General features: G+C 44.6%; 1 protein-coding gene across 3 annotated transcripts; it reads left to right on the top strand.

The window, feature by feature from the left end:
* Window positions 1-39,206: 39,206 nt before the first annotated feature.
* On the top strand, window positions 39,207-71,287 carry LOC110487917 (hyccin). Of its 3 annotated transcripts, XM_036970798.1 has the most exons (13): window positions 39,207-39,399; window positions 51,545-51,626; window positions 57,776-57,877; window positions 58,126-58,308; window positions 58,880-58,960; window positions 59,087-59,202; window positions 59,633-59,728; window positions 60,347-60,463; window positions 60,751-60,838; window positions 61,063-61,169; window positions 61,420-61,478; window positions 64,424-64,732; window positions 67,738-68,048. In XM_036970798.1, the coding sequence occupies exons 2-12, from the start codon at window positions 51,576-51,578 to the stop codon at window positions 64,702-64,704; spliced, it is 1,281 nt and encodes a 426-aa protein (XP_036826693.1). In that variant the 5' UTR covers window positions 39,207-39,399; window positions 51,545-51,575; the 3' UTR covers window positions 64,705-64,732; window positions 67,738-68,048. The 3 variants fall into 3 exon arrangements, with proteins under 3 accessions (XP_036826693.1, XP_036826691.1, XP_036826692.1); XM_036970796.1 differs by lacking the exon at window positions 64,424-64,732 and having other exon boundaries at window positions 67,738-71,287; XM_036970797.1 differs by lacking the exons at window positions 39,207-39,399; window positions 64,424-64,732 and adding an exon at window positions 50,694-50,868 and having other exon boundaries at window positions 67,738-71,287.
* Window positions 71,288-72,089: the final 802 nt, after the last annotated feature.

Raw genomic sequence — 72,089 nt, 5'->3', positions numbered from 1 at the left:
TGGGCAGAGAGGGTGAATAATGAATAGAGGGAGGGCTGCAGAATCACAAAGGATGGCATTTGTGTGAGAGGTTGCAGGGATAAACGAGAGGAAGATGACCGGCAGAGAGGAAGAAAGGTAGGGATAAGGAGAGGAAGGGAGCAAGAGAGGCAGGGAGCAGGAGAGGCAGGGGGCAGAAGAGGAAGAGAGGAAGAGAGGCAGGGAGTAAGAGAGGACGAGAGGAAGGGAGCAGGAGAGGCATGAGAGGCACAGAGCAGAATAGTCAGGGAGAAGGAGAGGCAGGGGGGCAGGGAGCAGGAGTGGAAGAGAGGCAGGAGAGGAAGAGAAGAAGGGAGCAGGTGAGGTAGAGAGGAAGGGAGAGGCAGGGAGCAGGAGAGGCAGAGAGAGGCAGGGAGTAAGAGGACGAGAGGTAGGGAGAGGCAGGGAGCAGGAGAGGCAGAGAGAGGCAGGGAGTAAGAGAGGAAGAGAGGCAGGGAGCAGGAGAGGAAGAGAGGCAGAGAGAGGCAGGGAGCAGGAGAGGAAGAGAGGCAGAGAGCAGAAGAGGAAGAGAGGCAGAGGTAGGCAGGGAGCAGGAGAGGAAGAGAGGCAGGGAGCAGGAGAGGCAGGGAGCAGAAGAGGAAGAGAGGCAGGGAGCAGGAGAGGAAGAGAGGCAGGGAGCAGAAAAGGAAGAGAGGCAGGGAGCAAGAGAGGAAGAAAGAGGCAGGGAGCAGCAGGAGAGGCAGGGAGCAGCAGGAGAGGCAGGGAGAGGCAGGAAGCATTTTCTCCTGTGATCTTGTGAAACACAAAGCCTCTGAACTGGGAATGAGTCCAGTATAAAGGTTGGTTCTAATAATCCTACATAACAGGCCCCCTCTTCATCTCACTACTTCCCATCTCCCTCTAGTTCTCAACCTCCGCTTGCCTTCTGTTGATTGCTGAGCATGAATAGGACAGACATTCCCTTTTAGTGTGTGTGTGTGTGTGTGTGTGTGTGTGTGTGTGTGTGTGTGTGTGTGTGTGTGTGTGTGTGTGTGTGTGTGTGTGTGTGTGTGTGTGTGTGTGTGTGTGTGTACACATGTACACTGCAGATGGAGAGAAGCTGCACTGCACCATGACTGCAGAGGATCCTTACTACAGAAACTATAGATTATGTATACTGAACAAAAAATATAAACGAAACATGCAACAATTTCAACGATTTTACTGAGTTTAGTTCATATAAGGAAATCAGTCAATTGATAAAAATGTATTAGGCTCTAATCTATGGATTTCACATGACCAGACAGGGGTGCAGCCATGGGTGGGACTAGGAGGGCATAGCCACACCCACTGGGAAGCCAGTTCTAGCCAATCAGAATACATTTTTGACCAGTAAAAGGCTTTATTACAGACAGAAATACTCTTCAGATTCCTCAGCTGTCTGGGTGGCAGGTCTCAGACAATACCACAGGTGAAGAAGCCGGATGTGGAGGTCCTGGGTTGGCGTGGTTACACGTGGTCTGAGGTGAAGAAGCCGGATGTGGAGGTCCTGGGTTGGCGTGGTTACACGTGGTCTGAGGTGAAGAAGCCGGATGTGGAGGTCCTGGGTTGGCGTGGTTACACGTGGTCTGAGGTGAAGAAGCCGGATGTGGTCCTGGGTTGGCATGGTTACACGTGGTCTGCAGTTGTGAGGTCGGTTGGACGTACTGCCAAATTCTCTAAAACAACGTTGGAGGCGGCTTATGGTAGAGAAATTAACATTCAATTCAGCATTAACATTCCTACAGTCAGCATGCCAATTGCACGCTCCCTCTAAACTTGAAACATCAGTGGCATTGTCTTGTGTGACAAAACTACACATGTTAGAGTGGCTTTTAATTGTCCCCAGCACAAGGTGCACCTGTGTAATTATCATGCTGTTTAATCATCTTCTTGATAAGCCACACCTGTCAGACAGATGGATTATCTTGGCAAAGGAGAAATGCTCACTAACAGGGAAGTATGTACATTTCTGCAACAATTTGAGAGAAATAAGCTTTTTGTGCATATGGAACATTTCTGGGATATTTTATTTCAGCTCATGAAACATGGGACCAACACTTTACATGTTGCGTTTATATTTTTGTTCAGTATACAGAGCATTCGGAGAGTTACAGCCTTATTCTAAAACTTTTTTTATTTTATTTACATAAGTATTCAGACCCTTTGTTGCTTTGTTGAATGAAGCACCTTTGGCAGCGATTACAGCTATGAGTCTTCTAGGGTATCACGCTACAAGCTTGGAACACCTGTATTTGGGGAGTTTCTCCCATTCTTCTCTGGAGATCTTCTCAAGTTCTGTCAGGTTGGATGGGGAGCGTCGCTGCGCAGCTACTTGTCCTGAAGCCACTCCTGCGTTGTCTTGGCTGTGTGCTTAGGGACGTTGGAAGGTGAACGCTCTGAGCTCTCTGGAGCAGGTTTTCAACAAGGATCTCTCTGTACTTTGCTACATTCATCTTTCCCTGGATTTTGCCTAGTCCCTGCTGCTGAAAAACATCCCCACAGCATGATGCTAACACCAATCTTCACCGTAGGGATGGTGCCAGGTTTTCTCCAGACGTGGCGCTTGGCATTCAGGCCAAAGAGTTCAATCTTGGTTTCATCAGACCAGAGGATCTTGTTTCTCATGGTCTGAGAGTCCTTTAGGTGCCTTTAGGCAAATCCAAGCACATGTCATGTGCCTTCAGGGGAGGCAGGTAGCCTAGTGGTTAGAGCATTGGGCCAGTAACCGAAAAGTTGCTGGATCAAATCCCCGAGCTGACAAGGTAAAAATCTGTCCTTCTGCCCCTGAACAAAGCAGTTAACCCACTGTTCCCTGGGTGCTGAAGACATGGATGTTGATTAAGGAACCTCCCTGATTCAGAGTTAAATGCAGAAGACAGGGATGTTGATTAAGGAACCTCCCTGATTCAGAGTTAAATGCAGAAGACAGGGATGTTGATTAAGGAACCTCCCTGATTCAGAGTTAAATGCAGAAGACAGGGATGTTGATTAAGGAACCTCCCTGATTCAGAGTTAAATGCAGAAGACAGGGATGTTGATTAAGGAACCTCCCTGATTCAGAGTTAAATGCAGAAGACAGGGATGTTGATTAAGGAACCTCCCTGATTCAGAGTTAAATGCAGAAGACAGGGATGTTGATTAAGGAACCTCCCTGATTCAGAGTTAAATGCAGAAGACAGGGATGTTGATTAAGGAACCTCCCTGATTCAGAGTTAAATGCAGAATACATGTTTTGGTTGAACAACTGATTTTCCCTTTTACTGAGGAGTGGCTTCCATCTGGCCACTCTACCATAAGCCTGATTGGTGGAGTGCTGCATAGATGGTTGTCCTTCTGGAAGGTTCTCCCATCTCCACAGAGAACTCTGGAGCTCTGTCAGAGTGATCATCGGGTTCTTGGTCACCTCCAAGAATCTTGGTGGTTCCAAACTTCTTCCATTTAAGAATGATGGAGGCCACTTTGTTCTTGGGGACCTTCAATGCTGCAGAATTATTTTGGTACCCTTCCCCAGATCTGTCCCTCGACACAATCCTGTGTGTTCCTTTCCAAATCATGTCCAATCAATTTAATTTACCACAGGTAGACTCCAATCAAGTTGTAGAAACATCTCAAGGATGATCAATGGAAACAGGAGGCACCTGAGCTCAATTTCAAGTCTCATAGCAAAGTGTCTGAATACTTATGTAAATTAGGTATTTCTGTTTTATTTTTTATTTGCAAACATTTCTAAAAAAAATACTTTTATCTTTGTCATGATGGGGTATTGTGTGTAGATTGATGAGGAAAACATTTTATTTAATCCATTTTAGAATAAAGCTGTAACGTAACAAAATGTGGAAAAAGGAAAGGGGTCTGAATACTTTCCTAATGCTCTGTATGTGACACGATAATATCTGAATATATAGGATATTCCATGACCCTGTTGACACCTGCTACTAACCTGCGGCCCATGGTCAGATTGTGGACACATTCATTTATATTGTGTTGTTGAAGTGTGTGTGACCGTCTGACTTCTGCTCTTGATGTACTCTCATTCTGCTGCCTCCACATTATGGATATTGTATTTCGATTACTGAAACACTTGCACTCTACACACTAATGCTGACTTGGTCGGCAGTTCGTAGATGAACTGTTTCTGATTGGCTGACGCTGTTCGGCCAACACAGCACTTCCCGAGTTTACTTCCATCTCCCTAGACACGTGCATGTTAACTTCAGCTGTGACCTAGTGTGTCACAAGCAGAGTTCTAGAATCCCAAGGCAAACTCAAGCAGAGTTCTAGAATCCCAAGGCAAACTCAAGCAGAGTTCTAGAATCCCACGGCAAACTCAACCAGAGGCATGCCAAAGTACAATCAAGGTCTCTTTATTATAAATTCTGTTTATAATAAATGACAATACACAGTATCACTATGGCCTGATTAGAAACGCAGTGGCGCCACTTTCACTGGGGGCAGGGGGGGGACATGCCCCCCTCCCCCAGTATTATCATTGAAATGTGATACAAAATGAGGCAACGGTGTGCTTTAGGACCATGCAGACGCCTCCGAGTGGTCGGGGTTGGCTGTTGGGAGTGTTTCCTTCGACCTCATGGCTTGTTTTTTTTGCTCTGACATGCACTGTCAACTGTGGGCTCTGATATAGACAGGTGTGCCTTCGCGTGTCCCCTCGTGTCTGCTGATGTAAAAAGTGCTTTATAAATACATTTTAATGGTTGATTGTTTTTCCGTCTGGACACAAAAATATAAAACAATTATGTCCCCCCCATGTCTAAAACCCTAAAGTTGTGCCCCTGTAGAGACATATAAAAGGACTAGAATTTAGGGATATAGACCAACTATGAGCACTGGGGCAAACTCACAAAGCAGCTGATTCACTCACTGAGCGGTGGCCGATGTTCGTTCGTTCGGCTCTTTCCCGCAGGGTTCGTTCATCCGGCTCTTTCCTGCAGGGTTCGTTCATCCGGCTCTTTCCTGCAGGGTTCGTTCATCCGGCTCTTTCCTGCAGGGTTCGTTCATCCGGCTCTTTCCTGCAGGGTTCGTTCATCCGGCTCTTTCCTGCAGGGTTCGTTCATCCGGCTCTTTCCTGCAGGGTTCGTTCGTTCGGCTCTTTCCTGCAGGGTTCGTTCGTTCGGCTCTTTCCTGCAGGGTTCGTTCATCCGGCTCTTTCCTGCAGGGTTCGTTCATCCGGCTCTTTCCTGCAGGGTTCGTTCATCCGGCTCTTTCCTGCAGGGTTCGTTCATCTGGCTCTTTCCTGCAGGGTTCGTTCATCCGGCTCTTTCCTGCAGGGTTCGTTCATCCGGCTCTTTCCTGCAGGGTTCGTTCGTTCGGCTCTACCCGAGCAGGGTAGTTAGTTGTTGGTTCGGTTGTTGGTGGCTGCTTGCTGGGTTCTCAAGTTCTACGCCGGGCCTGCTGGGTTGTAGCGTTGGGTGTAGCCTCTCGCAGCGGCGTGGCCGTGTCCCCTCGTGTATACAGTCGCAGGGGACACAAAACATACAATTTATGTACTGACCAACAACTGGAGTCACACGCTGGAAATAAGCACTTTCATACTTCTTGCACTTTCGTGGAGCAGAGTTGTTGTCAAGGAAGTGAGTTTGTGTTTATACAGGACATACTGCCCTCCACATACCGTCAACCCATCATGTCAATATGGAGCGATATGGAGACTTCCGCATTGTTACAACATTTTCGGAGGCACACAGCGATGCAGTACGGAGCTTGATTTGACCTCAGGATGCTTTGCAATTGCGTCACACGCTCTGTACAGAGCCTCTGGACCGCATAAGGATCAAGCATAAGGATCAAGCATAAATCGGCTTCAAGTTCTAGTTCCTTTTGACTCTACTTCTGGGGCGTGTTTAGTAATTAGTTTGGGGAGGGGGGTGGTGATAGGGAATTGGCAACAGCTGTCTCAATGTCACTTTCGTCCATGCCAATCTGTGGAGTCACAGCACACCATACAAGCAAGCAAACTAGCCCATGCGATTTAAATTCTATGTCACACACTATAATGTAAGGAATTAAGTGGAAGGCAATTGTTGAAAACACACAGCACGCATGATCAAAAGGCACTCATAAATAGGCATGCTATCAGATAAGGCATGCTGATAGGTGATATAAAGAGGATGACAGGCTAGTTTACTAAGAGTCAGAGTCACTTGGGACATAGAGAGAGAGAGAGGGAGAGAGAGAGAGAGAGAGAGAGATGTGTGATATGAATAATTGAGTGTGTTATTTGAAGGAAGCAGCATCTCTACATTAACCCTGCACCGCACTGAAAGTCTGCATGACACACACACACACACACACACACACACAGTCAAGAGTAGGATGAGCAGCTGCTGAGCATTAACCCTCTCAACAGCAAGACAGAACCGTCATCATGGAGAATAGAGGAAGACAAGAGGAGCAAAGCGTTTTATAATTGTTCCCCTTGATTCAATTCATCTTTATTCCTCAGGAGTAATAAGGTGGACAAGACACAAGCAGGAACATTGCATCTCTCTCCATCCCCCTTTTATTTCTCTCTATCCTCTTTCTCAGCTAAAGGCTTTTGTGTCAGGTTAAATAGCTTTCCTTTCAGGCCAGGGAAAGAAATGTCATCACTGTGTCAGTGGTAGCACTCTCTTTCTCTCTCACGCACGCACTCTCTCACTCACCAACCCTCACTCTGAACTTCACCTCCCAGGGGCCTCTGGGCCAGATGAAGAGAGAGCTGACTTCACCTCCCAGGGGTCTCTGGGCCAGATGAAGAGAGAGATGGCTTCACCTCCCAAGGGTCTTTGGGCCAGATGAAGAGAGAGCTGACTTCACCTCCCAGGGGCCTCTGGGCCAGATGAAGAGAGAGTTAACTTCACCTCTCAAGGGCCTCTGGGCCAGATGAAGAGAGAGATGGCTTCACCTCCCAGGGGCCTCTGGGTCAGATGAAGAGAGAGCTGACTTCACCTCCCAGGGGTCTCTGGGCCAGATGAAGAGAGAGCTGGCTTCACCTCCCAGGGGTCTCTGGGCCAGATGAAGAGAGAGCTGACTTCACCTCCCAGGGGTATCTGGGCCAGATGAAGAGAGAGCTGGCTTCACCTCCCAGGGTTCTCTGGGCCAGAGACTTCACCTCTCTCTCCCTCTTCCTTTCTGTCTCACTCTCTTTCCTCGCTCTGCTCTTTCTCTCTCACCTTCCCTCTTTCTCTCCTTTCATCTTCCTACTTTTTCCCCACTCACGCCTACTTATCACCCCTCCTTAGTATCGATTGGTTGACATCCCAGGGTTGGCTTCCTGTTGTGAGGACTTCCGTGACGCCTATTTATTTACCCCGGGAATCACAATCAACACACATACAGACCGCGGTGGCACCAGATGTGTCTCCCAGTCTGAGCACCGGTATCACAGCTGGAGGCTGACTGATAAGGAGCCTCTCCTCTATCATTTTCCTTTCCAGGGACCACCAAATCCCTGTCAAAAGTTATTGAGGACCACAATTCACAGATTATTTTTAACATAATTTATCTTTGCGGTCAAATTTAGAGGCCATGTTATCAGCGAACGTAACAGATTAACGTCTACGTTCTATTACAGGTTGAAAACCACTGCTCTAACACACACACACACACACACACACACACACACACACACACACACACCCAGGTGAACTGTAAATATTGCAGCATACGTGTAGTCATTATTATTCAGCGCTACAAAGCATTGCAGTACTGCTCTCAGTCCCATCTACATTTGTACTGTGTGTTTATGTATGTGACTGACTGTGCATTTCCTTTACACAGGCGGCATGTCAATTTCGTCTGTTGAACGATAGAATATATTTTGTTTAGGGATTCTAACTGTGTTTCTACAGTATGAGTCTCTTCAGTCACAACCATGGAACACACCTGACCTCTAGTGGCCATGAGGAGAAATACACTAATTTATCAAACAACACCATAACAAACCGCTTTTAAAACCTGAATCTTGTTGTAATAAGACATTGGTGAGCCTAATAACATGTTAATAACGCTTTATAAACAGTGAATAAGACATTAATAAACCTGAAGAAGTGCCTCAGTAGCACCTGACTGATTGCTTTGACATTGCCACCAGTATGTCCCAGACATGGTGTCCTGGTTTTGGTCAGGGTGTTGTTGAGATGTGGGGGCCTGGTTTTGGTCAGGGTGTTGTTGAGACGTGGTGTCCTGGTTTTGGTCAGGGTGTTGTTGAGATGTGGTGTCCTGGTTTTGGTCAGGGTGTTGTTGAAATGTGGTGTCCTGGTTTTGGTCAGGGTGTTGACGTGGTGTCCTGGTTTTGGTCAGGGTGTTGTTGAGATGTGGTGTCCTGGTTTCGGTCAGGGTGTTGTTGAGACGTGGTGTCCTGGTTTTGGTTAGGGTGTTGTTGAGACGTGGTGACCTGGTTTTGGTCAGGGTGTTGTTGAGACGTGGTGTCCTGGTTTTGGTCAGGGTGTTGATGTGGTGTCCTGGTTTTGGTCAGGGTGTTGTTGAGATGTGGTGTCCTGGTTTTGGTCAGGGTGTTGTTGAGATGTGGTGACCTGGTTTTGGTCAGGGTGTTGTTGAGATGTGGGGGCCTGGTTTTGGTCAGGGTGTTGTTGAGACGTGGTGTCCTGGTTTTGGTCAGGGTGTTGTTGAGATGTGGTGACCTGGTTTTGGTCAGGGTGTTGTTGAGATGTGGTGTCCTGGTTTTGGCCAGGGTGTTGTTGAGACGTGGTGTCCTGGTTTTGGTCAGGGTGCAACCCCTAATACTAGCCTGTTCAACCTCTCTTTCGTATCGTCTGAGATCCCCAAAGATTGGAAAGCTTCCTGGTTCAGTTCTCGGGCCGACTCTCTTCTCTGTATACATTAATTATGTAGCTCTTACTGCTGGTGATTCTCTGATCCACCTCTACGCAGATGACACCATTCTGTATACTTCTGGCCCTTCTTTGGACACTGTGTTAACTAACCTCCAGACGAGCTTCAATGCCATACAACACTCCTTCCGTGGCCTCCAACTGCTCTTAAATGCAAGTAAAACTAAATATATGCTCTTCAACCGATTGCTGCCCGCACCTGCCCGCCCGACCAGCATCACCACTCCGGACTGTTCTGACTTAGAATATGTGGACAACTACAAATACCTAGGTGTCTGGTTAGACTGTAAAATCTCCTTCCAGACTCACATGAAACATCTCCAATCCAAAATTAAATCTAGAATCGGCTTCCTATTTTTGCAACAAAGCCTCCTTCACTCATGCTGCCAAACATAACCTCGTAAAACTGACTATCCTACCGATCCTTGACTTCGGCGATGTAATTTACAAAATAGCCTCCAACACTCTACTCAACAAATTGGATTCAGTCTGTCACAGTGCCATCCTTTTTGTCACCAAAGCCCCATTTACCACCCACCACTATGAAGGGTAAAGATCTGAAATGGCATCCTATTCCCTACATAGTGCACTACTTTTTAACATAGCTCTAGCCAAAAGTGGTGCACTATAAACGGTATGTGGTGTTATTTTGGACGCAAACTTAAGGCAGACAAAGGGGGAGGGGGGGACAGCAGTAAACGGTCAGAGTTCAAAGGTCAGGGCATTGTGGGAGAGGAGAGTTTGTCCAGCCAGAGACAGTTTGGTTCAGGGTTGCTACAGTGATGCAGCAGGAAGAGGCATCATTGCCCCCGTGTGGTCAGTAGTGGTGTAACATGTTGTTCTGTAGTGGGGGTATAGCACTAGGTTTTATTTGGCGGGTTTCTATGTTTTTTTTCATCTTCATTGTTAGACATGAGACTGTAAAAACACCAGGAAATCAGCTCCACGGGGTTTTAATTCAAGTTTTACCACGCTTAATGGAGAGAAACACACGATCATATACGCAAGGTTTGAAATTATTATGTTTTAGTCAAACATTATGTCTGTTTGGGCTTCTTGCTGTCAATTTGCGGATTACAAATGATTTGTAATTATGTTCTGGTCCCCCAACCATCCGCTCAAAAAAAAATATGACAGTAACGTAGAGTGAAGTGTAGTATATTATAGTATCCTATATTATGGTAAAGTGTACAGTAGTATAGTATAGTGTATTAGAGTATAGTGTGGTATAGTATAGTGTATTATAGTGAAGTATAGTATATTGTAGTGTATTGTAGTGTAGTATATTATCGTAAAATGTGGTATATTATTGTATAGTATATTGTATTATGTAGTATATTATTGTATAGTATATTGTATTATGTAGTATATTATTGTATAGTATATTGTATTATGTAGTATATTATTGTATAGTATATTGAATTATATAGTATATTATTGTATAGTATATTGTATAATGTAGTATATTATTGTATATTGTAATATGTAGTATATTATTGTATAGTATATTGTATTATGTAGTATATTATTGTATAGTATATTGTATTATGTAGTATATTATTGTATAGTATATTGAATTATGTAGTATATTATTGTATAGTATATTGAATTATATAGTATATTATTGTATAGTATATTGAATTATATAGTATATTATTGTATATTATATTGTATAATGTAGTATATTATTGTATATTGTAATATGTAGTATATTATTGTATAGTATATTGTATTATGTAGTATATTATTGTATAGTATATTGAATTATATAGTATATTATTGTATAGTATATTGTATAATGTAGTATATTATTGTATATTGTAATATGTAGTATATTATTGTATAGTATATTGTATTATGTAGTATATTATTGTATAGTATATTGTATTATGTAGTATATTATTGTATAGTATATTGAATTATGTAGTATATTATTGTATAGTATATTGAATTATATAGTATATTATTGTATAGTATATTGAATTATATAGTATATTATTGTATATTATATTGTATAATGTAGTATATTATTGTATATTGTAATATGTAGTATATTATTGTATAGTATATTGTGTTATGTTGCCCCTTATGTGCATGGTGGTATTACAATAATCATCATAATATTTTAGAATAGGTTGTTGGAAGGGGAAGAGTTTGCCTCCTCTCTATTTACCTCCTCGTTTGCGTTAGGGGTGTGGTCAGGAGTGGGCGGGGCAGTTGTTCATCTGTTTCGGTGAATGAGAGTTGGCGATGTTCAGATACTCCTCCCCTTGAGTGAACGGAGACTTCACGGGGTCCTCCATTTTCTGACAGTCATCCTGTGGAACCACACACACACACGCACACGCATACAGTTGAAGTCGGAAGATTACATACACTTAGGTGGAGTCATGATAACTCGTTTTTCAACCACTCCACAAATGTCTTGTTAACAAACTATAGTTTTGGCAAGTCGGTTAGGACATCTACTTTGTGCATGACACGAGTCATTTTTCCAACAATTGTTTACAGACAGATTATTTCACTTATAATTCACTGTATCACAATTCCAGTGGGTCAGAAGTTTACATACACTAAGTTGACTGTGCCTTTAAACAGCTTGGAAAATTCCAGAAAATCATGTCATAGCTTTAGAAGCTTCTGATAGGCTAATTGACATCATTTGAGTCAATTGGAGTTGCACCTGTGGATGTATTTCAAGGCCTACCTTCCAACTCGGTGCCTCTTTGCTTGACATCATGGGAAAATCAAAAGAAATCAGCCAAGACCTCAGAAAATAAATTGTAGACCTCCACAAGTCCGGTTCATCCTTGGGAGCATTTTCCAAACACCTGAAGGTACCACGTTCATCTGTACAAACAATAGTACGCAAGTATAAACACCATGGGACCACGCAGCCGTCATACCGCTCAGGAAGGAGACACGTTCTGTCTCCTAGAGATGAACGTACTTTGGTGCAAAAAGTGCAAATCAATCCCAGAACAACAGCAAAGGACCTTGTGAAGATGCTGGAGGAAACAGGTACAAAAGTATCTATATCCACAGTAAAACGAGTCCTTTATCGACATAACCTGAAAGGCCGCTCAGCAAGGAAGAAGCCACTGCTCCAAATCCGCCATAAAAAAGCCAGACTACGGTTTGCAACTGCACATGGGGACAAAGATCGTACTTTTTGGAGAAATGTCCTCTGGTCTGATGAAACAAAAACAGAACTGTTTGGCCATAATGACCATCGTTATGTTTGGTGGAAAAAGGGGGATGCTTGCAAGCTGAAGAACATCATCCCAACCGTGAAGCACGGGTGTGGCAGCATCATGTTGTGGGGGTGCTTTGCTGCAGGAGGGACTGGTGCACTTCACAAAATAGATGGCTTCATGAGGAAGGAAAATTATGTGGGTATATTGAAGCAACATCTCCAGGAAGTTAAAGGTTGGTCGCAAATAGGTCTTCCAAATGGACAATGACCCCAAGCATACTTCCAAAGTTGTAGCAAAATGGCTTAAGGAGGCCTACAAACCTGACTCAGTTCCACCAGCTCTGTCAGGAGGAATGGGCCAAAATTCACCCAACTTATTGTGGGAAGCTTGTGAAATGCTACCCAAAACGTTTGACCCAAGTTAAACAATTTAAAATGTAAAAATAAATCATTCTCTCTACTATTATTATTTTTTCTAGGATTGAATGTCAGGAATTGTGAAAAACTGTGTTTAAATGTATTTGGCTAAGGTGTATGTAAACTTCCGACTTCAACTGTATGTTGATTAGACACACATGCATACACACACACACACACATTGATTGTCTGATGGCAGACGTATGAAGGTCATGAGCACAACACAGTAAATGGGTCAACTAGCATCGACCAGCCATTCTGTGCGTGTGCGTGTGTGTGTGTCTGTGTCTCTGTGTGTGTGTGTGTCTCTGTGTGTGTGTGTGTGTGTCTCTGTGTGTGTGTGTGTGTGTCTCTGTGTGTGTGTGTGTGTGTGTGTCTCGTGTGTGTGTGTGTGTGTGTGTGTCTCGTGTGTGTGTGTGTGTCTCGTGTGTGTCGTGTGTGTGTGTGTCGTGTGTCTCTGTGTGTGTGTGTGTCTCTGTGTGTGTGTGTGTGTCTCGTGTGTGTGTGTGTGTGGGTCTGTGTGTGTGTGTGTGTGTGGTATGTATGTACATGTTTGCATATTCCTGAATGTCAGAGGTGTTTGATTGGATTCCCTCTAAATTCTATAAACCCTACTAATGTCCTGGGTGCCCCCCTTACTGTACTTCAATGTTGGTTTGCGATATGGAGATGGGGAGGCTGCTGTGGGCCTGAAGCAGTGTCATGATGCACTGGGCAGAGGAGAGTAAACAGCCCAGACAGAGGTGAAGCCACGGCAGGCCCTGCAGATCAGGCTGAAAATATTCAGAGCCCTTGACTTTTTCCCCCAAAAAATTCTGTTACAGCCTTATTCGAAAATAGATTAAATAGTGTTTTCCCCCTCATCAATCTACACACAATACTGTGTGCTCTGTCAGGTTGGATGGGGAGCATCGCTGCACAGATATTTTCAGGTCTCTCCTCGATCGGGTTCAAGTCCGGGCTCTGGCTGGGCAACTCAAGGACATTCAGAGACTTGTCCCGAAGCCACTCCTGGGTTGTCTTGGTTGTGTGCTTAGGGTCGTTGTCCTGTTGGATGGTGAACCTTCGCCCCAGTCTGAGGTCCTAACAACAGGGGCAGGGGAACGACAGGTCAAGGCATGCAGGGGACGATAATCCAGAGTAGTGGGACCAAGATACAGGACGGCAGGCAAGCCCAGGGTCAGGTCGGGCAGAGGTCGGTAATCCAGAGTAGGGGCAAAGGTACAGGATGGCAGGCAGGCTCAGGGTCAGCCAGAGCGGTCAGGCAGGCGGACTCAGAATCAGGACAGGCAAGGGTCAACACCAGGAGGACGAGAAAAAGAGAGACTGAGGAAAAACAGGAGCTTAGAAAACGCTGGTTGACTTGAACAAACAAGACGAACTGGCACAGACAGACAGAAAACAGATATAAATACCCAGGGGATAATGGAGAAGATGGGTGACACCTGGAGGGGGTGGAGACATGCACAAGGACAGGTGAAACAGATCAGGGCATGACATAGTCTGAGAGCACAGGAGGTTGGTGGCACCTTAATTAGGGAGAATGGGCTTGTGGTAATGACTGGTGCGGAATGAGTGGAATGGTATCAAGTACATGGTTTGATGCCATTCCATTCGCTCCGTTCCAGCCATTATTATGAACCGTCCTCCCCTCAGCAGCCTACACTGTCTGAGAGTTCTTTAGGTGCCTTTTGGTAAACTCCAAGCAGGCTGCCATGTGCCTTTTCCTGAGGAGTGGGATGAACTCTGGAGCTCTGTCAGAGTGATCATCGGGTTCTTGCTCACCTCCCTGACCAAGGCCCTTCTCCCCTAATTGCACAGTTTGGCCAGGCGGCCAGCTCTAGGAAGAGTCTTGGTGGTTCCAAACTTCTTCTATTTAAGAATGATGGAGGCCACTGTGTTCTTGGGAACCTTCAATGCTGCAGACATTTTTTGGTACCCTGTGCATCCACACAATCCTGTCTCGGAGCTCAACGGACAATTCCTTTGAACTCATGGCTTGGTTTTTGCTCTGACATGCACTGTCAACAGTGGGACCTTATATAAACAGGTGTGTGACTTTCCAAATGATGTACAATCAATTGAATTCACCACAGGTGGACTCCAATCAAGTTGTAGAAACATCTCAAAGATGATCAATGGAAACAGGATGCACCTGAGCTCAATTTCGAGACTCAAAGCAAAGGGTCTGAACACTTATGTAAATTGTGCATTTCTGTTTTTTATTTGTAATACATTTGCAAAAATGTCTAAAAAACTATTTTTGCTTTGTCATCATGGGCTATTGTGTATAGATTGCTGATGTGTTTTTTTTTTTAAATCCATTTTAGAATAAGGCTGTAATGTAACAAAATGTGGAAAAGGTCAATGGGTCTGTATACATTCAGAAGGCAGTGTACATGCTACTGACCATTTGATTGAGACCCAACAATAACCTCCATCATAGGCGTTTCATTTCCCAGCAGAGAATTGCACTCAGCTTGCATTTTGACTCGGAAAGGGATCTCGACTCAGAAAAGGCTGGTGTCCACAGTTGTAGTTTCTTTCGGCTATGGTTTATTGTGATCATGCCGGGGCAGGTAGCCTAGTGGTTAGAGCGTTGGACTAATAACTGAAGGGTTGCTAGGTCAAATCCCTAAATAAAGGTTCAACATATAATGATGTGCATACTGTTACTATTTACATTTCCTTTGATGCTGATTAATATGCAGCGTGTTACCTAATGCAAACCTAACCTACTTTGATAGGCCTCTGCACCAGTGATTAAATAGTTACACGGTCACTGAGCCAGTCGTATGAGAGGTCGCCTGGTCGCTGAGCCAGTTGTATGAGAGGTCGCTGAGCCAGTTGTATGAGAGGTCGCTGAGCCAGTCGTATGAGAGGTCGCTGAGCCAGTCGTATGAGAGGTCGCCTGGTCGCTGAGCCAGTTGTATGAGAGGTTGCTGAGCCAGTTGTATGAGAGGTCGCTGAGCCTTTGTGATTTGGTCTACTGTCATAGTCTATCCATTTAGCTATAGGCCTATGCCTATTTGACCTATACTATTTGTACTAGTTCTAGTCTCATAGTCTATTAATTTAGCTATAGGCCTATGCCTATTTGACCTATACTAGTTGTACTAGTTCTAGTCTCATAGTCTATTCATTTAGCTATAGGCCTATGCCTATTTGACCTATACTAGTTGTACTAGTTCTAGTCTCATAGTTATTCATTTAGCTATAGGCCTATGCTTTACTATTTGTATTAGGCCTATACGAGTAGCATGTTAAATACAACAGTCATGGATTTACATACACGATATGTATGTACTGTAAAATCAGGTGTTACATGGGTTGTTGTGTTCGATCCAGTTACATTAGCTTATAGTAGGTTACAGTAGGTTACATTAGGCCACAGTAGGCTACATTAGGCCACAGTAGGCTACAGTAGGTTACATTAGGCTACAGTAGGTTAGAGTAGACTACATCAGGCTACAATAGGTTACAGTAGGCTACAGTAGGTTAGAGTAGGCTACAGTAGGCTGCGGTAGGTTACATTAGGTTACAGTAGGTTACGGTAGGTTACAGTAGGCTATGGTAGGTTACAGTAGGTTAAAGTAGGCTACAGTAGGTTACAGTGGGCTACATTAGGCTACATACAGTAGGTTGTATTCGGCTACATTAGGCTACAGTAGGCTACAGGATATAATTTTATGGTCTGTTCATGATAATTTGAGTACCTAAATGTTATGTTGGCCCAGCCATGAATCAATTTCTGTTTATGCCACTGGGACCTGTAATGGCTGCCCTGACCCTAGTAACCACAGAGGAGATGAGGAAGCACTGGGACCCGTAATGGCTGCCCTGACCCTAGTAACCACAGAGGAGATGAGGAAGCACTGTGGCCCGTAATGGCTGCCCTGACCCTAGTAACCACAGAGGAGATGAGGAAGCACTGTGACCCGTAATGGCTGCCCTGACCCTAGTAACCACAGAGGAGATGAGGAAGCACTGTGGCCCGTAATGGCTGCCCTAACCCAAGTAACCCTCATAGATGTGATCCTAACCTACTTGCCCTCCCAAATACACCTCTGCTGTTTTCAACCAAGATCTCAGCGATCACTGCCCTCGTGATATGTAACTTTTCAAGGAAGTTAGTAACAAATATACACAGGCAGCTTTTTCAAACAGAAATTTGCATCCTGTAGCACAAACTCAAAAAAGTTCTGGGACACTGTAAAGTCCATGGAGAATAAGAGCACCACCTCCCAGCTGCCCACTGAACTGAGGATAGGAAACACTGTCACCACCGATAAATCCACTATAAATGAGAATTTCAATAAGCATTTTTCTACGGCTGGCCATGCTTTGCAGCTGGCTACCCCTACCCCGGTCAACGGCCCTGCACCCCCCACAGCAACTCGCCCAAGCCTCCCCCACTTCTCCTTCACCCAAATCCAGATACCTGATGTTCGGACAGAGCTGCAAAATCTGGACCCCTACAAATCAGCCGGGCTAGACAATCTGGACCCTCTCTATCTAAAAATGATCTGCCGAAATTGTTGCAACCCCTATTACTAGCCTATTCAAGCTCTCTTTCGTGTCGTCTGAGATTCCCAAAGATTGGAAAGCAGCTGCGGTCATCCCCCTCTTCAAAGGGGAGACACTACAGACCCAAACTGCTACAGACCTATATCTATTCTACCCTGCCTTTCTAAGGTCTTCGAAAGCCAAGTTAACAAACAGATCACCGACCATTTAGATTCCCACCGTACCTTCTCCGTTATGCAATCTGGTTTCAGAGCTGGTCATGGGTGCACCTCAGCCACGCTCAAGGTCCTAAAAGATATCATAACCGCCATCGATAAGAGACATTACTGTGCAGCCGTATTCATCAACCTGGCTAAGGCTTTCGACTCTGTCAATCACAACATTCTTATTGGCAGACTCAACAGCCTTGGTTTCTCAAATGATTGCCTCGGCTGGTTCACCAACTACTTCTCAGATAGAGTTCAGTGTGTCAAATCGGAGGGCCTGTTGTCCGGACCTCTTGCAGTCTCTATGGGGGTGCCACAGGGTTCAATTCTCGGGCCGACTCTCTTCTCTGTATACATCAATGATGAAGCTCTTACTGCTGGTGATTCTCTGATCCACCTCTACGCAGATGACACCATTCTGTATACCTCTGGCCCTTCTTTGGACACTGTGTTAACTAACCTCCAGACGAGCTTCAATGCCATACAACTCTCCTTCTGTGGCCTCCAACTGCTCTTAAATGCAAGTAAAACTAAATGCATGCTCTTCAAACGATCGCTGCCTGCACCTGCCCGCCCGTCTAGCATCACTACTCTGGACGGTTCTGACTTGTTCTGAATATGTGGACAACTACAAATACCTAGGTGTCTGGTTAGACTGTAAACCCTCTTCCAGACTCACATTAAACATCTCCAATCCAAAATTAAATCTAGAATCGGGTTCCTATTTCACAACAAAGCATCCTTAACTCATGCTGCCAAACATACCCTCGTACAACTGACCATCCTACCGATCCTCGACTTCGGCGATGTCATTTACAAAATAGCCTCCAACACTCTACTCAACAAAGTGGATGCAGTCTATCACAGTGCCATCCGTTTTGTCACCAAGGCCCCATATCCTACCCACCACTGCGACCTGTACACTCTCGTTGGCTGGCCCTCGCTTCATACTCGTCGCCAAACCCACTGGCTCCAGGTCATCTACAAGTCTCTGCTAGGTAAAGCCCCGCCTTATCTCAGCTCACTGGTCACCATAGCAGCACCCAACTGTAGCACACGCTCCAGCAGGTATATCTCACTGGTCACCCCCAAAGCCAATTCTTCCTTTGGCCGCCTCTCCTTCCAGTTCTCTGCTGCCAATGACTGGAATGAACTGCAAAAATCAATGAAGCTGGAGACTCTTACCTCCCTCACTAGCTTTAAGCACCAGCTGTCAGAGCAGCTTACAGATCACTGCACCTGTACATAGCCCATCTGTAAATAGCCCATCCAATCTACCTCATCCCCATACTGTATTTATTTATCTTGCTCCTTTGCACCCCAGTATCTCTACTTGCACATTCATCTTCTGCACATTCTACCATTCTAGTGTTTAATTGCTATATTGTAATTACTTCGCCACCATGGCCTATTTATTGCCTTACCTCCTTTATCTTACCTCATTTGCACATGCTGTATATAGACTTTTCTACTGTATTATTGATTGTATGTTTGTTTATTCCATGTGTAACTCTGTGTTGTTGTATGTGTTGGACAGGTCGCAGTTGTAAATGAGAACTTGTTCTCAACTAGCCTACCTGGTTACATAAAGGTGAAATAAAAAACACAGAGGAGAGGATGAAGCAGCACACTGAACCATAATGGTTGCTGAACTGGAGCTTCTATCCTCCTGATTCCTGCTTACAAGCAAAAATTAAAGCAGGAAGCACCAGTGAATCGATCAATAAAAAAGTAGTCAGATGTGCCCAAAAAGTGCCCAAGAACACTAAGGTAACCTGCCTAAATGACCACTGACCCGTAGCACTCACGTCTGCAGCCATGAAGTGCTTTGAAAGGCTGGTCATGGCTCACATCAACACCATTATCCCAGAAATCCTAGACCCAATCCAATGCAATCTCTATTGCACTCCACACTGCCCTTTCCCACCTGGACAAAATGAACACCTATGTGAGAATGCTATTCATTGACTACAGCTCAGCGCTCAACACCATCAATAAACTAAGGACCCTGGGACTAAACACCTCTCTCTGCAACTGGATCCTGGACTTCTTGACAGGCCGCCCCCAGGTGGTATGGGTAGGTAACAACACGCTGATTCTCAACACAGGGGCCCCTCAGGGGGTGCGTGCTCAGTCCCCTCTTGTATTCCCTGTTCACTCATGACTGCACAGCCAGGCACGACTTCAACACCATCATTAAGTTGCCGATGACAACATTGGTAGGCCTGATCAACGACGAGACAGCATATAGGGAGGAAGTCAGAGACCTGGCCTTGTGGTGCCAGGACAACAACCTCTCCCTCAATGTGATCAAGACAAAGGAGATGATTGTGGACTACAGGAAAAAGAGGACTGAGTTCCCCACCTCCATCACGAGTGAAAACCGATTCTTGGCCATCAACCACACTCTTCACATGAGTGACCCACAAAAGGAGCAGGAGAATGACCAGAAGAAGGGGATTGCAGGGTCTTGCAAAAGTCAAGCACCTTTATCATGACATGGTGGAGGCATGCAAAATCTATCTATAGACGAGCGCATGGTTGCCTCAAATGATTGAATTGGCTTGAAGCAATATTTGAAAAATAAGCTGTCCAAATGGGACTACAAGCTCTTTTGTGCTGATTCACATGGAAGTTTTTAATCTATGAAGGCAAGGCGATCACACCCACTGGGAAGGGCCTTAGTTATGACTCTGTCATGTAGTTGATGTACTCCCAAGTACTTGTATGAAGTGACTACCTCCAGTTCTAAACCCTCAGAGGTTGTTGGACACTAAAAAAGCTGACCGCCTCTACTATTCCTGTTTCTGTGAAGGATGGGGGGTGTCAACCTATCTGACGCTCTGATAGGCTACTACCATTCCTGTTTCTGTGAAGGACTACAATGTCAGCATGGGGGGTGTCAACCTATCTGACGCTCTGATAGGCTACTACCATTCCTGTTTCTGTGAAGGACTACAATATCAGCATGGGGGGTGTCAACCTATCTGACGCTCTGATAGGCTACTACCAGGTCCTCCACAAGACCAGGAAGTGGTATAAGACTTTTTTCTACCACTTTGTGGTAGGGGTGGCAGGGTAGGTAGCCTAGTGGTTAGAGCGTTGGACTAGTAACCGGAAGGTTGCAAGTTCAAACCCCCGAGCTGACAAGGTACAAATCTGTCGTTCTGCCCCTGAACAGGCAGTTAACCCACTGTTCCTAGGCCATCATTGAAAATAAGAATTTGTTCTTAACTGACTTGCCTAGTTAAATAAAGGTTTAAAAAAATGCTTATATTCTTCACAAGCAGATGGACAAAGCAAAAGGTCAAACTGTCCTCAAACCGTGTTAGAAATGGCTGAATTGGCCGAAAGCAACCTCACAACCATCACAAGACCCCCCACAAAAGGTGAGCGCCACTATCCAACACACAAGCCAAAGACAAAATGGGGGGGTGAAATGCTAGCTCTCCTGTCTGAAATGCCAGTTCTCTTTCTGTTTCCTGTCACACAGTTGGCATGGGAACTGTCTGCCACCATGGAAACAGAGAAGCCATTCCTCTGCATCTCGCTTTGTGGACGGTATAGACTGGAGGGAGGGATTGGGAGGTGTGGGGGAAAAAGAGGATTGGGGAAGAGATGGATTTTCATTGATGTGACAAACGTGCCATTTATACTCTCAAATATGAGTCCATCTCCACGATCGTTTAATAAATGACATACACACACAAACACATACATAACATACACACACAAACACAACACAAACTGACCTGCGTTTGCGGAGTCAGTCGCCTGTTCTCAGTCCTGAAGCGGTGGAGTTGCTTAGCGAAGAAGACAATGATGATAATACGTAGGTTGAGTGTCAGAGGCCACACCCACTACCACACACAGCACCTGGAAGTCTGTCACCACCCAATCACAACGAGGGCCCTTATTCCACATATAGTCCTGAGCATTACACTGTCATGTCTTTACTATCATTAACTGAAGACTTTTAGTTTTTATCAAATATTCTGTAATTAGCATTTCGTGATTAACTAATCATGCAAATGTAATTAACTAGGAAACCAAGGAAAATACAATCAGATTACAAAGTTATAATTTTCCTAATATAACTTTTCAGATATGAAAATATCTGATCAATAGTCTTCTGAATTAATTCATAATTTATTTTACCTCACATTAGTCTCATTCTAAACGTCATAAATTGTTGGTTATCTGCACGAACCCAGTCTTCACTATGAGTCATCCATACATCAATTGTCTTAAATAGGTTATTTATTAACTAACTAAACAATCACAGAAGTGCACACACAAACAAACAAAGTAAATATGGTTACAAGAAATGATAGGGGAATGTGCCCTCGTGGGCTAAACCGGCATGGCAGCTTGGTGTACAACAGGGAAGTGGGGGTAGACTGAGATAAGACAGTTGATAATTATAACAATTGAAATGCTAATCCTTTGCCCATGAACGCTCACTCATTCAGGAACAATTGCAATCAATATACACTGCTCAAAAAAATAAAGGGAACATTAAAATAACACATCCCAGATCTGAATGAATTAAATATTCTTATTAAATACTTTTTTCTTTACATAGTTGAATGTGCTGACAACAAAATCACACAAAAATTATCAATGGAAATCAAATTTATCAACCCATGGAGGTCTGGATTTGGAGTCACACTCAAAATTAAAGTGGAAAACCACACTACAGGCTGATCCAACTTTGATGTCATGTCCTTAAAACAAGTCAAAATGAGGCTCAGTAGTGTGTGTGGCCTCCACGTGCCTGTATGACCTCCCTACAACGCCTGGGCATGCTCCTGATGAGGTGGTGGATGGTCTCCTGAGGGATCTCCTCCCAGACCTTGACTAAAGCATCAGCCAACTCCTGGACAGTCTGTGGTGCAACGTGGCGTTGGTGGATGGAGCGAGACATGATGTCCCAGATGTGCTCAATTGGATTCAGGTCTGGGGAACGGGCGGGCCAGTCCATAGCAGCAATTCCTTCCTCTTGCAGGAACTGCTGACACACTCCAGCCACATGAGGTCTAGCATTGTCTTGCATTAGGAGGAACCCAGGGCCAACCGCACCAGCATATGGTCTCACAAGGGGTCTGAGGATCTCATCCCGGTACCTAATGGCTGTCAGGCTACCTCTGGCGAGCACATGGAGGGCTGTGCGGCCCCCCAAAGAAATGCCACCCCACGCCAAACCGGTCATGCTGGAGGATGTTGCAGGCAGCAGAACGTTCTCCACGGCGTCTCCAGACTGTCACGTCTGTCACATGTGCTCAGTGTGAACCTGCTTTCATCTGTGAAGAGCACAGGGCGCCAGTGGCGAATTTGCCAATCTTGGTGTTCTCTGGCAAATGAAAAACGTCCTGCACAGTGTTGGGCTGTAAGCACAACCCCCACCTGTGGACGTCGGGCCCTCATACCACCCTCATGGAGTCTGTTTCTGACCGTTTGAGCAGACACATGCACATTTGTGGCCTGCTGGAGGTCATTTTGCAGTGCTCTGGCAGTGCTCCTCCTGCTACTCCTTGGCGGAGGTAGCGGTCCTGCTGCTGGGTTGTTGCCCTCCTACGGCCTCCTCCACGTCTCCTGATGTACTGGCCTGTCTCCTGGTAGCGCCTCCATGCTCTGGACACTACGCTGACAGACACAGCAAACCTTCTTGCCACAGCTCGCATTGATGTTCCATCCTGGATGAGCTGCACTACCTGAGCCACTTGTGTGGGTTGTAGACGCCGTCTCATGCTACCACTAGAGTGAAAGCACCGCCAGCATTCAAAAGTGACCAAAACATCAGCCAGGAAGCAAAGGAACTGAGAAGGGGTCTGTGGTCCCCACCTGCAGAACCACTCCTTTATTGGGGGTGTCTTGCTAATTGCCTATAATTTCCACCTGTTGTCTATTCCATTTGCACAACAGCATGTGAAATTTATTGTCGATCAGTGTTGCTTCCTAAGTGGACAGTTTGATTTCACAGAAGTGTGATTGACTTGGAGTTAATTTTTTTGAGCAGTGTATATATTTACGCTCAGTGTGTCGTCGGAATCTCTGCTGAAAAGTTTGTTTCTGTTGAAGAGTTTTCGTCCTCTCTCTCTCTCTCTCTCTCTCTCTCTCGCTCTCTCTCTCTCTCTCTCTCTCTCTCTGTCGTGGTTAGAATGGATAGTTCAGAGTGACATTCATTCATTTCGTTATAGATGTTTCAGCGGTTGTCGTTCTTCGAGTTCAATGATACTGAATTCCTAGCTGCAGACTAGTAATTAATATCAAAGACTTGTTCTTATTCTGTCGGTATCCATAGTCTAAGAGTTTAACCACGTGGGATGGTTAAAAGATTCAGCAATCATCTCAAACCTTGGCCCTCTTGTTATCGAGGTAAGCTGGTCTGAGCTCATGGGCGGTCCTCTGATTTAGTTCAACTCAAAGGGGAATTGGAGTTTCCTTCATTAAAAAGTCAAAAATCACATTACACAAACAGTATCATCCTCACTCATTCATCTTATGCAACAATTAGATGTAAACCTCATATCTGAGGCTATTATATAAACAGAGTTATGGTAATGTGGCCGCACCGTCTCCCATGAGCTTCACCAAATTGCACCAAATGGACCAGTTCGTAGCTGGATTCTTCACCGATCTTTTATACCTTCTCCGGAACATAAATGTTGTTTGGACCTCAAGTTCTGTGAGGTGGAAGAAATTCCTTTGTTCTCTATGAAAATTCACTCTGTCTCTATACTGTGGCCATGAGGAGATAATCTCCTCCAGGAATTTATGACCTCTCTGACCACAGCAGCCTAGTTGTAGGAGACAGAGAGAGGGGGATGGTACTCGCTGTACCCAAAGAAGGCAATGTCATGACAACACCTAGGGAGAAAGGAGGGAGAAAGTTTCAAAGAGAGAGAGTGGGATAGAAAGAGGAAGAGAGGGGGGGATGAGAGAGAGAGGGGGGCAGGGGATATAGAGAAGAAGAGAGAGAGAGAGGGGGGAGGAAGAGAGAGACAGAGGGAAAGAGAGAGAGGGGGATAGAGAAAGAGAGAGAGGAGGATAAATAGAGAGGAGGGAGAGAGAGAGGGAGAGAGAGAGATAGAGAGAGAGGGAATCTTTAAAACAGACTAGACAGACAGGTAGTAGAACAAACTACCTCACTGCCTATTGCATTTATACTGAACAAAAATGTAAAGTGTTGGTCACATGTTTCATGAGCGGAAATAAAATATCCCCAAAAATATTATTTCTCTCAAAAGTTGTGTACAAATGTGTTTACATCCCTGTTAGTGAGCATTTCTACGTTGCCAAGATAATTCATCCACCTGACAAGTGGCATATCAAGAAGGGTGATTAAACAGCATGACCATTGCACAGGTGCACCTTGTGCTGGGGTAGCTACACTTGTTGGCCACTAACATATTATGATAGTGTGTGCGTGTGTTGACACTGATACACTGTGACAGAATGTTGTTCTCTGGGACTACAGGGCAGATGGTCCTCGCTGGGTGGGTCCACACACATTTCAATATGCTGTGTACTCACACACACACACACACACACACACAGACAGACAGACAGACAGACAGACAGACAGACAGACAGACAGACAGACACAGACACAGACACACACACACACACACACACACACACAGACACACACACACACACACACAGATACACACACAGATAGATACACACCAATACACACTGATACACACCGATACACACTGATACACACCAATACACACTGATACACACCAATACACACTGATACACACCGATACACACTGATACACACCGATACACACTGATACACACACCAATACACACTGATACACACCAATACACACTGATACACACCAATACACACTGATACACACCAATACACACTGATACACACCGATACACACCAATACACACTGATACACACCAATACACACTGATACACACCGATACACACTGATACACACCAATACACACTGATACACACCGATACACACCAATACACACTGATACACACCAATACACACTGATACACACCAATACACACTGATACACACCAATACACACCGATACACACTGATACACACTGATACACACTGATACACACCGATACACACTGATACACACTGATACACACCAATACACACTGATACACACCAATACACACTGATACACACCAATACACACTGATACACACCAATACACACTGATACACACCAATACACACTGATACACACCAATACACACTGATACACACCAATACACACTGATACACACCGATACACACTGATACACACCGATACACACTGATAAACACACCAATACACACTGATACACACCAATACACACTGATACACACCGATACACACTGATACACACCAATACACACTGATAAACACACCAATACACACTGATACACACCGATACACACTGATACACACCAATACACACTGATAAACACACCAATACACACTGATACACACCAATACACACTGATACACACCGATACACACTGATACACACCGATACACACTGATACACACCGATACACACTGATACACACCGATACACACTGATACACACCGATACACACTGATACACACCGATACACACTGATACACACCGATACACACTGATACACACCGATACACACTGATACACACCGATACACACTGATACACACTGATACACACCGATACACACTGATACACACCGATACACACTGATACACACCGATACACACTGATACACACCGATACACACTGATACACACCGATACACACTGATACACACTGATACACACCGATACACACCGATACACACCGATACACACTGATACACACCGATACACACCGATACACACTGATACACACCGATACACACTGATACACACCAATACACACTGATTCACACTGATACACACTGATACACACCGATACACACTGATACACACCGATACACACTGATACACACCGATACACACTGATACACACCGATACACACTGATACACACTGATACACACCGATACACACTGATACACACCGATACACACTGATACACACCGATACACACCGATACACACTGATACACACCGATACACACTGATACACACCGATACACACTGATACACACTGATACACACTGATTCACACTGATACACACTGATACACACCGATACACACTGATACACACCGATACACACCGATACACACTGATACACACTGATACACACTGATACACACCGATACACACTGATACACACTGATACACACCGATACACACTGATACACACCGATACACACTGATACACACCGATACACACCGATACACACTGATACACACCGATACACACTGATACACACCGATACACACTGATACACACCGATACACACTGATACACACCGATACACACTGATAAACACACCAATACAAAAAAAAGTGTATTGTATTTTGAATGTGATCACCCGATGGTTCTGCAGCGTGATGCCAGGCGCTCTGTTAAGCCTTTGTGACTGTGACACGCCGTACATCTACCCTCTCCCTCACATGCCTCCCCATTCGATCTCTCTTTTTATTCTCCCCATTCATTTTTCAGTAATCTGTATATATATATATATATATATATATATATATATATATATATATATATATATGTGTGTGAGTGAGTGAGTGAGTGAGTGAGTGAGTGAGTGAGTGAGTGAGTGAGTGAGTGAGTGAGTGAGTGAGTGAGAGATTGATGTTCATAGGGAGCTCAGGTCATCCATCCTATTACGGCCCAATAGAATATCCTCCTGTCTCTCCCATCCTTCTCCTTCCTCTCCCATCCCTCTCTTCTTCCTCCCCAGTTCTCTCCTTTCACCTCCTCCCTCTCCAGACCAGAACTCAACTGTCCTGCAACCACACCCCCCCATACACACACACATGAGGGGAGGGGGGGGGGGGGGGGCGTTGACACAAAGACAACAACAAGTGTTTTACAGAATGTAATAATGTTATAATTATGTTATATTCTATTTAACCTTTTCCTATACAATAATAATGTCTGTGATCTCGAGCTCAAGGTCAAAATAAACAGTCCACTCACCTGATATCTCAAACTGGCACCACAATAAGAACAAGAGCCTTCTAGACAAGACAAGGGAGTAGCCTTTCAAACAGGTGACTGACCAGGGAGGACCAAACTGGACCCGTCTCAAACCTTTCTTCACTTTTCAGGCCAGATGGACAAAGCAATGAAACAAACAATGAAAGGGTTAGTTTTCAGGGTGTATTGCCCAACGATGATCTGTTTTTGTAAGTGGTGATTATTTAATTAAGCAGACAGTGAAGATAGCTATATGTGATGGGACAAGAGACAGACCCTGAGAAAGGGGTTTTGGTTGGATAAACTAGTATGAATTAGAGGTTTAGAAATGTTACATTTTCTATTTAAGTAACAACAAATCAAATCAGGCTATTCTGTAATACCACACTGTCTGAATTCCATTGGTCAGGCTATTCTGTAATATCACACTGTCTGAATTACATTGGTCAGGCTATTCTGTAATACCACACTGTCTGAATTACATTGGTCAGGCTATTCTGTAATACCACACTGTCTGAATTCCATTGGTCAGGCTATTCTGTAATACCATACTGTCTGAATTCCATTGGTCAGGCTATTCTGTAAAACCATACTGTCTGAATTCCATTGGTCAGGCTATTCTGTAATACCATACTGTCTGAATTCTATTGGTCAGGCTATTCTGTAATACCACACTGTCTGAATTCCATTGGTCAGGCTATTCTGTAATACCACACTGTCTGAATTCCATTGGTCAGGCTATTCTGTAATACCACACTGTCTGAATTCCATTGGTCAGGCTATTCTGTAACACCACACTGTCTGAATTCCATTGGTCAGGCTATTCTGTAATACCACACTGTCTGAATTCCATTGGTCAGGCTATTCTGTAACACCACACTGTCTGAATTCCATTGGTCAGGCTATTCTGTAATACCACACTGTCTGAATTCCATTGGTCAGGCTATTCTGTAAAACCATACTGTCTGAATTCCATTGGTCAGGCTATTCTGTAATACCATACTGTCTGAATTCCATTGGTCAGGCTATTCTGTAATACCATACTGTCTGAATTCCATTGGTCAGGCTATTCTGTAAAACCATACTGTCTGAATTCCATTGGTCAGGCTATTCTGTAATACCATACTGTCTGAATTCTATTGGTCAGGCTATTCTGTAATACCACACTGTCTGAATTCCATTGGTCAGGCTATTCTGTAATACCACACTGTCTGAATTCCATTGGTCAGGCTATTCTGTAATACCACACTGTCTGAATTCCATTGGTCAGGCTATTCCTTAACACCACACTGTCTGAATTCCATTGGTCAGGCTATTCTGTAATACCACACTGTCTGAATTCCATTGGTCAGGCTATTCTCTAACACCACACTGTCTGAATTCCATTGGTCAGGCTATTCTGTAATACCACACTGTCTGAATTCCATTGGTCAGGCTATTCTGTAATACCACACTGTCTGAATTCCATTGGTCAGGCTATTCTGTAACATCTTGTTAACATATTTTTAACATATTCAAATTCTGGTGCACATTGCTAAATAATGAGGGATTGATACATTCATTTTTGGGGGCTTTTAAATGTCTCATGAGCTTAGTTCGACTTTCTTACTGTCACAACTTCCGCCGAATTCGGCTCCTCTTCTTGTTCGTTCGGCGATCGACGTCATCGGCTTTCTAGCCATCACAGCTCCATTTTTCAATAATCCATTTGTCTTGTCTTGTTTCCATACACACCTGGTTGTCATTTCCCCAATCAATATACGTGTATTTAACCCTCTGTTTCCCATCATGTATTTGTGTGTAATTGTTTCATGTTATTGTGGTGTCTTATTACGCGCTTGACTTTAGTTCTGTTCCGTGTTTTGAGCGCGTTTGATTTATGTAGCGCTCTCGTTGTGGAACTAAAATAAAGTGCGCCTGTTTACATCACTCTGCTCTCCTGCACCTGACTTCGCCTCTTATACACTCGATGACACGTACTACATTTACAACCCAAAATATAAGCTTGATGTACTACATTTTGTGTTAATGATGTAATTGTAAACAAACACTGTATAGCTTCAAAACGTGGTTAAAACTATTATTTCCACCTCATTGATGGCCAATCCTTGCATCCATAGCTCAAACTTTGAATTTGAGAGTGGTCAGAGGGCTCCCGAGCGGCGCAGCGGTCTAAAGGCATTTCATCTCAGTGCTAGAGGTGTCACTACAGACCCTGGTTCAATTCCAGGCTGTATCTCAACTGGCCTCAATTGGGAGTACCATAGGGCGGCGCACAATTGGCCCAGCGTCGTCCGGGTTCGGGTTTGGCTGGTGTAGGCCGCAATTGTAAATAAGGATTTGTTCTTAACTGACTTGCCTAGTTAAATGAAGGTTAAATTAAAAAATGTATCCAGCCCCACCTCTCAGCAACAAAACATTTATTGGTGTCAGCTTTGTCGATGTTTGAATATCAGGATTGCCACTTTAATGTATGTTTGAATTATTACAGATTTCTCCTTGAGGAGAATAAAACTTGACCACCTGTAAGACTGAACCAGTGTTTCATTCCACTTCAGCAAGCCAACTGTACATTTGAGAATTTTAAGTGTTTTTGACATAATGTATGTTTGAGTGGGTTTTGTTTCTGTTTAACCATCATACTACCAACATATTTTACATATATGGATTACCAACTGCGGTCATTTTAACCCCAAGAAGAAACTATTGGCAAAGCATAGCAAAATATCAACTTAACATTATTTACATATAATAAGAATTATCTGAAATTCAAAAAAATAACCAAAACAGGCTATTTCATTTACATTTAATTAGCATATTCTGTAAAACGAAAATATGATTATTTTTACTTAAATAATGTGCAGCTTTTTCCCAAAGTACAATCCACATTAGTACAAAAAAGCTGATTTAACATCGTTTGATTGTAGTATCATTTCACTTTTAGAATTTTGAAGTGTGTGGTAGAAACGACTGCCATTTAAAGGGGCAGTAACCAAGAAATATACTTCATTTTCATTGATCTCATCCATTTATCCTGAGAGACATTGACCAAAAAAATACCTTTTGTTTTCTTTATCTACTTACCCCAGAGCCAGCATTAGCATTACTGCTAGTGAAACAATGGGAGTAGTAAGGCCTATGGCAGAATGCTTCAAAAAACATGCCCAAATCATCAAAATCACTACAAACCAAATGGTATAGCAACCCAAATACAATATTGCAATTATATAATATTGGAGGATATTATAGAAATTCTGGTATTTAGATAACATTTTCCGTATAATTTTTCTCTCTCCAGAGAATACACACCAAAACAGCCTCGTGTACATTTAGAGAGTAGCTGGTTTCTGTATTACAGTTCTATCATGTATTCATACCATTGACAGACTTTTATGAGCTGTTTTGACTGCAACTAAGCATACAGTGGCTTGCCAAAGTATTCACCCCCCCCCCCCCCCCCCCCCTTGGCATTTTTCCTATTTTGTTGCCTTACAACCTGGAATTAAAATTGATTTTTGGGGGGGTTGCATCATTTGATTTACACAAAATGCCTACCACTTTGAAGATTCTAAATATTTTTTATTGCGAAACAAACAAGAAATAAAACAAAAAAACGGAACTTGAGTGTACATAACTATTCACCCCCCGAAGTCAATACTTTGTAGAGCCACCTTTTGCAGCAATTACAGCTACAAGTCTCTTGGGGTATGTTTAAGCTTAGTACATCTAGCCACTGGGATTGTTGCCCGTTCTTCAAGGCAAAACTGATCCAGCTTCTTCAAGTTGGACAGGTTCCGCTGGTGTACAGCAATCTTTAAGTCATACCACATATTCTCAATTGGATTGAGGTCTGGGCTTTGACCAGGCCATTCCAAGACATTTAAATGTTTCCCCTTAAACCACTCGAACGTTGCTTTAGCAGTATGGTTAGGGTCATTGTCCTGCTGGAAGGTGAACCTCTGCCCCAGTCTCAGATCTCTGAAAGACTGAAACAGGTTTCCCTCAAGATTTTCCCTGTATTTAGCGCCATCCATCATTCCTTAAATTCGGACCAGTTTCCCAGTCCCTGCCGATGAAAAACATCCCCACAGCATGATGCTGCCACCACCATGCTTCACTGTGGAGATGGTGTTCTCGGGGAGATGAGAGGTGTTGGGTTTGCACCAGACATAGCGTTTTCCTTGATGGCCAAAAAACTCTCATCTGACCAGAGTACCTTCTTCCATATGTTTGGGGAGTCTCCCACATGCCTTTTGGCGTGTTTGTTTATTTTATTTATTTTCTTCTTTAAGCAATGGCTTTTTTTCTGGACACCCAGCTTTGTGGAGTGTACAGCTTAAAGTGGTCCTATAGACAGATACTCCAATCTCCACTGTGGACCTTTGCAGCTCCAAACAGGGCAATCCTGTAGTAGTGTTCTCTCCCAACTCCTCACGATCCAGCAGGTGGTACATCCCACCTGAACCCACAGGAGAGGTTACACATGGAGGGAGAGAGATAGAGATGTGTTATAGAGGTAAGAAAGAAAGAAACAAGATTACATGGCAGAACAGGCGAGAGACATAGTTTGTGTATGTGTGTACTCACTAGTAGAAGAGAGGCTAAAGAAATAGCTGGCGACAGCACCAGTCTGAATCACATCACGTAGAGCATCCTGCAGAAAACACTGTTAGTCACAAGCTCTCTCACACTGACACACCTGTGTCCTCAGGTTGTACATGACACCCATGATACTGGACAGGAAACTAAACTCAGACACAAGCTCTCTCACACTGACACACCTGTGTCCTCAGGTTGTACATGACACCCATGACACTGGACAGGAAACTAAACTCAGACACAAGCTCTCTCACACTGACACACCTGTGTCCTCAGGTTGTACATGACGCCCATGACACTGGACAGGAAACTAAACTCAGACACAAGCTCTCTCACACTGACACACCTGTGTCCTCAGGCTGTACATGACGCCCATGACACTGGACAGGAAACTAAACTCAGACACAAGCTCTCTCACACTGACACACCTGTGTCCTCAGGCTGTACATGACGCCCATGACACTGGACAGGAAACTAAACTCAGACACAAGCTCTCTCACACTGACACACCTGTGTCCTCAGGCTGTACATGACGCCCATGACACTGGACAGGAAACTAAACTCAGACACAAGCTCTCTCACACTGACACACCTCTGTCCTCAGGCTGTACATGACGCCCATGACACTGGACAGGAAACTAAACTCAGACACAAGCTCTCTCACACTGACACACCTGTGTCCTCAGGCTGTACATGACGCCCATGACACTGGACAGGAAACTAAACTCAGACACAAGCTCTCTCACACTGACACACCTGTGTCCTCAGGCTGTACATGACGCCCATGACACTGGACAGGAAACTAAACTCGCCTTTAGAAGCCTACTTCTTTTCATTCTTCTTCTTGGAACCTGAAGCGTGAGAACCTGAAGCTGAGTGTTTGTCTCCTGTTGCAGAGGCCATTCTGGTGCTGGCTATAGCTTCTAGCTACATTAGTTGGCCAGTTAGGGGTCTATATTTTCTAAATAATAATGTATAAGCAGACTAGCTGCAATAGCAGCTATAACTGCCTCTGCTGCTGCCAAAGTCCACTCCACAGTACAGCCTGTGTTTGTTTTGGTGTTAGTAGTTATGCTAATTTAGCTTGCTATAGAGTGCGTGCCGCTAAACGCGAGCAACACATGCATGTTCAGCTTGTACACACACACCAATCTAGATGTTGCCTCGCTGGATGTGAACCACTGGGCTATGCTATTAGTTTAGTTTGCTGACAGAATAAGTTATGTGTTAGCTATCCGGTTAGCACTGCTCAGTTTCTCCTTTCTTCTGGGTTCCTGTTGTAGTAAAACCAGTTGGGTCGGCTGTCTAATATCACCCTCTAGCGTCGGTTTACAGACCGCCTCTGCTCGTCTGTTTTCATTCTTGATAAGGAAAAGTTGACTTGCTGCAGACAGGCCTGCCGTTTTTGTCGTTTCAGAAATGCACTACTGAAAATGACGGCGCGGACATGTCAAACGTCTGTGTTTCCTGTTGAATGCTAAAACGTATCGCTATGCATGTCACAGTTTAGATGGGTGCACCTGTCCTATCTATAGCCGCAGACAGAAAACCTTTCCGCACAACCAGTCCCATGACAGCTGACGTCACCGGGAATCTGGGCAGAGGTGGCTTGACCTGGATATAGAGAGAGAAAGAGAGAGAGAGAGAGATTGTGGAGAAAACGAATAAAGAGAGATTGATTGTGGGGATTAACTGTTGGGTCTCTCGGGATCATTTCAGCGAGAATGTTTGTGCTATTCTGTTGCTGTGTCTCTCCTTTCCGAAGACAATGACGAGGTATTGTATTGGAACAGGAAAGAAACATGATGTATTGTCTGGGGTTAAAGTACACTTTATTTTTCACGGGGGAACATCATTTATGGAATCAGACACATAAACACGGACGGCAGGTAGCCAGCCTATTGGTTAAGAGGTTGATCCAGTAACCCGAATCCCCGAGCTGACCAGGTGAAAAATCTGCACTTGAGCAGGACACTTAATTAACCATAATTGCTCCTGTAAATTGCTCTGGATTAGAGCGTCTTCTAAATTACTCCAAAATGTGAAAATAATCACACATGCCATTAGGCTGCTTTCAAATAATAAGCTTGATCAGATCATATTTACAATAAACCAATGTAATAGTGCACAACACATGACCTACATGTATCTGCATCAGGACGGGTTATGGCACAATATTACCCACTTGAGTAAAACACACACTACCGAATATAATAGGTCTGTTGTTACAGTGTTTTAGACATTGATTGGATTTGTATAACCCGCCCCCATACCTCACTCACATAGTGGAACGTGTGTTTTACAGAGACAGCCTCGACTTCACACCAAGCCTTCAAAATCAGCTAAACCAGGTTCAATCACACATATTAACACAATATTACAAGTGTGTGTGTGTGTGTGTGTGTGTGTGTGCACGTGTGTGCGTTATTGTGTGTGTGTGTGTGTTTCAGTGAGTCGGAGTGATCGGTTGGTCCTGAAGCTTGTGTGTGTGTTATTGACTCTGTTTGTGTGTGTGTGTGTTATTGACTCTGTTTGTGTGTGTGTGTGTGTGTGTGTGTGTGTGCACGTGCGCGTGTGTGCGTTATTGTGTGTGTGTGTGTGTGTGTGTGTGTGTGTGTGTGTGTTTCAGTGAGCCAGAGTGGTCAGTTGGTCCCGAAACGTGTGTGTGTGTGTGTGTGTTATTGACTCTGTTTGTGTGTGTGTGTGTTATTGACTCTGTGTGTGTGTGTTATTGACTCTGTGTGTGTGTGTGTGTGTGTGTGTGTGTGTGTGTGTGTGTGTGTGTGTGTGTGTGTGTGTGTGTGTGTGTTATTGACTCTGTTTGTGTGTGTGTGTGTGTTTCAGTGAGCCAGAGTGGTCAGTTGGTCCCGAAGCGTGTGGGTCTAATAGACTTGGACCAGCGGTTCTCTGATGTAGCCGTGACGTTCAACCAACAACAGGAGAACTATGATGTCATGAAGGAACGCATCATCTCTCTGCGACGCACCTACGCCTGTAACAATGACAGCAACCTGACTCTTACGGAGTGTGTGAGGAAGATTAAAGAGGAGCACAGTGAGACACACACACACATTTGTTTTAGTATCCTTGTGAGGACCAAACAATTGATTCCCATTCAAAATCCTATTTTCCCTAACCCTTAACCTAACCCTTAACCTAACCCCTTACCCTAACCCTTAACCTAACCCTTAACCTAACCCTTACCCTAACCCTTAACCTAACCCTTAACCTAACCCCTTAACCTAACCCTTAACCTAACCCTAACTCCTAATTGTAACCCTAACCTAAAATAACCTTTTTTCCTTGTGGAGACCGGCTAAATGTCCCCACTTGTCTGAATTTTCCTTGTTTTACTATCATTGTGAGGACTTCTGGTCCCCATGAGGATAGTGAAACCAACCAAGAGAAAACATGCAGGCATAACAGAGCCATGCCAGTCCTCTCTTTCTTCCTGACCTCACACAGTTCCAACTCCATCATCAAGTTCGCTGACAGTTGTAGGCCTGATCACCAACAACGACGAGACGGCCTACAGAGAGGATGTAAGCACTCTGACGGCATGGTGCCATTTAAACGTTTCTCCCTCAACGGCAGCAAAACAAAGGAGCTGATTTTGGACTTCAGGAGGAACCGGGCTAGGCATGCCCACATCCTTATCAACTGGGCAGCCGCGGTGAAGTTCCTAGGCGTACACATCACAGGAGCTGAAATGGTCAACCCACTCGGATACCGGGGTGAAGAAAGCATGACAGCGACTCTTCAACCTCAGGACATTCTACTTCTCACTTCCTCCCCGTTGCTCCCCCTATGGACATTCCCTCTGGAACATTCCACCCCCCCCCCCCCCCCCCCCAATGGACATTTGTCATTGTTACAGTTAAATATGTCTATATTATTATTTGACATTTTGTTATTATTGTTTCATTAACTACTCTTTATGACCTTCACTGTTGGAGCTCAGAGCTTAATAATTAACTGTACCCTGTGCATGTGACATATAAACTCATCTAATCTAATCTTTTTACCCCGCTCACTTCCACTCCCTTCCATACGACAGGTAAAGGGTAAGTCTAAAGATGAAGGCATTATAACGTCTCTCTCTCTCTCTCTCTCTCTCTCTCGGACAGTTGGTGTGTAACCATGGTGATGAAGGGGTATGACTTTTCTCTCTCAGTGGTTCCGCTGAGGTCTGAGGTCGAGGGGGATGAGTCTCCGCCTAGCCGCCTCCGATTAGCTCAGGCGGAGCTCTGGGGCATTTCCCAGGGCGCCAAAGCGATAAGTGCTGCTGGGACAAAGCTCCAGGAATAGATAGGCTGGCTGCTGAGTGGGGGGGAGCGAATGGCGGAGCAGGTCAGGGAGGCGGTACCAAGCCATCAGGACCACTGTAGGCTGGAGGAGAACCTGATTGAGACCATGCAGGAAGTGAGAAGGGCGAGGGAGCTTTCACTAGCTTACCGCCAGCAGGCTGGAGAGGTCCAAACTGAGGCTGCACAGATAGCAGGACTGGCCTGACACGCACCAAACCACCTGTGGCTCCCCCAAAACATAGCAGTTTCTGCAGCCCACTCAGACACTCTCCTGCCATGTTACATAGCCTGTTTATACACTTATGGTTGAGTTTTGAGTAGTTCTACTGTTGTGGTCAATAGTTAGGCTACACTCTAGGCCTAATTGCCCTTGAAACCTATAGGCATAAAATGGCCGCACGGTAATTTAGATATTCAATTTGGCACCAGCTGCCATATGTTACCGCATCGAGAATATTGAAATACTGCTACTTTTTAATTAAACTGCCTTTTTTTGTCAGCACGCTAGGCTAGCTAATGCTAAAGCAAGCCATTGGATTCCACAACACTTCCGGAAGCTACTCACCCCAATGGTAGGTGTTGTATTTTAATGGAAAGCAATGGGCTACTTTAGCATTAGCTAGCCTAGCATGAGGAGGAAAACTAGCAGTATTGCAATATTCTCGATTTATCGTTTCTTGATATTGAAATAATTAGGAGTAAGCTACAACAACATCTTCCATCCCTGGATTGAGGTACATTTTTGAGCAATATCACACTATTATCCGGGTAGTATTTTCCCTGTATTCCACTCTGTCATGTATACATCATTAAGTCTCTTCCTTTATAGTGATTCCCCTCTATCTGGGGACCCAGCGCTGTCGTTCCTCTATCTGGGGACCCAGCGCTGTTGTTCCTCTATCTGGGGACCCAGCGCTGTTGTTCCTCTATCTGGGGACCCAGCGCTGTCGTTCCTCTATCTGGGGACCCAGCGCTGTCGTTCCTCTATCTGGGGACCCAGCGCTGTCGTTCCTCTTTCTGGGGACCCAGCGCTGTCGTTCCTCTATCTGGGGACCCAGCGCTGTCGTTCCTCTATCTGGGGACCCAGCGCTGTCGTTCGTCTATCTGGGGACCCAGCGCTGTCGTTCCTCTATCTGGGGACCCAGCGCTGTCGTTCCTCTATCTGGGGACCCAGCGCTGTCGTTCCTCTATCTGGGGACCCAGCGCTGTCGTTCCTCTATCTGGGGACCCAGCGCTGTCGTTCCTCTATCTGGGGACCCAGCGCTGTGGTTCCTCTATCTGGGGACCCAGCGCTGTCGTTCCTCTATCTGGGGACCCAGCGCTGTCGTTCCTCTATCTGGGGACCCAGCGCTGTCGTTCCTCTATCTGGGGACCCAGCACTGTCATTCCTCTATCTGGGGACCCAGTGCTGTTGTTCCTTACACCTTGCGCTGTTAACTCTATGGGTTCACCTCTTATCGGATAGTACTCTCACACACACTGAGAGGAGAGAGACCTCTGGGGACACTGACCTCTGGGGACACTGACCTCTGGGGACACTGACCTCTGGGTCACTTTTAAATATTTTGGGAATCAACGTAGGCTATTTTTACTATCATGTAAAAAGCACACTATGGACCTACGCTGTTAGAAAACACTCCTGCAGGGTTCGGCTGGTCTTGGAGTGCCACAGATTATGACTGGTTATAGATAGTGTTTAAGTATTGTATTGTGAGTATGTCTATAAACTCGTTAGAGAAATTAGCTGAGATATATCCTGATTTTTTTCTGGACAGGAATTCCTATTCTAAATCCTAATCTAATCAAAACAATGTTGATTAAACCGCTGTCGATATTAGAGATCACGTTAGGGTTTCTTCTGTGTTAAAACTGTATGTTATTGTGTTTTATAACACATTAAAACAGCACTCTGTTGTTAGTGTCTTAAGATTTGTATGAACATGTTTGAGTGACATAGTGGAGCATTAGAACATGGTACACTGCACATCTAAACCACTTAGCACACAGAGACTCCTGATTGGTACTGACATGATCCCGCAGGACAGCGAGATGTAGGGAGGGAGGGACTGTGTGCGTGTGTGTGTGGGGGGGGGGGTTAAGGGTGGGAGAGAGATGTGTGTGTGTGTGTGTGTGTGTGTGTGTGGGGGGGGGGTTAAGGGTAGGAGAGAGATGGGTGTGTGTGTGTGTGCGTGGGGGGGGTTAAGGGTGGGAGAGAGATGTGTGTGTGTGTGTGTGTGTGTGCGTGGGGGGGGTTAAGGGTGGGAGAGAGATGTGTGTGTGTGTGTGTGCGTGGGGGGGGGTTAAGGGTGGGAGAGAGATGTGTGTGTGTGTGTGTGATTGAGAGAGAAAAAGGGAGATGAGAAGTTGGAGGAAAAGCTTTGCTACTGACATGTTGCACCGTAGTGTGGACTAGGACAAGCCAGTCCATGTGTCTGGTCAATCATTTACATCATGTATTAGTTAAAATATTACTGCAATTATCTGAAGGTGGGTTTTTTTTGCATCGATAACCATTGCAGGACCATTAGCTATGCACATCTTACACTGCACCTCATAAACTACTGGCAGATGGATGTACCAAATTATCATAATATACTTCCAGGGTTACTTTTTACATCAACCTGGTATAATTATTATTAAAAGCATTATATTTTTGTGGTTAATAACAATTATATAATGTAAGTCAATAGGCCTTGCAGTGATAACCATGTAGATACAATTTATAATACAGCATATTATAAATACATGCCCTTTAAAGAGCTGAGAACATTGTATACTTTCCCTTTTAAAATCACATATAAAGATGAATTTCAATGTTACAAATATCAGATATTATATAAAACACGATGGTTCATACATGACCAGTGTATCTTCCTCTTCCCGTGGTCTGCCCTGACTGTCAGAGATGACAGCGACAATCCCCCGTATTTGCGGATATTATAAAGTCCCGCCCCTAACACCAAATTGCATTGGTCGCTATTTCTGGAGGCGTGGGGGTTACATTTTATACTGTTTGACCATTTGCTCACATGCCTGTCATTCCGAATTAATCCTCGGATTCAAGCTAGTAGGAATTGTGGTCGGAAATGAAGATGGAGGTGTATGTTGATAAATGATTTAGATAGTGGATTTATGAAGTAATTCATAGCTACCCATATGCTTGGACGGAACAATAGTGGACTTGGAGACAAAAGGAAATCTCGAGATAGCATGATAGTAAGTCAATAATACATTTTTCCAGCTAGCTCGTCTTCTTGGAGAGGCCATTCTGACTGTATGCACATTTTCAGTTTGAAATCTGACTCGAGTTGGCGAATGATTCTGCTCTGAGGAAACAAATACAGCTAGCTAAAGTAGTTACTACTGCCAGCGACCTCACACAAAGTAGCTTGTAATAACTGTTAGGTAAAATAGCTATCTTACAATAGGAAGCAGCTAGCAGATTGCTGTAGAGCTCACTGGAGAAGCTTTGAGAACTAGGAACATTGCCAAGTACTGTTAGCATCTACTGTAGCTAACTAACTAACGTTGAGTCAACTGTGTCAGGCGTGAGTTAAAAATCATTAATTAGTAGCTGGTTTCGTGACTTAGGTTGGCAAGATAACTACGATCGCTGGTTAGATGGTCAACTAGTTGCTAGTTAGCTAACTGTGCTGTCATTGGCATGACAAGCCCAGGTGGCTTCCGTAATCAGACCGCTGTCAAAAAAAAGTTTGTCCCTCAGCTAGCAAGTCATTTATACCCTAGTCTTATTTCCAGCAGTACCCGTTTCAGTCTGGTTTAGTCTCCATACGATGTAGCTAATCAATTGATTATGATTTGTATTGTAGTGACGGTCAACTAGCTACTGCTTAGTGTTTATGCCGGTAGATATTGTGGCTATACACTGATCAATAGTCTTGTAACATCGATCTGCGGTGGATACAGACTCACCACGGTGGGAATAATTAGGTGAACTTTCCAACAGGAATCTGTTCCAAAAACTTCGTAAATAACAAGGACGCCAACAAACAACTCATACAAAGTAGCACGATCAATTCACCTTGTAAACTAGCTGCCGAATAGGCAACAACTCATCACGTAGATTATTCTTAATGTTTGTCCATAGGCAACCAGAGTGAGGACAGACATTTTTCGGAATAAACGCGGTGAGTGAAAATGTAATGAAGTAGCCCCCTCCATATCCGGTATCTTATTCTGTCGCTATACAACGTTGTTTGTTGGCGTCCTTGTTATTTACGAAGTTTTTGGAACAGATTCCTGTTGGAAAGTTCCACAAATTATACCCACCCGACTCACGACTGTAGAGACAGACACACACACACACACACACACACACACAGAGTCCCTCTGCTATAAAGCAGTTCCACAGTGATGGATTTACACTTTGATTCAGATTTTTCACTTTAAAATGTATGCCAAACAAAAAACATTTGATTTCAAAGTTTAACAAACCATGCACAAGGAGTACTTTGAATAATTTACACAGACATTTTCACAAAAACACTTTTACTGGAAGAATTGTGCTGAAGCACATTTTTGTAAATCTCCCTCAGTTTTTATGCGACTTAGGTTTTTCCAAAAACTGCACCAAATGAAGATTCAAAGATGTCTGCAGAAAGAACATGGTGTCGGCTATGACATTGACACTTGAGTTTTGAGGGAGAAAAAAAATATGGTTTATTGAATTACATTAAGTGACGTGAATTTACATCTGGTAAAGGAATAAGATCATGTGACCCTTATCCGTACTACACAGACATATATAATTATGGATATGAATTATGGTAATGAATTTCACTGTGATGTATCTTCAATAGGTACACAGGTAGAAATATCCAATATCTGTCTTTTGCATATTTGGGTATTCTACACACTGGCTATTATTATAATGAGCTCCTCCCCCAAATAACACCACGGCAAAGACAGTACAGTACTGCTTCTCCAATACAAATCCCAGATCATAAATGTAGGCGATGCCATGGCGATGTTGGCTAGCTAAACTCATGCGTGGGAACACGTCATCGGCCCTAACGGTCGTCTTGCGCTGGACTGCGCATGTGCAGGCCATCAAATCAAAGGCACTCCTTTGAATATAAAGTTGTTGTAATAAGAAGTTCAGCTACTTGAGACATTGGCTGGAATCTAGGTTGTGGCTTTTAGATTTTTTGAGAAAATGAACAATTTAAGGAACAGTGTTTCACTTCTCATTGACTTCTCCCAGTCCAAACCCCGGCCTGGTCTGCTTCACAAGTGTTCCTGGAAGTCTCGCGATGTTGCGCCTCTGGGTTTAGAAACTGTGTGACCACGGTCTGTACCAGACCAAATTTGAACCAATCACAGTACATACAGTGAAGTTGAATTGCTCAGTACAATACACTACATTATACTGTACTGCACCAGGAGTCTCATTAATCCAGAATTCTGTGTTTTTAATGCAGAAATATATATTTTTTAAAAGCGTGTAAGAAATGTGTTTTCTATGAAGGAAAGCTATAGTTGAACATCCCTGATCAGTCTATTGATGGAACACTGATGACGAGTTCTAAACGCAAATTTGATGATGGTCTGCGACCTCTACTGTACTGACCTCTACTGTACTGAACTCTACTGAACTCTACTGTACTGACCTGTACTGAACTGTACTGAACTCTACTGTACTGACCCGTACTGAACTCTACTGTACTGAACTCTACTGTACTGACCCGTACTGAACTCTACTGTACTGAACTCTATTGTACTGTACTGACCTGTACTGACCTCTACTGTACTGACCTCTACTGTACTGACCTCTACTGACCTGTACTGAACTCTACTGTACTGAACTCTACTGTACTGACCTCTACTGTACTGACCTCTACTGTACTGAACTCTACTGTACTCTACTGAACTCTACTGTACTGACCTGTACTGAACTGTACTGAACTCTACTGTACTGACCCGTACTGAACTCTACTGTACTGAACTCTACTGTACTGACCCGTACTGAACTCTACTGTACTGAACTCTATTGTACTGTACTGACCTGTACTGACCTCTACTGTACTGACCTCTACTGTACTGACCTCTACTGACCTGTTCTGAACTCTACTGTACTGAACTCTACTGTACTGACCTCTACTGTACTGACCTCTACTGTACTGAACTCTACTGTACTGAACTCTACTGTACTGAACTCTACTGTACTGACCTGTACTGTACTGACCTGTACTGTACTGACCTCTACTGTACTGACCTCTACTGTACTGACCTCTACTGACCTGTACTGAACTCTACTGTACTGAACTCTACTGTACTGACCTCTACTGTACTGACCTCTACTGTACTGACCTCTACTGTACTGAACTCTACTGTACTGACCTGTACTGTACTGACCTCTACTGCACTGAACTCTACTGTACTGACCTCTACTGTACTGAACTCTACTGTACTGACCTCTACTGAACTCTACTGTACTGACCTGTACTGTACTGACCTCTACTGTACTGAACTCTACTGTACTGACCTCTACTGAACTGAACTCTACTGTACTGAACTCTACTGTACTGAACTCTACTGTACTGACCTGTACTGAACTCTACTGTACTGAACTCTACTGAACTGACCTCTACTGTACTGAACTCTACTGAACTCTACTCTACTGAACTCTACTGAACTGAACTCTACTGAACTGACCTCTACTGTAAAGTATAGTCCTGTGCTCTACTGTAATTACTGCGCTGTCCGAACTTGTGAAACAGACTTCTATCATTGGTTCAGGTTTAGTCTGGCCAGAGCAGACTGACCAAATTTCAACTACTTTTAAACGTTCCTGAACGTCCGGTTTTGTCGGTGCTCAGTGGCTGAGGATGCCCGTTACAGTAAATGGGGAGAGTTGTGAGCTGAACATAACAGTATGCCAGTGGAAGGGAGGACAGTAGCAGGTGATACGACTGGTTTGTAACTACTACGATTTCCCATTGTAGCCAATTCAATTGCAGTAAGATATAATTAATAGTTTTAATCCCTTAATAATTCATAAACTTCTTATCAGCAAAATAAAAAATAAAACTAATTGGTAGGTCTACCTTCACTTGTTACTTCTGTGATCTTTCATTATCCTCCCTCCACATGAGGGAGAGACATTAGAAAATATATTCAAGGTGTGTGGGTTTTTTGGTAACGGAATTACAAGGCAATGTTTCTTAAACTTACAGAAAGCAGAACCATTTATCAAAAACATAAAATGTGTTGATAGTAGTTGGCAGGGGACTTTGGGCTCCCTAGTGCCGCAGCGGTCTAAGGCACTGCATGTCAGTGCTGGAGGTGTCACTACAGACCCTGGTTCGATTCTGGGCTGTATCACAACCGGCCCGTGATTGGGTGGCCCGTAGGGCGGCGCACAATTGGCCCAGAGTATTCAGGGTTTGGCAGGGGTACGCTGTCATTGTAAATTAGAATTTGTTCTTAAATGACTTGCCTAGTTAAATAAAAGGTTAAATAAATAAAAAATCTAAATGTAAAAAAAAATGTATTTGTAATACAGTAAGACTTTTTCTAGTAGATGTTGTCTAAGACCCCTTTTCCATCTGTTTGACCAGAAATCAAAGCCTTATTCCTAGGAAAATGTATATATGCCTTAATTCCTCTAAAATATAGACTCTCTTAGATTTCATTTGACACCCGCTCATGGCTCCTGATAGGAGAGAGCTTGGCCTAACAGCAGTATGAGGAGAGAGCTCTCAGTAAATATGATCAGATCTAAGCCTATACTGTGGTTCCTCAATTAAAAGTTGACTTTATGCAGTGGTGCATTATGGTATAGTACGGTATTGACTTTATGCAGTGGTACATTATGGTATAGTACGGTATTGACTTTATGCAGTGGTACATTATGGTATAGTACGGTATTGACTTTATGCAGTGGTGCATTATGGTATAGTACGGTATTGCCTTTATGCAGTGGTGCATTATGGTATAGTACGGTATTGTCTTTATGCAGTGGTGCATTATGGTATAGTACGGTATTGACTTTATGCAGTGGTGCATTATGGTATAGTACGGTATTGACTTTATGCAGTGGTGCATTATGGTATAGTACGGTATTGACTTTATGCAGTGGTGCATTATGGTATAGTACGGTATTGACTTTATGCAGTGGTGCATTATGGTATAGTACGGTATTGACTTTATGCAGTGGTGCATTATGGTATAGTACGGTATTGACTTTATTCTGGGGTGCACTATGGTATAGTACGGTATTGATTTTATGCAGTGGTGCATTATGGTATAGTACGGTATATTACGTCACAGCAAGTGGGAGTTAGATCGCTGATTATTCTTTTGGGTTCGGTGTAAAGCGTTGGTACCCAGGCGCTATTGCGTCTCTCTCCTCACTGAATGAATGAGGTGAATTGATGAATAAGTGATGGAAACCAGATAGGAACTGATAAATGTGCACGACTTCACCATTTTGAAATTGAATGAACTGAATAATGATAATGATGAGGATGAAGAGGGTGAGTTTTGAATTTAGAACAATAGTTTAAAAATAGCAGGAAACGGATGTCCGTGCCTGGTCAGCTGACTTCTCTTCTCAGACACCACTAATCCAGCTGTAGGTGAAGCTTTATCTTTAGGAACCAGGAACCACACAGTTACCGGGTCAACAGTAGGCTGTTTACTTGCCTCCCAAGGGGAGTGTGGCCTCTTCGAAACAATGGAGGAAAATCAACAAGATACCCAAGTATTCTTTCACAATAGCTGGCCTTATGGTATCTGCAGTTTTGCGCTGTGAAATGTCCCACTCTGTGGTGAATAGCATCCTCTTCACAAGCACCCACTCTTTGATTATGTAATTGGCTGTAAGGCACAAGTGTTCTATTTTTAGAAAATCGTCAGTCCACATGTCAAGTGTAATTACGCCGTTACCCAAGTTCTCTCAACTCCGGGACCACCCGCCAGCTGATTTTGTTTTTTGAGGCCGATGCAGGTCTCTATAGTGGTAGAGGAGATGGACTCTCTGACAGAAACATTCACACCTCCCCAATAATTTAGTATAATAGTTTGGCTAGGTGTGGGAATTCCACATTTTGTGCCACAGTTTAGGCGACTGACCGCAGCATCTTTCAGTAATCTGAGCAAGGATAGGAGCGATGTTTTAACCTTCTGAATGAATGGGTTTAACCTGTTGAATGAATTGGTTTTAACCTTCCGAATTGATGGTTATGGAATGCTACTGAATAGATAACAAGAACGTAAATAAACATCTGGTGGCATCAAATCAGATTTTACGTCACATGCACCGAATATATGTGGTGTAGATTTTACCGTGCTTGCTGACGACCCCTTCCTCCCAGCAATCAACAGCTGTGCATTATGAGTCTGACAGCACAGTGGGTCGTCGAGGATTTCACACTGAGGAAAGCCGTATTGCATGCTGGTTCTCATACCGCGGCTGCCATTTCAGTGGCATTCCAGAACATGTTTGAAACGTTTGAACACACTCCGGTATTCCATCTGTTTAAACTGTTTAAATGTTTTGCTCACGTCGGCCACTGAGTGAGAACACACAGACATCGGGAAAAAACAGGGTCTTTCACGCAAGGCACAGTGTTCTTTTCCTCGACGTGTAAAAAGGCATTTAGCTTGTTTGGGAGAACTGCTTCGCTGGGCAACTCATGGCCGCGTTTCCCCGTTATTGTTTGCTCTGCCACACAGGACGATCATCGGAGCCGGGGGAATAGGATTCCACCTTCTATATTGGCCTTTTTATTTGTGTTGTTTGGTGTCTCGTCGAAGTTCGTAGCGGGCTTTCTTGTGTGTCCGTGTCCCATTCATTGAAAGCGGTAGCTCTGGCCTGTATCCCAGAGCGGGTATTGCCTGTACTTCATGGTTTTTGGTTTGGGTACGTTCTTAATCACTGTGGGGACAACATCGTCGATGCACTTATTGAACTCAATGCTAGCGGATGAATCGCGGGAACGTCAAAAGTTATGTACCTTTTGATGGCATAGAAGGAAGGCCCTTCTTGCCTTGCCTCTCAGATCGTTTACAGCTTTGTGGAAGTTACCTGTGGCGCTGATGTTTAGGCCGAGGAATGTATAGTTGTTTTGTGTACTTAAGGACAACGGTGTCTAGGTGGAATTTGTATTTGTTGTCAAGGCAACTGGGCCTACTTTGGAACACCACTATTTGTGTCTCACTGAGATTCACTGTCAGGGCCCAGATCTGTGCAGATTCTGGTGCAGCAGCAAACAGTAGACATTTGACTTCAGATTCTAGTAGGGTGAGGTCGGGTGCTGCAGACTGTTCTAGTGCCCTCGCCAATTCTCTCTCGCTCTTTCTCTCTCTCTCTGTCTCTTTTCTGTTTCTACAGGAAAAAACATCTGGGGCAGCACTTTCTTCTCACCTCCAAGCTCTCCAAAACAGGGTGTACTGATTGGTCCATTCACTTCCTGGCTTTTGCTCCTGTCTGATAACATGCCAGAGCAGCGTTTACTTGTCCGGTCCATTTTCACAGCACTTGTTCACTTCCCTTCATGGTTTTATAAGGCAAAAGACTGGTGTAGGCAAGCCCATGCTTACCCCAATCCAGTTTTAAGTGGGTGGGGTGGGGAGGAGTGTGTTATTTGGGAGAAAGGACAGAGAATTGGGACTCATTAGAGTGTGAGTATGGGTTAGGTGAGGTCATGATGACTGAGGTGTCTGGGAGGTGTGTGTGTGTGTGGGGGGGGGGATTGTGTGTGTGTGTGGGGGGGAATTGTGTGTGTGGGGGAATGGTGTGTGTGTGAGACTGGGAATGGAGTTTGTTTGAATGTGAGACTGGGAATGGAGTGTGTGTGTGTGGGGGGGGGGGGGGGGGGGGGGATGGTGTGTGTGAGACTGGGAGTGGAGTGTGTTTGTGTGAATGGAGTGTGTTTGTGTGTGAGACTGGGAGTGGAGTGAGTTTGTGTGTGAGACTGGGAATGGAGTGAGTTTGTGTGTGAGACTGGGAGTGGAGTGTGTTTGTGTGTGAATGGAGTGTGTTTGTGTGTGAGACTGGGAGTGGAGTGTGTTTGTGTGTGAGACTGGGAGTGGAGTGTGTTTGTGTGTGAGACTGGGAATGGAGTGAGTTTGTGTGTGAGACTGGGAATGGAGTGAGTTTGTGTGTGAGACTGGGAGTGGAGTGAGTTTGTGTGTGAGACTGGGAGTGGAGTGTGTTTGTGTGTGAATGGAGTGTGTTTGTGTGTGAGACTGGGAGTGGAGTGTGTTTGTGTGTGAGACTGGGAGTGGAGTGTGTTTGTGTGTGAGACTGGGAATGGAGTTTGTTTGTGTGTGAGACTGGGAATGGAGTGAGTTTGTGTGTGAGACTGGGAGTGGAGTGAGTTTGTGTGTGAGACTGGGAGTGGAGTGTGTTTGTGTGTGAATGGAGTGTGTTTGTGTGTGAGACTGGGAATGGAGTTTGTTTGTGTGTGAGACTGGGAGTGGAGTGTGTTTGTGTGTGAATGGAGTGTGTTTGTGTGTGAGACTGGGAGTGGAGTGTGTTTGTGTGTGAATGGAGTGAGTTTGTGTGTGAGACTGGGAATGGAGTGAGTTTGTGTGTGAGACTGGGAATGGAGTGAGTTTGTGTGTGAGACTGGGAGTGGAGTGTGTTTGTGTGTGAATGGAGTGTGTTTGTGTGTGAGACTGGGAGTGGAGTGTGTTTGTGTGTGAGACTGGGAGTGGAGTGTGTTTGTGTGTGAGACTGGGAGTGGAGTGTGTTTGTGTGTGAGACTGGGAGTGGAGTGTGTTTGTGTGTGAATGGAGTGTGTTTGTGTGTGAGACTGGGAGTGGAGTGTGTGTGTTTGTGTGTGAGACTGGGAATGGAGTGAGTTTGTGTGTGAGACTGGGAATGGAGTGAGTTTGTGTGTGAGACTGGGAGTGGAGTGTGTTTGTGTGTGAATGGAGTGTGTTTGTGTGTGAGACTGGGAGTGGAGTGTGTTTGTGTGTGAATGGAGTGTGTGAGACTGGGAATGGAGTGTGTTTGTGTGTGAGACTGGGAGTGGAGTGTGTGTGTTTGTGTGTGAGACTGGGAATGGAGTGTGTGTGTTTGTGTGTGAGACTGGGAATGGAGTGTGTGTGTTTGTGTGTGAGACTGGGAATGGAGTGTGTGTGTTTGTGTGTGAGACTGGGAATGGAGTGTGTGTGTGTGTGTGAGACCGGGAATGGAGTGTGTGTGTGTGTGAGACTGGGAATGGAGTGTGTTTGTGTGTGAGACTGGGAATGGAGTGTGTGTGTGTGTGTGTGTGTGTGTGTGTGTGTGTGTGTGTGTGTGTGTGTGTGTGTGTGTGTGAGACTGAGAATGGAGTGTGAGACTGGGAATGGAGTGTGTTTGTGTGAGACTGGGAATGGAGTGTGTTTGTGTGAGACTGGGAATGGAGTGTGTTTGTGTGTGAGACTGGGAATGGAGTGTGTGAGACTGGGAATGGAGTGTGTGTGAGAGACTGGGAATTGAATGTGTGTGTGAGAGACTGGGAATGGAGTGTGCGAAACAATTTGCCAGAATTGTACATAATTATGACATAACATTGAAGGTTGTAGACTTAGGGATGCCACCCGTTTACTGAAATAATAAATGTTTTGTTTTCGAATTGATAGTTTACGGATTCGACCATATTAATGACCAAAGGCTCGTATTTATGTGTGTTATTATGTTAGAATTAAGTCTATGCTTTGATATTTGATAGAACAGTCTAACTGAGCGGTGGTAGGCAGCAGCAGGCTCGTAAGCATTCATTCAAACAGCACTTTCATGCGTTTGCCAGCAGCTCTTCGCTGTGCTTCAAGCATTGAGCTGTTTATGACGTCAAGCCTATCAACTCCCGAGCTAGTCAGCGGTGTGCGCGCTAATTGTGTTTCAAACGTCACTTGCTCTGAGACTTGGAGTAGTTGTTCCCCTTGCTCTGCAAGGGCAGCGGCTTTTGTGGAGCGATGGGTAACGATGCTTCGAGGGTGGCTGTTGCCAATGTGTTCCTGGTTCGAGCCCAGGTAGGGGCGAGGAGAGGGACGGAAGCTATAGTGTTACACTGGCAATACTAAAGTGCCTATAATAACATCCAATAGTCAAAGGTATATGAAATAGAAATGGTATAGAGAAATAGTCCTATAAATACTATAATAACTACAACCTAAAATCTCTTACCTTGAAATATTGAAGTCTCATGTTAAAAGGAACCGCCAGCTTTCATATGGGGGCGGCAGGGTAGCCTAGTGGTTAGAGCGTTGGACTAGTAACCAGATGGTTGCATTTGTTCTTGACTGACTTGCCTATTTTAAAGGTAAAATAAATATGTTCTCATGTTCTTAGCTTTTTACATGGCACATATTGCACTTTTACTTTCTTCTCCAACACTTTGTTTTTGCATTATTTAAACCAAATTGAACATGTTTCATTATTTATTTGAGGCTAAATGGATTTGTATTGATATATTAAGTTTTAAATTCAGGCTGTGACACAACAAAATGTGGAGAAAGTCAAGGGGTGTGAATCATTTCTGAAGGCGCTGTAGGTGGGAGGGCATGCAGGCAGTCGGCAATTTATTAATGCACAATTTGCCTAAATGGGTAGTGGAAACACTTCAACCACTACGTTTTTATTCGCCACTGTAGATTTTAGTGGTTTCTTTATTTGACATTTTAGGTGTGACGCATTACGTCCAGATGTTTTTCTTGACACAAGATAGTTAAATGTAAACGCACCTTTAGCAGGCAATTGTCAACAAAAAATGTTTTGCAAATGTTCCAAAGGTCGACAACAAATCACTGGACAAGTTAATAAAAACATACCTACGGAGGGGAATATTAGAACCAACACTCTGAAGTTCCTGTTTGGTGTTGGGCTGCCTCGCAACACTCCACTGTGTCTCTACCCAGTTGAAATGACTGACTCCCAGTGATGCCCTGTTGCCATGGTCAAAGTTTGGTGTTCTCTAGTCTGGTAGGTGGGGTCCATGGAAACATACTGTAGCTGGGTGATATTTACATGATTCATCTAGCTCTGTTTATACCATACAAGGAGATGTCTGTGTGCGTGTGTGGTCTCGTGGAAGCAGACAAAATGTGTGTGTGTGACTGATATGAATATAAAGAATCTTAAGAAGTGGAATTTCTTCAAATAAGTTGAGCACATGTTCCTGCATGAGAGTTCTCTCCCTCTCTCAATTCATTTCAATTTAAGGGCTTTATTGATATGGGAAACATATGTTAACATTGCCAATTGCAAGTGAACTAGATAGTAAACAAAAGTAAAATGAACAGTAAACATTACACTCACAAAAGTTCCAAGGGAATAAAGATATTTCAAATGTCATATTATGGCTATAGACAGAGTTGTAACTATGTTCAAATAGTTAAAGTACGAAAGGGAAAATACATAAATCTGGGTTGTATTTATAATGGTGTTTGTTCTTCACTGGTTGCGCTCTCTTTCTCCCTCTTTCTTTCTCACTCATTCTCTCACTCACACACTTTTATGTTACTTGCGGAGAGCCTGAAGTAACATAATAAAGAGAGGAAGTGAAAGAGAGTGAGGGAGAGTGCTGTTGATAATGAGAGAGCTGAGAATGTCTGAAGTTGCAATCAAGGGAGAAACGAGAAGGAAGGAAGGCTTTTTGGATTGTGTGTCTTTTTGTATTAAAGGTCAACTTTAGGCACAAACTACTTTCTCAATTTTCAAAAACAAATGATGTGTGTCTTTTAGTGATTCGTTGATGTCATTCTGGACATGCTTTCCGTTACTGATGTAGCTAGCTATTTCAGTAGCTGAGCTAGCCAGTTGTAGCTAGCTAGTTCATTAGCTGAGCTAGCCAGATGTAGCTAGCTAGTTCATTAGCTGAGCTAGCTAGTTTAGTAGCTGAGCTAGCCAGATGTAGCTAGCTAGTTCAGTAGCTGAGCTAACCAGATGTAGCTAGCTAGTTCAGTAGCTGAGCTGACCAGGTGTAGCTAGCTAGTTCAGTAGCTGAGCTAGCCAGGTGTAGCTAGCTAGTTCAGTAGCTGAGCTAGCCAGGTGTAGCTAGCTAGTTCAGTAGCTGAGCTAGCCAGGTGTAGCTAGCTAGTTCAGTAGCTGAGCTAGCCAGGTGTAGCTAGCTAGTTCAGTAGCTCAGCTAGCCAGGTGTAGCTAGCCACTAACTCATCCAGTATGTGTTGACGTCATTTTACATGATTTGTTTTTGGGCGAAAGCTGTAGAGATCGGTAAGAAAAGGCACTTCTGTACATAATATCTTATTAATACATGTTTTTGTTTTTAAGCTTTAAATGACCTAGTATGATGGCGCATTGATCAGTTATACAGTTTAAAGTCGTTATTTTTGCTTTTTTGCCCAAAGTTAACTTTTAACAACCGCCTCTTTGCTTGCTTCCCAGGTAGAGGTGTGTCCACAGCAGATGACGGAAGATGTTGGCTATGAACCAAGGAGTGGTGGAGGAATGGCTGTCGGAGTTTAAGGTGAGGTGAGGGGGGTGGGTGTGTGTGTGAGTTAGAGGAGAACCAGTGTCAATGTGTCACCATCAGTATTCACTGCACCTCTGTCACACTGTCTCACGCTCAATTCAAAGGGGCTTTATTGGCATGGGAAACATGTGTTTACCAAAGCAAGTGAAATAAACAAATTCAACATCAACAAAAAGCTATTAGAACCTTAAACATTGCTTTTAAAAAAGTTTTAAAAAATGATAAAGATATTTCAAATGTTATATTATCATCTATGTATAGTGTTTTAGGGGTAAGATAAATAAACAGAAGTATTGGTTGTATTTATAATGGTGTTTTGTGTTCCACTGGTTGCCCTGTTCTCATGGCAACGGCCCACCAATCTTGCTGCTGTAATTGGTATTTTGTCTAACAGATATGAGAGAGTAATTTTTAAAATTACTTTTACCCTTTTTTTTCGTAATATCCAATTGGTAGTTAGTCTTGTCCCGTTGCTGCATGTGTCCTCCGAAACACAACCCCGCCAAGACTCACTGCTTCTTGACACAATGCCCGCTTAACCCGAAAGCCAACCTTAGACTGTGGGAAATAGTTAAAGTGCAAAAGGGAAAATAAATAAACATAAATATGGGTTGTATTTACAATGGTGTTTGTTCTTCACTGGTTTGCCCAGGTCACAAATCTCGCATTTGTGATGACACACTGTGGTATTTTACACAGTAGATATGGGAGTTCATCAAAATTGGGTTTGTTTTTTAAATTTTGTGGGTCAGTGTAATCTGAGTGAAATATGTCTCTAATATGGTCATACATTTGTCAGGAGGTTAGGAATTGCAGCTCAGTTTCCACCTCATTTTTGTGGGCAGTGTGCACATAGCCTGTCTTCCCTTGAGAGCCAGGTCTGCCTACGATGGCCTCTCAATAGCAAGGCTATTCTCACTGAGTCTGTACATAGTCAAAGATTGTCTTAATTTTGGGTCAGTCACTGCGGTCAGGTATTCTACCACTTTGTACTGTTTAGGGACAGACAGCATTCCAATTTGCTGTTTTTTGTTTGATTCTTTCCAGTGTGTCAAGTAATTATCTTTTTGCTTTCTCATAATTTGGTTGGGTCTAGTTGTGTTGCTGTCCTTGGTGGTCTGTTTTGTGTTTGTGAACAGAGCCACAGAACCAGCTGGCTGAGGGAACTCTTATCTAGTTTAATCTGTGGGCATAGCTTCCTTTTAGGTGGCTGTAGAGTTTAACAGTTCTTTTCTGGATTTTAATAATTAGTCCTAATTCTGCTCTGCATGCATTGTTTGAGGTTTTGTGTTGAAGGGGAAGGATACTTTTGTAATCAAATCAAATGTTATTTGTCACATACACATGGTTAGCAGATGTTAATGCGAGTGTAGTGAAATGCTTGTGCTTCTAGTTCCGACAATGCCGTAATATCCAACGAGTAATCTGACCTAACAATTTCACAACAATTACCTTATACACACAAGTGTAAAGGAATGAATAAGAATATGTACATAAAAAAAAATATATGAATGAGTGATGGTACAGAACGGCATAGGCAAGATGCAGTAGATGTTATAGAGTACAGTATATAGATATGAGATGAGTAATGTAGGGTATGTAAACATATAAAAGTGGCATTGTTTAAAGTGGCTAGTGATACATTACATCAAGATGCAGTAGGTGGTATAGGGTACAGTATATACATATGAGATGAGTAATGTATGGTATGTAAACATTATATGAAGTGGCATTGTTTAAAGTGGCTAGTGATACATTTATTACATCAATTTTTCCATTATTAAAGTGGCTGGAGTTGAGTATGTTGGCAGCAGCCACTCAATGTTAGTGGTGGCTGTTTAACAGTTTGATGGCCTTGAGATAGAAGCTGTTTTTCTCTCGGTCCCTGCTTTGATGCACCTGTACTGACCTCACCTTCTGGATAATAGCGGGGTGAACAGGCAGTGGCTCGGGTGGTTGTTGTCCTTGATGATCTTTTTGGCCTTCCTGTGACATCGGGTGGTGCAGGTGTCCTGGAGGGCAGGTCGTTTGCCCCCGGTGATGCGTTGTGCAGACCTCACTACCCTCTGAAGAGCCTTACGGTTGTGGGCGGAGCAGTTTCCATACCAGGCGGTGATACAGCCCGACAGGATGCTCTCGATTGTGCATATGTAAAATTTGAGTGTTTTTGGTGACAAGCCAAATTTCTTCAGCCTCCTGAGGTTGAAGAGGCGCTGCTGCGCCTTCTTCACAACGCTGTCTATGTGGTTGGACCATTTCAGTTTGTCTGTGATGTGTACGCCGAGGAACTTAACTTTCTACCCTCTCCACTACAGTCCCGTCGATGTGGGTAGGGGGGTGCTTCCTCTGTTGTTTCCTGAAGTCCACGATCATCTCCTTTGTTTTGTTGACGTTGAGTGTGAGGTTATTTTCCTGACACCACACTCCGAGGGCCCTCACCTCCTCCCTGTAGGCCGTCTCGTCGTCGTTGGTAATCAAGCCTACCACTGTAGTGTCGTCTTCAAACTTGATGATTGAGTTGGAGGCATGCATGGCCACGCAGTCGTGGGTGAACAGGGAGTACAGGAGAGGGCTGAGAACGCACCCTTGTGGGGCCCCAGTGTTGACGATCAGCGCGGTGGAGATGTTGTTACCTACCCTCACCACCTGGGGGTGACCCGTCAGGAAGTCCAGGACCCAGTTGCACAGAGCGGGGTGGAGACCTGGGATCTCGAGCTTGATGACGAGTTTGGAGGGTACTATGGTGTTAAATGCTGAGCTGTAGTCGATGAACAGCATTCTCACATAGGTATTCCTCTTGTCCAGATGGGTTAGGGCAGTGTGATTGCAATTGCGTCGTCTGTGGACCTATTGGGTCGGTAAGCAAATTGGAGTGGGTCTAGGGTGTCAGGTAGGGTGGAGGTGATATGGTCCTTGCATACCACTGCTGGCTTGCTTCTGAAGCTAAGCAGGGTTGGTCCTGGTCAGTCCCTGGATGGGAGACCAGATGCACTCTTTCCTCTGGTCTAAAAAAATATCCCAATGCCCCAGGGCAGTGATTGGGGACATTGCCCTGTGTAGGGTGCCGTCTTTCGGATGGGACGTTAAACGGGTGTCCTGACTCTCTGAGGTCATTAAAAAAAATCCCATGGCACTTATCGTAAGAGTAGGGGTGTTAACCCCGGTGTCCTGGATAAATTCCCAATCTGACCCTCAAACCATCACGTTCACCTAATAATCCCCAGTTTACATTTGGCGCATTTATCCCCCTCCTCTCCCCTGTAACTATTCCCCAGGTCGTTGCTGCAAATGAGAATGTGTTCTCAGTCAACTTACCTGGTAAAATAACGGATAAATAAAATAAATAAATGATGACGGACGCGAACGCTACGGTGCAGTAGTCAGTTACCTTAGCTTTCTTGGGAACAGGAACAATGGTGGCCCTCTTGAAGCATGTGGGGACAGCAGACTGGGATAAGGATTGATTGAATATGTCTGTAAACACACCATCCAGCTGGTCTGTGCATGCTCTGAGGACGTGGCTGGGGATGCCGTCTGGGCCTCCAGCCTTGTGAAGGTTGACATGTTTAAATGTTTTGCTCACGTCGTCTGCAGTGAAGGAGAGCCCGCAGGTTTTGGTAGCGGGCCGTGTCAGTGGCACTGTATTGTCCTCAAAGCGAGCAAAGAAGTTGTTTAGTCTGTCCTGGAGCAAGACATCCTGGTCCGCGACGAGGCTGGTTTTCCTTTTATAGTCCGTGATTGACTGTAAATCCTGCCACATGCCTCTCGTGTCTGAGCCGTTGAATTGTGATTCTACTTTGTCTCTAAACTGACACTTAGCTTGTTTGATTGCCTTGCGGAGGGAATAGCTACACTGTTTGTTTTCGGTCATGTTTCCGGTCACCTTGCCCTGATTAAAATAATGTAGAATGCTGTATGCAGAGTCTCAATTGGGTGTTTGTCCCATTTTGTGAATTCTTGGTTAGTGAGTGGACCGCAGACTTCACAATCATAGAGGCCAATGGGTTCTATAGCTGATGGAAGTATTTTTAGCCAGATCCTAGTTGGGATGTCGAGCTTTATGTTCATTTGGATGGTATAGAACACCTTCTTGCCTTGTCTCTTAATTCACAGCCTTGTGGAAGTTGTCTATCTGTGGTATTGGTGTTGAGGTAGGTACAGTGGATTCGGAAAGGATTCAGACCCCTTGACATTTGACACATTTTGTTATGTTACAGCCTTATTCTGAAATTGATTACATTTTGTGTGTGTGTGTGTGTGGGGGGGGGGGGGGGGGGGTCTCATCAAACTACACACCATAATGACAAAGCAAAAACAGGTTTTCAGAAATTGTTGCAAATTTGTGTTCAGACCCTTTACTCAGCACTTTGTTGAAGAACCTTTGACAGCGATAACAGCCTCGATTCTTCTTGGGTATGACGCTACAAGCTTGGCACCTGTATTTGGGGAGTTTCTCCCATTCTTCCCTGCAGATCCTCTCAAGCTCTGTCAGGTTAGATGTGGAGCGTCGCTTTACAGCTATTTTCAGGTCTCTCCAGAGATGTTCGAACGGTTTCAAGTCCGGGCTCTGGCTGGGCCGCTCAAGGACATTCAGATCCCGAAGCCAGTCCTGCGTTGTCTTGGCTGTGTGCTTAGGGTTGGTGTCCTGTTGTAAGATGAACATTCGCCCCAGTCTGAGGTCCTGAGCGCTCATGAACAGGTTTTCAACAAGGATCTCTCTCTGTACTTTGCACCGTTCATCTTTCTCTCGATCCTGACAATCCCTGCTGGCCACTACCATAAAGGCCTGATTGGTGGAGTGTTGCAGAGATGTTTGTCCTTCTGGAAGGTTCTCCCTTCTCCACAAGGGAACTCTGGAGCTCTGTCAGAGTGACCATCGGGTTCTTGGTCACCTCCAATCGTCTCCCCCGATTGCTTAGTTTGACCTGGCGGCCAGCTCTAGGAAGTCTTGGTTGTTCCAAACATTCTTCCTTTTTAAGAATGATGGAGGCCACTGTGTTCTTGGGGACCTTCAATGCTGCAGAAATGTTTGGGTACTCTTCTCCAGATTTGTGTCTCGACACAATCCTGTCTCGGAGCTCCACGGACAATTCCTTTGACCTCCTGGCTTGGTTTTTGCTTTGACATCCACTGTCAACTGTGGGACCTTATATAGACAGGTATGTGCCTTTCCAAATTATGTCCAATCAATTGCATTTACCTCAGGTGGACTCCAATCAAGTTGTAGAAACATCTCAAGGATGATCAATGGAAAGGATGCACCTGAGCTCAATTTCAAGTCTCATAGCAAAGGGTCTGAATACATATGTAAATAAGGTGTTTTTAAAAACGTGTTTTTGCTTCGTCATTATGGGGTATTGTGTGTAGATTTGAGATTTTATTTATATATATATATATGTGTGTGTGTGTGTGTGTGTGTATATTATTTTATTTATTTTAAATCCATCATAGAATAAGGCTGTAACTTAACAAAATGTGGAAAAAGTTAAGGGGTCTGAATACTTTCCAAAGGCACTGTATATTTATTTGTCTGCTCTAAGGCAACTGTGTCTAGATAGAATTTGTAGTTGTCCTGGCAACTGGACTTTTTTTGGAACAACATTATTTTGTTCTTAGTGAGATTCACTGTTTGGACCCAAGCTGTGCAGAAGATCTAGGTGCTGCTGTGGGCTCTCCTTGGTTGGTGACCGAAGCACCAGATCATCAGCAAACAGTAAACATTTGACTTCAGATTCTAGTAGGGTGAGGACAGGTGCTGCAGACTGTTCTAGCTAGTGCCCTCGCCAATTTACTGATGTATATGTTGAAGAGGGTGGGGCTTAAGCTGCACCCCTGTCTCACACCCCGGCCCTGAGGAATGAAATGTGTTTATTGCCAATTTTAACCGCACACTTGTTGTTTGTGTACATGGATTTTATAATGTTGTATGTTTTTCCCCCAACACCACTTTCCATCAATGTGTATGTCAGACCCTCATGCCAAATTGAGTCTAAGGCTTTTTTGAAATCAACAAAGCATGAGAGGACTTTGTTATAGTTGTTGCTCTCTCATTTACTCATTCTCACACACGCATACACACATCGTTAACTGTTATTTCAAGGTTACTCCGAGTACAGAGTGTTGATCTGTGTGATTGTGTACAGACCCTTCCTGACAGTGCAGTGTCTAGCTACGCAGCGTCTCTGAAGGAGAAAGGCTCCCTGGTCCCAGCGCTCTACAAAGTCATCAGAGAGAACTACAGTGATGTACGTACTACACACACACACACACAGATACAATCCACACACACACACACACACACGGATACAATCCTTTTCCACTAGTACTGCTACATTCTGGAAAAATACTAGCCAAGAGCTTGTGTTCTTTGCTAAATAACCAGCTAACTTTCTAAAGGGGTTTAGATGAAACAACAACCTAGGTATGTTGAAACTAAAGCTAAAACTTAAAATGAACTCTCCCTCAAACCTTCTCCTCTCCATCTCTCTTCTAGCTGTTGGAACCCGTGTGTCACCAGCTGTTTGAGTTCTACCGTAGCGGGGAGCTTTGGCTACAGCGGTTTGTGCTCCAGTTCCTCCCTGAGCTGCTCTGGTCCCTCCTCCTGGCTCCGTCTGCAGCCAGGGACCCACACACCTCAGGCTGTATAGAGGCCCTGCTACTGGGGATATACAACCTGGTGAGAGACACACCAACACACTCTCCCTCTCTCCTCTCTCTCTCTCTCTCCCTCTCTCCTCTCTCTCTCCCTCTCTCCCTCTCTCCTCTCTCCTCTCTCTCTCTCTCTCTCCTCTCTCTCCTCTCTCTCCCTCTCTCCTCTCTCCTCTCTCCTCTCTCTCTCTCCTCTCTCTCCCTCTCTCCCTCTCTCCTCTCTCCTCTCTCTCTTCTCTCTCTCTCTCTCTCTCTCTCTCTCTCTCTCTCTCTCTCCTCTCTCTCTCTATCTCCTCTCTCTCCTCTCTCTCTCTCTCCTCTCTCTCTCTCTCTCTCCTCTCCTCTCTCTCTCTCTCCTCTCTCTCTCTCTCTCTCTCTCAGAATAACAGAGTAGGTCAGCTGTCAGTCGTCATCCTGTCTCAGCGATTACTCATCCTGACATTTAGCAGCTCTGACAGTGCCTTTGAACACACATTCACACACACCACTCAGACATTGCTTTCTTGGCTCTTTTAACAAATGTTATTTCCTTCAATCTGACATTCCGTCTCTCCCCCCCCCCCCCCCCCCCCCCCCCCCCCACCCTCCCCTCTATGTAGGAGATCGTAGATAAGGATGGACAGAGTAAAGTCCTCTCTTTCACTGTCCCCTCCCTCTCCAAACCCTCAGTCTACCACGAGGTAAGTACAAGTCAGTCTTTCTCTATGAACAGTAGTGTATGGATGGAGATGGCCAACTGTTCAGTCTTCCCCAGATCAAAGTGTTTCTAATCCAGAGTAATTAATATGAATAAACCCCTCCCCCAGCCCTCCCACATTGGCTCCCTGGCGTTGACTGAAGGGGCTTTAGCCAATCACGGGCTGAGTAGAGTGGTGTACAGCGGGCCTCACCTACAGAGAGAAACCTTCACTGCTCAGAACAGGTCAGAGACAGCGAGCTATGGTTGAGTTGGAACTCGACTGCTGTGTGCTACATTTCTTTCACGACTAATTGACTGTTGTGCAACAGTTCTTGGTTTGCGTTAATGTTGCATTTTGTGTGTGTGTGGTTTTACTATTGTTGTGGGGACCACAAGTCCTTACAATTTGGGCATTTCGCCGGTCCCCACAAGGGAAAAGGCCTGTTTTAGGGGTTAGAAATAAAGGTAGGGTGTGGAGTTATGGGTTAGTGGTTAGGAAAAATAGGACTTTTAATGGGAATAAATGTTTTGGTCCCTACAAGGATAGTAAAACAAACGCCTCTGTGTGTGTGTGTGTGTGTGTGTGTGTGTGTGTGTGTGTGTCTCTGTGTGTGTGTGTGTCTCTGTGTGTGTGTGTGTCTCTGTGTGTGTGTGTGTGTGTGTGTGTGTGTAGGTTCGAGGTGCTGACCTTCCTGCTGCTGAGTTACAATGCGTCCCTCAGTTACATGTCCTCCTCCTCTCTGCAGTCCCTCTGCCAGCTCAGCTCCAGGTACCACAGATAATACGTCATGACCCTGCGCTGTTCTGCCATCAGGGAAAGTCCGTTCCCAACACGCGCACACACACACATTCCCACTCCCCATGCCAGCATCTGCTCAACTGATCCTCTTTAAGACTTGAGCGTGGAACTGAGCCAAGATACTACCACTTCCTAGAGAGGCTAGGACACACAGATCTCTCTCTGAGGACTACTTCATCTGCTGGCAGTGTGTTGAACACTGAGCTAAAGCCACTCAGAGGGGCGATCTGCTCACTACAGTTCTACTGGATAAGAACATGAATGCTGGCACCACTGTGGCCTTTAGGAACAGGGCTGCTTGAGGTCAATACATTTAGACACAAGTAATAGACTTCCTTGTCTTGTTCCAGAAACATTGTTTGCTTGCAAAACCTGCCAAAACATAGCAGTATACCTAGACTGGTATGGATTTTTCAAATCCTAGTGCTCTTTTATAAAACAAAATACGCTGGCTGACACATTTCTCAAAGAGTGCCTTTGTGTCTCGGTTGGTTGACTCTATTCTCTGTACTGTGATTGGTTGACTGTATTCTTTATACTGTGATTGGTTGACCGATGGTATTCTCTGCCCTGTGATTTGGTTAACAGGGTGTGTATCTGTGGTTTCCCACGACAACATTTGAGGAGGTATAAAGGTATCAGCTCTCGTCTGACCGTCACTTCTGAGTTCCTGGTTCAACTCGTCACTGGGATACACTACGCACTGTGAGAACACACACACCAGAGGAGGCTGGTGGGAAGAGCTGTAGGAGGACAGGCTCATTGTAATGGCTGGAATAGAATAAATAAAACGGCATCAAACATATTAAAACCACATGTTTTGACTCAGTTCCATTCATTCCATTCCAGCCATTACAATGAGCCTGTCCTCCTATAGCTCTTCCCACCAGCCTCCTCTGATACACACTAGCCCTAATCTCTGACCCCTGATATTAACCTTGACCCGGACCGTGTGTGTGTGTGTGTGTGTGTGTGTGTGTGTGTGTGTCCAGGTGTAATGGGGAGATGGACCTCGGTTCCAAGGCGCTGGATGATGTTCTGTACCGAGCTCAGCTAGAATTGTTCCCTGAAGCTCTACTGGTGGGTGACATCTCACACACACACACACACACACACACACACCGGTGTGTGCCAGGACACTGACCTCTCCCATGGTGTTTGTGGGGTGCCAGTAATCCCAGTAGATTATTCAACGTTGAGATGTTAATCTGTAATCCTGAAGGCTGCTGCTGTGTCACACAGCTTCACAGCAGGCAGCGGTTGTTCAACAGTCCCGTTGTCAATGCCTAACATTGTGTGTTTAGGTGGGTAATGCCATCAAGTCCTCTCAACAGTGTGCAGCGCTAAAGTCTGGCGCTAGTAAAGAAGGAACTCGCATCATTCAGGTGGAGATGACTCCTACTTCCTCTAGGTATGTGATGTATAAACTCTATCGACACAGTTTTCATGTTTTCATCTATAGGTATAGTTTCGTAGATTCATCTTTTTTTGTGTGGACATTTTAATATATTGGATTTTGACATTTCATTCCATAACGGTATCATGTGCCAAGCTAGATCAATATTGTGTTTTTTATGGATGATGATTTTAAATGACATTTCCTGTTTACCTGTTTTGAACTACTGATAATTGCCCCTCTGAATGTGCATTCCGTCCTGTAGGATCTCACGGAACGCAGTCACATCACTCTCTATCAGAGGACATCGCTGGAAGCGACATGGTAAGACACACAGGCACACAAACAGGACTGGGTTTAGAAACACTATCCTAGTCTCAGTAGGGTATCTGATCTATTCTCTGTAGCTTGTCTAGTGATTAAAGACATTTCGTCTGTCTGTGTAGTGGCCTGTCTGTAGAACCATTAATGACTACTGATGAGAGGTTATCAGTTCTAGACCCTTCCCATCCACACAGCTCTACTGTCTACTGATGAGAGGTTATCAGTTCTAGACCCTTCCCATCCACACAGCTCTACTGACTACTGATGAGAGGTTATCCGCTCCAGACCCTTCCCATCCACACAGCTCTACTGACTACTAATGAGAGGTTATCAGTTCTAGACCCTTCCCATCCACACAACTCTACTGACTACTAATGAGAGGTTATCAGCTCCAGACCCTTCCCATCCACACAGCTCTACTGACTACTAATGAGAGGTTATCAGCTCCAGACCCTTCCCATCCACACAGCTCTACTGACTACTAATGAGAGGTTATCAGCTCCAGGAGGAACTGGAGTTCAGCATGTCATGGGTTCTCCACATCAAGATATTTACTTACCTATGTATTATTCACTACGTCACTGCTCATGTGTCTCCATATTGTCCTCTAAACATTATCACTGTCAAATCAAATGTTTTTAGTCACATGCGCTGAATGCAGTGAAATGCTGAATACAACAGGTGTAGTAGACCTTACAGTGAAATGCTGAATACAACAGGTGTAGTAGACCTTACAGTGAAATGCTGAATACAACAGGTGTAGTAGACCTTACAGTGAAATGCTGAATACAACAGGTGTAGTAGACCTTACAGTGAAATGCTTACTTACAAGCCCTTAACCAACAATGCAGTTTCAAAAAAATATAGATAAGAATAAGAGATAAATAGTAACAAGTAGTTAGCAGCAGTAAAATAACATATTACGGATGCATTATCGCTACCTATACAGTTGAAGTGGGAAGTTTACATACACTTAGGTTGTAGTCAGTAAAACTCGTTTTTCAACCACTCCACAAATTTCTTGTTGACAAACTATAGTTTTGGCAAGTCGGTTAGGACATCTACTTTGTGAATGACAAGTATTTTTCCTACAATTGTTTACAGACACATTATCTAACTTATAATTCACTGTATCACAATTCCAGTGGGTCAGAAGTTTACATACATACATACATACATACATACATACATTAAGTTGACTGTGCCTTTAAACAGCTAGGGGCGGCAGGGTAGCCTAGTGGTTAGAGAGTTGGACTAGTAACCAAAAGGTTGCAAGTTCAAACCCCCGAGCTGACAAATCTGTCGTTCTGCCCCTGAACAGGCAGTCATTGTCATTGAAAATAAGAATTTGTTCTTAACTGACTTGCCTAGAAAGGTAAAATAAAAAAATAAAACATTCTGATATGCTAATTGACATAATTTAAGGCAGTTGGAGGTGTACCTGTATGTATGTATTTCAAACTCAGTGCCTCTTTGCTTGACATCATGGGAAAATATAAAGAAATCAGCCAAGACCTCAGAAAACAAATTCCCAAATTCCCACCTTCCCACCCTCCCAATTTCCAAATGCCTGAAGGTACCACGTTCATCTGTGCAAACGCCAGTATAAACACCATGGGACCATGCAGCCGTCAAACCGCTCAGGAAGGAGATGCGTTCTGTCTCCTACGTACTTTGGTGCGAAAAGTGTTGATCAATCCCAGAACAACAGCAAAGGACCTTGTGAAGAGGCTGGACGAAACTATATCCACAGTAAAACGAGTCCTATATCGACATAACCTGAAAGGCCGCTCAGCAAGGAAGAAGCCACTGCTCCAAATCCGCCATAAAAAAGCCAGACTACGGTTTGAAACTGCACATGGGGACAAAGATCATACTTTTTGAAGAAATGTCCTCTGGTCTGATGACACAAAAATAGAACTGTTTGGCCATAATGAGCATCCTTATGTTTGGAGGGTAATTTGGGATGCTTGCAAGCCGAAGAACACCATCCCAACCGTGAAGCATCATGTTGTGAGGGTGCTTTGCTGCAGGAGGGTCTGGTGCACTTCACAAAATAGATGGAATCATGAGGCAGGAAAATAATGTGGATATATTGAAGCAACATCTCAAGACATCAGTCAGCAAGTTAAAGCTTGGTCGCAAATGGGTATTCTAAATGGACAATGACCCAAATCATACTTACAAAATGGCTTAAGGACAACAAAGTCAGGTGTTGGAGTTGCCATCACAAAGCCCTGACCTCAATCCTACAGAAAATGTGTGGGCAGAACTGAAAAAGCGTGTGCGAGCAAGGAGGCCTACAAACCTGACTCAGTTACACCAGCTCTGTCAGAAGGAATGGGCCAAAATTCACCCAACTTATTGTGGGAAGCTTGTGAAAGGCTACCCGAAACGTTTGACCCAAATGAAACAATTTAATGGCAATGCTACCAAGCACTAATTCAGTGTATGTAAACTTCTGACCCACTGGGAATGTGATGAAAGAATTAAAAGCTGAAATAAATAATTCTCTCTACTATTATTCTGACATTTCACATTCCTTTAAAATAAAGTGGTGATCCTAACTGACCTAAGACAGGGAATTTTTACTTGGATTAAGTGCCTATACGTGCTCACTGTCTATACATGAGCACTGTCTATACATGAGCACTGTCTATACATGATCACTGTCTATACATGAGCACTGTCTATACATGAGCACTGTCTATACATGAGCACTGTCTATACATGAGCACTGTCTATACATGAGCACTGTCTCATCTTTTTGCATAGTTGACTGTATTATTATACAGGCGTGTACATTATCACTGTCTGCATGTGCATTATCACTATACTCTGTATACTTTGTGATCATAATTTTTTTTTTTTTGCCATCATATTTATTTTACTGTCTGTGTTTGTGTGTCTGTCTCATATCTGTGTCCCCATCTCCATGACCCCAGAGTCCCAGGAGGTCAGTGTAGACAGTGACCTGGCGGCCCCTGGAGGTCAAGGGTCATCCATCCCAGAGATCAGTGTGACGATGCCCAATGGAGACTCTCTGCGACCCCGTGACCCCCGACCATTAACCCAGCCCGAGCCGGAGCCGCTGGGGTCATCCTCAGAGGTCAGCCCCACCCACGACCTCAGTCTTAGAGGTCAAGAGGTCAGGAGGCAGAAGTCTGTGAGGCGATTGGTGGACGAGGGTTCTGGGCCCGCCTCCGCAGGGAGGGCCCAGTACTAAGACCCTCCCCATCCCCGGGGTAACCTAGGTAACAGTGTGTGGAGGCATGGTCTTGTCTAAGCATGACGGCTGATTGGTTTGCTGACTAACTTTTGCCGTGCGGCGTTGCCTCTCCTGATATCTACAGTACCAGTCAAAAGTTTGTATTTTTACTATTTTCTACATTGTAGAATAACAATGAAGACATCAAAACTATGAAAAAACACATGGAATCTTGTAGTAACCAAGAAAGTGTTAAACAAATCAAAATATGTTTTATATTTGAGGTTCTTCAAAGTAGCCACCCTTTGCTACTTGATGACAGCTTTGCATACTCTTGGCATTCTCTCAACCAGCTTCATGAGGTAGTCACCTGGAATGCATTTCAATTAATAGGTGTGCCTTGTTAAAAGTTAATTTGTGGAATTTATTTTCTTAATGCGTTTGAGCCAATCAGTTGTGTTGTGACATGGTAGTGGTGGTATACAGGAGGTAGCCCTATTTGGTAAAAGACCAAGTCCATATTATGGCAAGAAAAGCTCAAATAAGCAAAGAGACACGACAGTCTATTACTTTAAGACATGAAGGTCAGTCAATCCGTAAAACTATGAAAGTTTCTTCAAGTGCAGTCGCAAAAACCAAGCGCAATGATGAAACTGTCTCTCATGAGGACCACCACAGGAAAGGAAGACCCAGAGTTACCTCTGCTGCAGAGGATAAGTTCATTAGAGTTTCCAGCCTCAGAAATTGCAGCCCAAATAAATGCTTCAGAGCTCAAGTAACAGACGCATCTCAACATCAACTGTTCAGAGGAGACTGCGTGAATCAGGCCTTTATGGTCGAATTGCTGCAAAGAAACCACTACTAAAGGACACCAATAAGACGAAGAGACTTGCTTGGGCCAAGAAACACGAGCAATGGACATTAGACTGGTGGAAATCTGTCCTTTGGTCTGAGTTCAAATTTTAAATGTTTGGTTCCAACTGCCGTGACTTTGTGAGACAGTGTTGGTGAGCTGATGATCTCCGCATGTGTGGTTCCCACTGTGAAGCATGGAGGAGGAGGTGTGATGGTGTGGGGGTGCTTTACTGGTGACACTGTCTGTGATTTATTTAGAATTCAAGGCACACTTAACCAGCATGGCTACCACAGCATTCGGCAGTGATACGCCATCCCATCTGGTTTGTGCTTAGTCCCACTATCATTTGTTTTTCAACAGGACAATGACCCAACACACCTCCAGGCTGTGTAAGGGCTATTTGACCAGGAATGAGAGTAATGGGAGTGATGCATCAGATGACCTGGCCTCCACAATCACCCAAACTCAACCCAATTGAGATGTTTTGGGATGAGTTAGACCGCAGAGGGAAGGAAAAGCAGCCAACAAGCATATGTGGGAGTCTCCTTTAAAGACTGTTGGAAAGCATTCCTCATGAAGCTAGTTGAGAGAATGCTAAGAGTGTGCAAAACTGTCATCAAGACAAAGTTTATTTTTTGGGGTTACGACTTGATTCCAAATGTGTTATTTCATAGTTTTGATGTCTTCAGTGTTATTCTACAATGAGGACAATAGTAAAAATAAAGAGAAACCCTAGTTGTTACTGTATGTCCTCCGGTCTCTTTCTTCTTCCTCACCCTCTCCATCCATTCTCCCTCTGTTCTCCATTCACTGGTGAAGGAAGTTTGGTGTGTGTGTGCATGTGCGTGCGAGGTATTTTGGTCTCTAAAACGCCTTGCTCCAACACATCACTGGGTTGCCGGGGGTGACAGACTGCTCTCTTCTGATTGGTTAGCTGTAGCAGCTGAGGAGGATAGGCAGCTCTGGATTGGCCATTAGGTCACTGTGCTCATCAAATCAGAAAGGGGTTCTATCTAGTTTGCCCATACTGGCAGTCTCTTGCCCAGATGTTGTAAGGTTTTTATTTAGTATTCATTTCAGTTTTTATAACAGTTCAGTTTTATTGAAGGACCTGCCTATCTGTCCGTCTGCTAGTAGATAGTAGATGGTAGTGTGTGTGTGTGTGTGTGTGTGTGTGTGTGTGTGTGTGTGTGTGTGTGTGTGTGGTGGGTATGCGTTTTGCTTTCTACTACTCCTGCTGCCCAGACCTCTGCCTGTTGCTGGCCTCTGATAACTGGTGATACCTGATAAGTTAACTGATCACAGTACTAACTGCTATCACACAGTAGTACAGCTGAATGGCAACCAGTGCTTGAAGTGGAATGTAAAAAAGGTGCTCTCTCTCTCTCCTTCTTTCTCGCTCTCCCTCCTTCTCTTTCTCGCTCGCTCTCCCTCCTTCTCTTTCTCGCTCGCTCTCCCTCCTTCTCTTTCTCGCTCGCTCTCCCTCCTTCTCTTTCTCGCTCCCTCTCCCTCCTTCTCTTTCTCGCTCCCTCTCTTTCTCGCTCCCCCTCCTTCTTTCTCGCTCTCCCTCCTTCTCTTTCTCACTCACTCGCTCTCCCTCCTTCTCTTTCTCGCTCGCTCGCTTGCTCTCCCTCCTTCTCTTTCTCCCTCCTTCTCTTTCTCGCTCCCTCTCTTTCTCGCTCCCCCTCCTTCTTTCTCGCTCTCCCTCCTTCTCTTTCTCACTCACTCGCTCTCCCTCCTTCTCTTTCTCGCTCCTTCTCTTTCTCGCTCTCTCCCTCCTTCTCTTTCTCGCTCCCTCTCCTTCTCTTTCTCGCTCCCCCTCTTTCTCGCTCCCCCTCCTTCTTTCTCGCTCTCCCTCCTTCTCTTTCTCGCTCTCTCCCTCCTTCTCTTTCTCGCTCCCTCTCCTTCTCTTTCTCGCTCCCCCTCTTTCTCGCTCCCCCTCCTTCTTTCTCGCTCTCCCTCCTTCTCTTTCTCGCTCTCTCCCTCCTTCTCTTTCTCACTCTCCCTCCTTCTCTTTCTCGCTCTCTCCCTCCTTCTCTTTCTCGCTCTCTCCCTCCTTCTCTTTCTCACTCTCCCTCCTTCTCTTTCTCGCTCTCCCTCCTTCTCTTTCTCGCTCTCCCTCCTTCTCTTTCTCGCTCTCCCTCCTTCTCTTTCTCGCTCTCCCTCTTTCTCGCTCTCCCTCCTTCTCTCGCTAGATGCAGTGGATTTGGGTTCCCCGGACGAGTTGATGGATATCTCGGAAGTGGATGAAGGGGTGTGTCCTAAAAGAGGGTCCGGCCCGGACTACCTGACTCCGCCCACCATCACTATCAGCAACAGTATCACCCCTGGGGTGGGAGGGACCAAGACAGGAAGCAGGAAGTGGCATTTAGGTGGACGGTCGCATAAGGAGAAGGAGACTTGTACTCCAGGGGGGAAGGCTTTGATCGAGAACCTGGATCTGTCAATCAAACGTCTGACGCTGACGTCCAGCCAATCGGTGCCCAAGGGGCCGACCCATAGCGCTCTGAGCAGCCTATCGCGTACAGCCAGCGCCGTGTTCTCCCGCTCCTTCGAAGGAAACAACACTGGAGGTCATCGTGGTAACCCAGAGGCTGGCCGCTATTCATGCAGTGGCAGTCTACAGGAGGAGGAGCTAGGCTATATAAGCCCCTCCCACACCCAGCGCTCGCCAAGCATCAGGGTGCACTTTAGGAGTGACCTGTGAACCCTGATATTTAACCCTTGACTTCTCACCACCCACCTAAACCCTCTAACCCCATGCCTTTTGATCTGGACTCCCAGCCTGCCAGTGGGACTGGAACCCAAACTCATTAACACATGCCCTCCCTTCTTTCCTCTCCACACCATTCTTCATCTCCCCCACCTCTTCTTCTCCAGTAGGACAGCTTCCCACCTCCAAAGGCCGGCTCCTCTCCTCCCCCTCCTCTCTCCCCAAAGCAAGAGCCTGGTGTGAGAGAGCCGGGACCCTGGGTCCAGCCCTCATCCCTGGAGTTACTGAACCACCCCCCCTGGTGGTAACTAGACAGAACTGCAGACTGGACAGAGTGACTCACTACAACTGTTTTTGTAAAAGGTTTGGAAATTGAGTATTTAAAAAAAAAACTCCTGTTTGTCCTGCTTGACTTTCCATACATCCCTCCTGACCATTGTGTGTGTGTGTGTGTGTGTGTGTGTGTGTGAGAATGAATAGGAGAGTTTAGAGCCCCCAACCCCTTCCACTCTGCACCCCAATGGTAATCCTGTACTCCTACCCATCATGCACTAGGGTTTGAACAACCCCAACACAACGCCAAGTTCACACTCCTGTTGCCATAGCATCCCACGAAACGATTAAACGACAGATTGCTAAATTGTAGAACCCCCCCCCCCCCAAATGATGAATGTTGTAAATGTCTGAATACTATTGATTGATGTTATCCTATTAGAAGCAATATTTTCTCACTGATCTCATCAATAAACAAGCTTATTGGGGTTTGTGTGTTTCAGATCAATAAGTTGATTGGGGTGGATTTGTTTTGATGATGTATGAACTGTTCTTGTAAACTGTGGTATGTTCCAATGACGAAGAGAGAGACTAGGGTTTTTGTAAAGATACACTCTGCAATATGACACCACCATCAAGTGTAACGGTGGATCCCAAACCCTCACCCCAGCCAACTCGCTTGGAGGACCCTCCGTTTGTCACATGTTGCTTTCAAAAGAGTGGCGAGGGTGACGTCCAGAGAATGGCGAGGGATCCCTGAACCCATCGACTTTGGGACACGCTCGTGGCTTGACCGACGTAATTCATGGTCCACATTTTAAATAATAAAATGAGCATGACATTTTAAATGAACAAATCCCCCTGTTGTTTTAAAAGATGTATAAACCTCAGTAACAGTTCAATGTTTCATTTGTGAGGTTTTTCATCTGTTACATGTGTCAAATCAGGCAAACAAACAACTGCAAAGGGACTTATAATTGGGCACGCCGCTCAAATTGCAAACATATCATGGTGTGTGTCGGGATAGCACTTCGCACTGCAGCCTTGCTGGCTTGGCCAACGTGGCTCTCCGAGGGTCTAATTAGCCCCTACCCCCTTGATTAATTTTCACTCCCTCAGCTTTGGGACACTTGTGCATACAGTATGGCAGAGGCATGTGTGAACACTCAAATGAAGGGAGTGATTCAGCTTATGTAGTAGCAGGAAGTCACCCCACCGTGTATGCTGATGTCATATTGCAGAGTCGACCTTTTAACTGTGGTGTTCTATGTACAGCAGACCAAGTCCGGTTATAAATGTGGCATTTTCCTACGAGACAGATAGTTGTTGTTTTAGCAGTGTTGAATCCCTTCAGTGTTAAAGCACAAGAAGACCCAACCCTGCACGACCACCATCCCAAACATACCCTGGGCTTAGGAGGAGTGGCTATAGGGGCGTAGGAGGAGTAGCTATAGGGGCGGCTAGGGAGGAGGGGCTATAGGTGCTAGGGAGGAGCGGTTATAGGGGCGGCTAGGAAGGAGCAGATATAGGGGCGTAGGAGGAGTGGCTATAGGGGCATGGGGGGAGTGGCTATAGGGGCGTAGGAGAAGTGGCTTTAGGGGCGGCTATAGGGGCTAGGGAAGAGTGGCTATAGGGGCGTAGGAGGAGTGGCTATAGGGGCGTAGGAGGAGAGGCTATAGGGGCAGCTAGGGAGGAGCTGCTATAGGGGCTAGGGAGGAGTGGCTATAGCTGCTAGGGAGGAGCGGTTAGGGAGGAGCTGCAATAGGGGCTAGGGAGGAGCGGCTATAGGGGCTAGGGAGGAGCGGCTATAGGGGCGGCTAGGGAGGAGTGGCTATAGGGGGCGGCTATAGGGGCGTTAGAGGACTGGCTAGGGAATTTGGAGTAGGCCTATTCAAGCTAGGGTTGATCTTTATTGATTGATTGGTCTTTTAATTGATTTGTTCTCTGGTCTATCATAACCTGCTTTATAATGTAATACACACAAATAACACCCTTGAGGAGAGGTGTACTGCTGACTAGCAGAACAAAGTCAAAGTCACATTCTTCTCCATTTTGGTGGCAATAAAGTTCACTGCGGTAAAGATTGAGAGAAGTTTTGGGAGCATAGAAATAGAATGAATTGAAAAGACTTGGAAGCTCTAACCCTGGCAATTTGGCTGGTAAATTCATGGATACACTTGCAATGGCTGCCTGGTATTGTAACGCAATATTTTTCAAAGTAATGTAGAATGTTCATTTAAATTGTTAACTATGTGGCTCATGCAATGAAATGTATTTTTTTGTAATGTCAGTTGAGTTTAAACAAATCACAGCACATATTGATGTTTACACTTCCTGCTTTTACTTCATGCTTTGCACATATGGGTACACTTGCAATGGCCACTAGTCCATCCATTTTGCCATCATTGACTTGAATGGTGACATCTGTTCTATTCATTCTATTTCTATGATTAGGACTCCGTAGATCAGACAGAACACTGTTTCCTACTGGAGATCTGAATGCAGAATAAAGTCTGCCCCTCTGGAACCTTTGTGTTCTAGAACCAGTGTTCTATCAGTCCCAGAGTTCTGTCCGTCAGTGTTCTAGATCTGTTTTATATTCATATGGTGGAACAATAACAATCATGTTTCTGTATTCTGTTTTATAGTATGTCATGAATCTGTACATATTGATGGACTTCAATTGTTTGGGATTTTCTGTCTGAAGATAACTCACTGATAGAGATACTCTGTCTGAGAATAAAGTATTTCTATATTTCTGTTGCTGTTCTTCATCATACACATGCAAGCACAAACACACACTCATCCTCACTCAGGAGATGACATGACGGGCCTAGTTCTCAAACCCAGACATCTGAGTGAAAGTTTGCAGCCAGTTTGTGTATGTATGTTATCAGCATGCATATTTCAGTATGTATTATGTTAATTTTAAGCTTTGTAATGTTCAGAAGAACATTAGTATGAGGAGTTTGCTTGGAGCTAATCTCACATGGAAAGGTGCACGTGTAAACGGCGAAGTGACAATTTTCGGGAGAATTGGGTAACGAGAACTGGGTAGCGAGATTAGTTTGGAGCAGAAACATTTGCGCCCACAAAGTGGCGCTCGTCACAATTGTGATTGTACCAACTGTCGCAAAAAGCAAACCTTTCTGCCTTGCTTTACGGCCAAGCTTCCTCCGTCGACTTCCTCTTTTTCACGTCCTTGAGGGAATCAGTGAACCTGCTAGATACCTGCAAAGTACCATGGCGAAGTTCAGCAAGGAGACCAAACAACGCCTGCAGACGGTATTCCAGACCGGACAGTTCGTCATCCGCTGGGGTTTCATCCCCACGGTGCTCTATCTGGGTTAGTACAGGGCTAGCTGATTAGCTTAGCATGCTACCAGTTTGGTTTCCGGGGGCCTAGAATAGGCTTACAATGTGCACCCCAGACCGAGTTTGGGAAACGCTGAGCTGTGGCTCACAGTGGCGTGTTATCATAGTCAGGGGTGTAAATGGGGAAATTAAACCAGAGACAGACCGACCCTGAATTAACCCAGGTACGCCCCAGCTGTCAAAGGA

This window comes from Oncorhynchus mykiss, chromosome 32, assembly GCF_013265735.2.
Source record: "Oncorhynchus mykiss isolate Arlee chromosome 32, USDA_OmykA_1.1, whole genome shotgun sequence".
Lineage (NCBI taxonomy): Eukaryota > Metazoa > Chordata > Actinopteri > Salmoniformes > Salmonidae > Oncorhynchus > Oncorhynchus mykiss.
The sequence above is the reverse complement of the archived record's forward strand: the minus strand, read 5'-3'. Positions and strand labels throughout refer to the sequence as shown.

Excerpts from the sequence above, each read along its gene's own strand:
- LOC110487917 (XM_036970796.1), top strand. The coding sequence starts at position 51,576 with ATGTTGGCTATGAACCAAGGAGTGGTGGAGGAATGGCTGTCGGAGTTT. Across the intron at positions 59,729-60,346 it reads CTCTGCCAGCTCAGCTCCAG|GGTGTGTATCTGTGGTTTCC; the intron begins GTACCACAGATA and ends TTTGGTTAACAG. Across the intron at positions 61,479-67,737 it reads ACATCGCTGGAAGCGACATG|ATGCAGTGGATTTGGGTTCC; the intron begins GTAAGACACACA and ends TTCTCTCGCTAG.